This window comes from Gastrolobium bilobum, unplaced genomic scaffold, assembly GCF_033153095.1.
Source record: "Gastrolobium bilobum isolate Gb01-03AN ecotype WA unplaced genomic scaffold, APGP_CSIRO_Gbil_v1 utg4229, whole genome shotgun sequence".
NCBI lineage: Eukaryota > Viridiplantae > Streptophyta > Magnoliopsida > Fabales > Fabaceae > Gastrolobium > Gastrolobium bilobum.
The window spans coordinates 243455-315543 of record NW_026898412.1 but is presented as its reverse complement, the minus strand read 5'-3'; the positions used below and the strand labels follow the sequence as shown (position 1 = coordinate 315543).

Sequence of the window (72089 nt, the reverse complement as noted above, 5' to 3'; positions counted from 1 at the left end):
CTCTTGAACAATCAAGGGAACAGTGGATGAAGCTTCTACAGATTCTGAAAATTCTTGATCTGAGATAAATCTCATCAAGAATAACCTAACTTAAGAGCTTATAATTTCTTATCTAGTCCTCCTTTAAGAAAATCATGTGAGTGCTCACTTAGATTATCTTGTCCTTAAGACTAAATAAGAAATCATCCCTAGTTCTCTAAGGGTAGCCAAAAGATATGCACTCTTTCATACAAGATTCCAACTCATTTGACTGCTGTTGTAGGACGTGTGCCGTAGCACCCTAAATCCGAATATGGTTTGATCTGGGCTTGCACCCTTTCCATAATTCTTTAGGTGTCTTTACAACAAACTTTGACGGAATCAAGTTAAGAAGGTACATTTCCTTCTCTTAGGCATCTCCCTTGAACAACATTGACAAAGATGAATAACTGAACATGATCTTCACCAAGTCTAGAAATGTTTGATTTTCACATACTGCAACTTCATTCAACTAACGCATTCTTAGAGTTGACAGTTACAAAAACTATCCCCTCTTAAATCAAGTAAGACCTGAACTTACCAGATAGGTAGCCAACACTTTAGTCAGACCAAAGTGTTTTTGATTTGAACATCTACATGCTTTTCTGCCTCAGACTAAACCTCTTGGAATTTCCAAAAGCTTTAGACTTATGGCGTACTTGGTTCATCTGTCCAAATCCAGAGTAAACATTCATATAATGAAGTACTCATTACCTCTTCTGGTCTGAACACCAATTGGTCCACATACATTAGTATGTACCAGTTCCAGTTGAATAGTTGCGCAAACCTTTTTGGCCCTTGTAGGATTGCTTGGCCACTTTACCTTCCAAATAGGACTAACATGTAGCTGTTAGTTAAAAGATTATTGAACTTTCAATACCTCTTTTAACTAAAACATATTTTCTACTTGAGATAATGTGACTCAATCACAAAGGCCAAAGTTATGTTTCATTTGAAACTTTTATTTCTTTGGTGAAAATCCTTGTTCATCATCCTTTCCATTCAACATAACAAATTTAAAAAGGTTATAGGACATAGGTAATAAAGACTATTTAAACAATGTACCAGAACAAAACAAGACGAAGATGAACTTCGAAATGTAACTGAGGAATCAATTGCATTGTCAAACCATGTTTTAACCAAAACAACTAACAAAAATTGAATTCCTCTTGAAATCTGGAACAAATAAACAGTCACCCAAAACCATAGTCTTATAAATAACTTGTCCTACTGCAAATGCAGACACAAGTTCCCATTTTCAAGCTTAAAATATCTATGTCCATTGCTGACAGGTATGCCATGTTTGAACTACTACAAAGAGTAACAAACATAATCAGTGATTCCTGAATCAATAATTCATTCACTGATCAGGCCTAGATATGCCCATGTCTGGTTCTTTTCATCACCTCTGGGCAATTTTTCTTTCAGTATCCCTTCAGTCTGCACTTGAAGAACTTGCCTTGTGGCTTCTTCATAGCAACTGGTTTGACAACTGATAACCAAGTCATTTTGTTCTTGTTACCACCCTTGGATTTCCCTTTGGATTTAACAAGACTCTTAGCAAAACCTGCACCGACTGCATTCTGTCTAGCAGAGCTGCTAGACGCAGCAAACATGTCATTAAGAGTCTGAAGCATTTCTACTCCACTCTTAATCATGTACATTTGCTTCTGCAAGTATTTGGAAAGACTGACAATAATATAGCAGCGAACTACCATATCTGCCCTTTCCTAATCTGAGAAATGCATCTTAGTTTCCTAAGACGCATCCTCTGCAGGTTGCTATGGCCCTCGCATTGTCAGAACAAATTTTAGCTTCCATGTTTTAGAACAATATCAAAAAAATTTCTTTTCACTTATTCATAGTTGGTACCATCTAGAGGTTTTCGACTCAAAATCATTTCTAAGATATTTTCTGAAAAACATATAAAGCACACAATTACAAACAAATAATGCAATAAACAAACGAAGTGCAAGTAGATTCTCATAACTACTCTTGTTTATTGTTAACAATCCTTCAGTTTATCTTTACAAGGCTTACGATGGGCAAGTCACTTATAAAAACCAAAATTGTTATTTGGGCCTTCAGTGCCATTGCCAGAGCCTCGATGGGAGGGTTAACAATTTTACCAAAGTTGAATGTAATTAACCATTGTTTAATTTCAAAATTATCCTTAGTGTCTAAGCATTGCCGACGATGGGCCGTACAATACTTTACTAAAATTTTGAAATTATTAAGATTTAATCTAGTGAAATCTGATTATCCTTATCCGATGGGGCTTCAGCGATAACCTTTTCACTAATAAACCCACAAATGGAGCCCGCAGGTTTTAAAATTATTTAATTTTTAAAACCTTCACCCATTCAACATTTTTGTTTGAGAATTTTCATAAGCCCTGTCGAATTCATTGTTTAATTTCAAAATTATCTTTAATAACTTAGTATTATCGACGATGGGCCGTACAATACTTTATTAAAATTTTGAAATTATTAAGGTCCAATAAAATCCAATCATGCTAATCCGTTGGGGCCTCACATGATTATTTTATTGATAGGCCCACAATGCCCCTGGAGGTTAAATTAATTTCTTAATTTAAATCTCCTCCCATAATTATTTAAGTCCAATCTAATAAAATCCAATCATGCTTATTCGATGGGACTTCACATGATTATTTTATTAATGGTCCTATAATGCGCTTGAAGATTAAATTAATCTCTTAATTTAAATCTCCTTCCATTCAACATAAGCAACATTTTCTAATTTCCAAGAATTATTTAATTGAGAGTATCATTTGTTTGATTTCAAAAACTATATAAGTAAGAGCGCCGATAAACGTGCAATAAGCTTAACATAATTTTGAAAGCATTAAGGTCCTAAAATCCGGTCACTTTACGTCAGCGTGTGCACCAAACAATCATGATACATGAAGGTTGTATGCAGCGTGTGTTATTCCATGACCATTTCAGAAAACCCACAAATTACTCGCAAAATAAAAGAATTCTCTTAGGAAATTTTCTCTAATTATTTTTCTAGCTTTAAATCATCCAAATAGCTGACTTAATTATTAACCTAGATTGCAACAATCATAATAATTATCATTTATGAGGATAATTTGAAATCAAAATAATTTCCATAACGATTATTTGTCTTGATGTTAATTATCCAAAATTAATTAATTCAATTATTAATCTAGATTTTTAATAAAAATCATAATAATTATTAATTAATTTCTTAGGATAATTTAAAATCAAAATAATCCCATAATAACTATCATACTAGTCGCTGAAGACATAATAGCTATTATGCTCATGCAATCATACAAGTTATGCAACAATATGACACCACCTATTCTATATGGCATGTTATCGCAATAAAGCATGTTATCAATCATATAATTTATACCAATCAATAAAAGCATTAAATAATAAATCATAATTACTTTAATCCATGGCCTTCCTATTTTAAAGAAAATAAAATTAAATAATACAACTTTGGAATTCGACTTTCGCCTAGCTCATAGTATCTGTCCCAAGCCCCTTTAGGGTTTCATGGGCCTAAAGCCCAAAGACCCAATCCTTTGGCGAGAAACCCTATGACGCGAAAGAGGAACCCTAGCCGTCAGGTCTGCCGCGCCGTCACCTGAAGTCAAATCAGACCGAAACTCCAGGGGAAGGACTGCCACATAGAGACGAGTGCACCGCCGCCGGAACCACCCAAAAAGGTGGCCGGACGCTCCCTCACTCTCCCATTCTTTGCCGGAGAGTGGCGGCCACTCTCAGACGCTTGTGGAGGCGCGTGGAGGAGCGTTAAGACTCCGATGGAGGAGATCCACCCACCTTTGCGTTTGTCTTTCCGTCCTCTTTCCAACCATATATAGATCGCCCCATTCTGAGATCGGGAAGTCCTCGAAAAGTCTCCGACAGTACTGACTGCGCATCTTACTCGCGGTTTCTCGATCTTGAACTTTTACAAAATATTGGAAAAATACACAGAAATTCCGAAAATAAATAAAAACAGCAAGGAGGAAACCTAATCATATGGGATTAGCCTCCTTGTTACAAATCGAGAAATACACGAGAGACCCTAACTATGGATTAAAGCATTTTTATCGATTAAAATTTAAACTTTTATGAAAATGAATTATAAAATGCACATGCTAGATTCATACCATAATCCTAGAACCCTAGGTGCCACATTTCAAGAAGCAAAACTAATTACATGAATAGTGAAACTAGATTCACATACCAATGTACAGCCAAGGCTCTGATACCAATTGTAGGAAATCTTAGATTTATGCGGAAGCGGTTTAGGACCTAGTACATTGGTATGCTTACCGAATCATCCTTGTTTCACAATTACCTCTTGGTGCGCAGGTCTCGTGTAGAATCTTCCCTTGTAGGATTCCTCTTCACGAACAGCTCACCTCAGCGCCGCAACACGAACAATCTCCTTGAAGCTGGACTGTGGCAGATCTTCCAAACTATCTCTCGAGGAGGAAGGGGAAGTGTGTGGGCACTGATTAGATTCTGAGCTTGCCTCTTTCTCACAAAAAAGACCTTTTTTTAGGCTTATGACTTAAGAGGTACTATTTATATGGGTTCCAAGAAACCCTAGCTCATTGGGCTCTAGGTTCCTTGGGCTCTTCTCATACTAATAACCCATTTGGGCTTTAGTAAAAGAGTAAACCCAACAGGGCTCGCATTGGCGACCGCCATCCCTTTTTTTATATTTTTTATATATAAAATAATAATTTTTAATAATAATAGGCTATTAGTATTAATAATTAGACCATTTCTCATAAATATTTATAATAGCTAGTATCTTTTAGTAATCTTAATAAGGGGAAGGATATTGCAACAACCAATTAGTGTTACTACCAATCAATTTCACCATTAGATCGATTATGTTGATCCAACGGTTATATTTATTTCCATCTTTGTGTGGTTATGATTCCCTATGTTTAATACTTTATATTTATTTTCACTATTGTATGGTTATGATTTCCTATATTTAATACTTTCATGTTAAATATGGGGAACCATAACCATACAAATATGGAAATAAATATAATCGTTGGATTAACATAATCGATCTAACGATAAAATTGATTGATAGTAATATTGGTAGTAACACTAATTGGTTGTTAGAATATCTTATCCCTCTTAATAATGCTTATAATTTTAAAATTTTGTTAAGGATAAGTTGCGCAATCTGATAAGTGATGATTGGTTTAACGCATGCACACTAACTTATGTTGAACGTGATATATTTGATAAGATTGATGATAAAGATATAATGCAATATTTTCAAGGAATGAAGAATCGAAAAATAATTTTGTAATCGTTCTATTGTAATAGCTTAGTTAACTCTTGATTACTATATTTTTATGTTAAGTTGAAATTTTCTTGCTTATATAATTAGTTAACTCTTGATCACATTTATTCTTATAATTTTTTTATTTTTTTTAACCCAAGTGTGGTGGCTCAGTTGGTAGCATGGAGACTGAGTGGTGGGAGAGGACCTCGGTTCGAATCCCACCAACACCATCTGGGGAGGGGCATAAGTACCGTAATCTTTGGACTCGCACCCGAACCCTGGATTAGTCCCATAGGCGACTCAAAGTGTCGAATCCGTGGGGATATCGGAGGGTTCTGATTCGCCTCAAAGAGGTAATTAGGATCAGTTTCCAAATATATATATATATATATATATATATATATATATATATATATATATATATATATATAATTTTTTAAGAGCAAATACCCTTTGGGTCCCTAACAAAAAATACGGTCTCCACTTTAGTTCCTTACAAAAAAAACAATTAGCCCTGATGTCCCTAAAAAATTTAAAATGGACTTATTTAATTGAAATTATGATTCCTCACAATTTCAAAAAAGATCCACATTAGTCTCTCAAAAAGACTAAAATAAATTCACTTTGAATTTCATATGAACCATACGACTAGTTTTTTTTATAAGAAACTAAAGAAGGGATCTTGTTTTTTGTTGGGACCTAAAAGAATATTTATTCATTTTTTAAAATAAAAAACTTTTGACACGTTTCAAAAAAGAAGAAGAATACATTTATAAAAAAAATACATTATTTCCTTGGATGGCGCATGGCCTGAGGCCAAAGCATGAGCATGAGCATGGTCCATGGTCATGTCATGTCATAGGTGCCGGAAATTACACAATATCTGATTTTGGCATGTGATTGGGCCACGTGTACCGAGTTGACACAGTGGACTCGGTTGGAAAGGAAGAAAAGTATCTTACGCCTCTGCCACTTAGATATTTCTTAGCCTATCAACCATGTTTGCCAAGTGTCTTCATATGATTGGTTTCTCTTCTACTCACCTCTGTAATGGAATATGCTCGGGTTCGACCACGTTGTTCTGAACTCTGCTGCACACTTTGAATGGAAAATGGAAAATAGGCTATTTTCACTTTTTTTTAGAAAATGGAAAATACACATTTTGAGGGTTCACTGGTATTTATTTACAACTAAAAAAGAAGAGTGTGAATATTTTTTTGTTAATTTTATCAGGAATTTTTTAATTGTTTTTTCTTATAAGTTCTTAAGTTTTTAATTAATGTTATACTTTTTAATGAATTTATAACTTTTAATAAAAAGAATTTAAAATTTTTCGTGCGTAATGCGAATTACACTATTTAATCGTGACACATATAGATGATGTAAAGAGAGAAAAAATGTGATGGAGAGAGGGAAAAATATGTGAGAAAGTATTAAAAGAAAAAGATGTGGATAATATTGTAGATAGAAGAAAAAAAGTGACAGAGAGAGAAAAAGACGATGAAGAAAGAAAAAAAAAAGTGATGAAGAGACAGAATAATTAAAAAATTTGGGGAAAAAAGTTATAAAATGTATGTTGAAAGTTATTTATTTATGGGAAAAAATTGTCTTAACTTTCAACATATATCATTTTACCAGTTTTTTAATTATACATTTCTGAGAATGTATAGTTATAATATTAAAATTATAATTTTTTACTTTTCACGTCAACAGACAGTTTATGAAGGGAGAAAAAAATATAACTTTAATATTATAACTATATATTCAGGAATGCATTGTTAAAACTGCTAAAATAATATAACTTGTGTCCTTTAAAATGACACTGGACCATTTATTTATACTCGTCTATTATTAAACAAATTGAAAAATTACGATTCAGGAAAAAAAAATACAAGGGCTAGTTTTAGAAATATATATTTGTAGTACCTTGTTACAAAAATATTTAAAAAAGTTACATACTCAATAATAAAAATTACAAAATTATAAAAAAAAAGTTAGTACTATATTATTTTTTTGAGGAAGTGCCAGAATAATATTTATAGTTTATTTATAGTTACAGATATTGTCAATATTTTTTTACTCATTTTTTAATTTGTAAATATTCTAATTGTTTAAAATGAATGTTAATAATTTATTAAAAAATTTGGTACATAAAGCTTAGGTAGTAAATCTTAGGTGCTGTTTGAATACTATTTCTAAAAAAAAATTGATTTTCAGAATAAAAAAATAAAAAAATTGTTTGATAAGACCTATTTTATAAAGAGGACCGATATACTAACTACCATTATTTTTGACTACCACTTACTACTTTCTTATTCACCGTTAGATTATCATATTAATCAACGACCATTACTAGTTTTAAATTTTTGACACTCTCTCTCTTCTTTCTCAGTTTTCTCTTCTCCCCACTCTTTTGTTTTCATTCTCTTTTTATGCTTCCCTCCCGATCCGCCACCAACCACTACCCACCGCTCTACTGCCCACCGCTTCGCCACTGCCCTCTGCCACCGCTCCGCCACCGCTACCAGCCCAACCGCACTTCCCTCTTTTTATGCTCCTATTCTTATCTATTACCCTTGATATAATAATTATTGAATCAGTTGAGAGGGGTCAAATTAGTAAATCAACAGAACGCGGTCGATTTATAAAACCTGAAACCCTAATTGGAATTTTTTGGCCACTCAGGAGATAGTGGGAGAAGAGAAAGAGAAGAAAATGACGATGAGGTTCAAGAAGAACAGGAAGAAGAGAGGCCATGTCAGCGCCCTGGAGGTCGTGGCAACGCCGGCGACATGCACCACCACCGAATCCTGTTTGAAAAATATCACCCAATTATTTATTATTTTCTTTTCTTTTCTTTTTCGTTTTCTTTTTAAATTTAGCATCTGTATGTTTTATTATTTATTTTAAATTGATTTATTTTTTGCTCCTTAGTTTCTAATGACAGATATTCAATTCATAAATGGCTCTGCTTTTCAATTTTCGTTTCCCCTAACCTACTTTCATTCTTAGGAAATTATTTAATAATAGTAATAACTGTTGATAGGGGTGTCAATATGGGTTGACACGACACGAATTTGACACGACACGAATTCGACACGACACGAATACATCAACACGAACACGACACGAATTTTCATTCGTGTCAAAATCTTCAACACTGACACAACACGAATTTTTTGCGGGTTGACACGACACGACACGAATAACACGCAAAATAGGGGACAAAACGGTAATTAACAAAAAAAATTTAAAAAATAGATCGAAAATAAATATAAAATTAAAAAATAATAATAAAAAAATAAAAAAATAAAAATTAAAAATAATACGGGTCGACACGAACACGAATTCATAAACACGAACACGACACGAATTTTTTGCGTGTCATTTTTTCCAACACGACACGAATTTTTTTACGGGTCAACCCGAACACGAATTTTCGTGTCGTGTCGCGTCGCGGGTCGACCCGCGTGTCAAAACCCATATTGACACCCCTAACTGTTGAGTGTGGTCTTGCTAGCACAAGATAGTTTGAATTAAGCATTTTAGAGATGGAAAATCATAAATGTATCAAGCTATTATGTATGCCAAGATACATTGCTTTGCTCCCTTTCACTGTTTATATTTTCCCCAATTCTGTTTAATTCTCTTTGCAATTTTCTGCATTTTCTTCATTTTCTCCCTAGTTTTCAACTGAATCTTTAAGGTTTTCCAATTTATTGGTTTGTTTGGTTTTCCAACTTGCAGGGACAAGGTTTTCACGATTAACTGCTGACATTCACTTCATCGGCTTCTTTATGGCAGAGTCACAGATCGATTAGAAGAATTAGGCAAAGATATAGCTTTGTTACAATTCACATTGGTAAATACATGTGACAATTAGTTCCAAGAGTTACTTCAAAAGGAGACACGGTTCTTTCAAGGAATTAAAAGCTTAATTTAAAAGATGTTCAATCTTCTTACTAGCACATCACCTGTTTGGTTGCATATATAAGCATGCATTGCACTATTTTGTTTCATGAGTCACCTGTTTGGTAATGATATGTTAATGCATACAGTAGCCTGCAAGCTAGCATACCATCATACTGGCATGATTTAATAAGTAACCACCTAACCAAATTGGCATAAAATCACCGATGACATTATGGACCCAAGTCACATAAAGGCAACTTGATTATATTTAAACTTTCATTGTCACTTTCGTTTCCTAAAACTTTTCACTAGTTTATAATGTTGACATTGACTAGAGCTGGCTCTTGCATATCTCTTGCTATAAATATTACTACATTGGTAATTGTCTTCATCTTCCATATTATTTTTATAGTCCCAATAATACTAACACTGTAAGATCTGTTTTTCACGTCTTGTATATATCTTCTATATGTTTATTACTGAAATTGAGTTTCGTGCAGGTATAATAATAGGCAAGTGCAAGCCTCGCCTGCAGTATTAATTAACTTCTCCAATCAACAAAGAACAAGTGGAGAGAAAAGTATCTCCCATATTGCTACTGGCTGCAACTCAGACAATTCCACACCTAATGTGCAAAGATGTATTATTGCCTCCAGCTACAACCCAATCAAAAGAATCTGAATTCGCAACCTCACAATCACAACAAGGGTATTCTCTCCCAATTCCAGTAAAAGGTGTAAGGTTCAATGATCTACGCACACCCTATGGTTCTGTATTTCCTCCAGTGTTCCACACACAGTCTGGTCCACCATCTATGCCAAGTCCAAGTTCAGTTGTGCTCCTTCAACCAACCTTTAAAGTAAATGCATTTTATCAGTCAAATACTAAAGAAAACAGTTTAGAGCAGCTTTATGAACCTTGTGGTCCAAACGGAAACAACGCCCCAAACCACATTGTGTACACACAGGAACACAGTTCAGGAGCACTTTCATGGCTACTCTCCTACAGTAGTTATGTGCTACACATGGATGATTTTTTGAGATGCACATGGATATTTCTGGAGATGCACATGGCTGATTTTGGATATGCACAAAGCTGATTGTTATTTGGAGATGCACATGGCTGATTTTTTCAGATGCATATGGCTAATTGTTGAAACATATTTAGTGGATTTAAGGACAACTAATGAGATTCAATGTTATTTATCAAATGTAATTTTTATTTATTCAAATATTGTAATTCAAGATTGTTATTGTTAATAGATTGTTACAATGATATTATGACTCATTTCATCTCTGTATTGGATATTATGATTCATTTCATTTAATTTCATCTCTGTATTGGATAAAATAATAAGAATCAAATGCTATAAAGAATAGTGGAGAAGAGCACAAAATAATCCTTCTAATTCAGCATCTACAAAAAATAAATTTACATAAACAACGACTGCAGTATCCATTGGAAGTCATTCATAATACAAACTTCATCCACCACTTTAGCTATACAAACTTCATACAACACTCAGTCTCTCATGTCAAGATCTAATAACAGTATGCATGGACAGCAAAAAATATATTCCATACATCCTTGAGAGACCAGCTGTACACTCAAACATATGGCCATCTTTTATGGCACCAAATTTTGCTTCTGTCAAAAGAAATAAAAGTCAAATAGTTAAATCTGTCAAAAAATCTTTGAATTTACATACAGCAAAGTACCTACCTGCAAGATGAAGCATTAGGCAAAAGAAAACACAACCTAGACAAATATGATAGACCAAATAGACCAAACATCATTTATCACCAAGAAAGGAATGACAAGCAAATGCTAGCCTGCCAATAAAATCAAAAGAGGGTAAAAAGGAACAGCTTAGCATACAAACATAATTTATGCACACCTCAAAATTAACTTCAACATCAGTTCCATTTTTTTCTTTGCATGTACGCTTATTATGTCCTCGTTTCTTGCAATGTCCACGTATATTAGTATGCTTTGATGCTTCTTCAATCCCACTTTGAATCCTTTTACAGCCTTTAGTTTGTGAAATGTTAGGATCCTTCAAGTTCATAATGGAAGACTCTTCGAGTAGAGAATCCAAAGAATGTAAGTTGAAATCCTCTAGACCCTCACTCTCCTCAGATATTAAACACTTTTCTGCAAACGCAGCAAGAGAGTCAACACCATCATTAATGATTCTAAATGCCTTGTGTGACCTTTTTGCAAGCTCAGCAAGTCTAGACAATTTAGAGCTTAGCTGAAGGTTCTGAAGGAGTCCATCTCCAGGAGAAAAACATGTGTCGTTGTATGAACTTAGTATATAATTTCCTTCCTTGCTCCAACGACGCAAAATGAAATGCTCAGGAATTTGATAAACACCTTCAACAAACAAAATAGCAAGAATATGCTTACGTAGGATTCCCATGAATTCAAAATATTGACAAGAACACCTAGCTTCTTTATCATCCACCTTTATCTCCACTGTTGCAGAATTTTCTATATCTTCCATATTAAAAACTCTATAGGTAACCCATTCTCCGTCATTTCCAAGTTTCTCCGTAGAGTATTGTAAACTATCACACAACTCTTTGCTGAACTTGTCAAAAATATTAGAGGTATATTCTTTAGCTGCATGTCTCTCCAATGCATATTCAATACCAAACGTCTTTCTTTGTGCATAGATTCAAAGTTTTCCATTCTAAAAGACTCGTAGCGAGTATCTACAGCTTGATTATATTTTTCCACAAATTCTTTTAATGTTGTACCAGCTGTAACAAAACCATCAAAGAATGAATTTATACTTTCACTCCGCTGCGTAGTGTTCATACCAGCAAAGAAAGTGGACCTGTTAAATATTGGTACCCAAGAGGATCTAATTGAATATAGTGTATGCAACCACTCATTTCCATCAAGACCATACTTAACAAGAATATGATTCCATCTATCATCAAAGTCTTCAGTGCTTTTGGAGTTCCAAACACTCTGATGTATTTGATTACCAAAAGATGCATGCTCATGATAAACACGAGAAAGCTTCTCTGGAAATTTTTTCATAATATGCCACAAACAAAATCGATGTTTGGCTTTTGGAAAAACTTTGGATACCGCATTGGTAATTGCCATGTCCTACAAATTCAATAACACGTGTAAGTATGCAATCAGTAATGTATGAAACAACTCAATAAAATGAAATTAAATTGAATGTACTTGGTCAGTAATTATAGCAATCAGATGTTTCCCATTCATTGCTCGAAGCCATTCCTCAAATAGCCAAACAAAAGTTTGCTCGGTTTCATCTTTTATAGAGCACATCCGAACAAGATTGACTGCAAATGATTATTTACCCCAACAAAAGGTCCAAATGGCATGGAATACTTATTAGTCCTATATGTTGTGTCGAAGGTGATGACATCCCCAAAAAGCTCATAAGCCTGCCTACACCTTGCATCAATCCAAAAAAAGCTTTCCATGCGATCATCTTCATCACACTTGATGGAATAAAAAAAATTTGGATTCATTGTCTTTTGTTTAACACAATAATGTAACACAGCTTGTGCATCCCCTGCATCATATATTTTTTTTCTCACATTTTTCATATGATTATAACAATCTCGGCTATCAAACAATACATCATTGCCTCTAAGGATAGTGGCAACCTTTCCGATGGGCAAACCCGAATCATTGAATTTTTCTATCAATGATTTTGCAGCAGCAGGCATTTTTTTGTGTGATCTCAGATATGAAACACTCATTGGAGAAACCAAACCATGATTATGGTTATCAGAAAAATATGTAATTCTCCACAATTTTATTTTTTCATTTGTACAAGCCTTAATACAAGCTTCACACCCTATGCGTGCTGATGATGTCCTCCTTATCAAATTTCCGTGAGAAACTTGATCAACACTCTTTTTTTTTTGTTCTGCAAAACCCTCTCTAGCACATGTTACCTTGATGTAGTTCTTCTTAGTTGTTCTAACCCGAACTCCAAAACCTGTTGTCCTAGCAAATGTTGTGTACAAGTCTAATATATCCTTTCGTTCAGAAAATTCCATTCCAACCTCAATCAAACAATCAATATTCTTTGTCGGCGTCAACACAATACTATTTGACATATTGTTAATTGGTTCATTCAATATGTCATCTCCCAGTTTATCAAGCATGTCATCTTCATTCTCATTGAAGTTTGCATAATTTATTACATCTTCATCCATGCTTCCAAGGTCACCAGATACCTAAAATAATTGATTATCGAAATTGAAAATGAAAAAAATAAAGCAAAATCAGTATTTATAGAAACAAAAAGAATGCAATGTGCGACACTGTAGCATCATAGACCAATGATTTTAAGCTGATTGAACGAATTGAGAATATTTAGAAAGATGGATTCATAAAGAAAATTATAAAAGGAAAGAAAGAACCAAATTGAAAAAATAAAATTAAAAAAATAACTTTTGCAAATTGGAGATTCGAGCTCCCAAAATGCAATTGTAAAAATTTATCTTCAGCTACATTTCTCTTCTCTCTGTCTTCAACTGACCATTGCTTAAGTATATTAAAACCAGAAAATTAAAATCAAATGCTTGAGAGATACTGAAGAAAAAACATATAGACACCTTCAAGTTTCGAAAGACGGAGAAAAATTCATGCGCGAGAGTGCGAGAGTCCAGTAGCTTCCACTTCAGTTCCGGATTACTCTCTTCCACTTGTGTTCTTGCGTTCTTTAGCTGGTGACGGTGGCAGAGGGCGGTGGCAGAAGGCGGTGGCGGAGCGGGAGGGAAGCATAAAAAGAGAATGAAAACTAAAGACTGGGGAGAAAAGAAAACTGAGAAAGAAGAGAGAGAGTGTCAAAAATTTAAAACTAGTAATGGCCGTTGATTAATATGATAATCTAACGGTGAATAAGAAAGTAGTAACCGGTAGTCAAAAATAATGGTAGTTAGTATATCGGTCCTCTTCTTTTTATACCTATAAATTAAATTGGATGCAGAAATGATACAGTGAAAGAAATTTTTTAGTCTAATAGTTAGATTTTTCCGCTCATGTATTTTTCAAAAGAAAAAAGATCTCTGAGAGCTGTTTCTTGAACCAAAATAGAGTATTTAGGTTCTCCCAATGACTAAAAAGTATATCATGCCTGAATACACTTGAGATTCACGACGGTGGAGAAATTGGATTGGAAAAAAAAGTGTTTCTAATCTATCTTGAATCCCTTTTGCTTTTCTATTTTTCTACGATAAATATAGAAAAATATTACTCTTATTTTGTATGAAGTAATTATCTCATGTTATTTTATTTCGATAATTTCATCCATTTTTTTTATGCTTTAATGATGGGCCTCACGTGACTTCTCTCTATAACATGAGAGAACTACTCTCCTATAAAATGAGAAGAACATTCCCCGTAAACATATCATTCTAGGCAAAACTAAATTTATGCTATATGGAATCTTTCCAATAACTTTGCTTGAAAAAGATGCAAGTAGAAAGCAAAAAGGGCCTCTCTGATAATTGGTCTGGCTAGAAATTTATTTATTTATTTATTTTAAAAAAAAGGACCACTAAGCGATAGAGATTTCTCAAAGTTAAATTGACGTTCCCATTATATATCAACATAACACTAAGAAAGAGCATAACATTAAAGTGTACTGGAAAAATTATGATTAGCGAGTCATGATTAAAGACACCCCAAATTGTCTCATACAAGCACAGTTCAAGGTATAGTTTTACAAGTTTCTAAGTAATTATATATTTGAAATTCGAGGCATGTTATATTTATAATTTTTTTTTTTATAAATTATATTATTTTCTTCTAAGAGAATATTAAGTTTTATTATGTTCTTCTGAAAGAAAGATAGTGTAATTTGTTAAAATTAGTCAAAAAAATTTGTAAACGGATCATGTTAAAATTCAACATCATAGAAATTTGTAGCTGCTGAGAAGCTGGATTAGACAATATCAATAGGTTTACCACGCTAACCTATAATAAATGAAATGCAAGGGAATCTTAATCGTATGATAAAAACGCTAAAGATCATACTAGCTGATGATGGTCTAAAAAGATTATTAAAAAAATCCCTAACGGCTTTTACTTGGTGAATAGTGGAAAATGGACCGATAAAGATTTCCTCAAGTAGTAACAAGCTACTGACATTCATTGTTGTTAATATTTGACTGTTTATATGCATCTCATTAGCTCATTGAAACATGGGATATGTCTCTACCGGTAGCAACCAAGCAATGCAAGTTTCAAGTTTCACAAGTATCCCCTTATTATATCATAAGTGGGTTTAGGACATGGAATTGTTTGTGTTAAAATTTAATTGGCTGCACCCCCCTACTCTTAAAAAGCTATTTTTTTTTTTAAAAAAAAATCTCACTACATATAAGTATTTAGATGTCAATTTCTTTTTCTTTAAAAAAAATATAAGTCACGAAAAAAGTTAAAATATTTTTCTTAAGCTAAAATTTCTGATTTAAAAAAAATTAAAAATTAAAAATCAAATATTTTTTTTTAAAAAAATTCATATTTATCCTAACTTCAACCCAATTAATCTCACCTTGGTTGTTGTCATCATCTTCACCACCGCTATCACTACACTCAGTCACCACACATAGAGGTGGCAAAGTGGGCGTATATGACAATACTTAAAAAAAAAAAAAAAAAAAATCATGAAAGGTGAAAAGAACAATTATATGACATAACATTTATGTAATAGCTCTCTTATATGCCAACACGATGCATTCCCCATTTTCACAAAAAAAAATGGGTCCTAAAGTAGGAGGAACCAAAGCATTTGGTATAGTGGAAGCCTAGAAGGTAATCAAGTTATAATTTGGGGACAAAAGGTTCATGAATTGTCCAAAATGGGGCCCTTTTGCTTTGAATTTGATATATGCCTTTTGTGTTTTCAAACTTTTGCTTTCCTCGAGTCTCAAGTCAAAACAACCGAAAGAGAAAGCTGTTATTTCTCCAACGGTCGAAGCATGTCCTCTTCATTTTGACTATCAAATGGCCACTTTCTAGTTTCTGAGCATACAAGATCTTGAAGAGTTGTGGCATATGCATCTGCTTGTTCCCATTGCCCTTGACTACAAAGTTACTCCTAATCACGTTGTCCTCAATAGTTTCATCTTTGAGAAAAGGAAAATGGGAAATTATTGCTTTACCTAACTCACCTGCCTATGAATTCCTTTTGGTCCCTTTAAAGTTCACAAGGCAATGTAATCATAATATTCCTTCAATGCCCCTCTTCAATATTGACGGTAGGTTGCTTCAAATAGTAGCCTAACCTCCCCCTTTAACCAAAAGCATTATATTATTCCCTTATTATAAAATATTGTTCTTTGTATTTTATTCATTTCACAAAATGAGAAATTAATCATTTCTTTTTTCTATGTATTAGAAATTTAAGTATGCGTGATGAAGTTAATTAAGAATGAATTAAATGAATATCATAAAATAAAAAAGATTCTTATAAGATTTTGGATCATGCAATGTAAATTTTACTATTATAATTTGTTGCTTAATTAGCCTATTGATAAACGTCTTCCCTATTTTTGAGTTCCCCTAAGTTCCTTTCACTTATCTGGTATCCCCGCTAGCTTTAGTATTAACATAATTAGCTTATCCATTTAGTATTAACATGATTAGCTTCTAACTATAGAACTTGTTAACAAGCATTGGTGAATATGAATTTCCAACTTTTTAGGATCATATGCATACCACTAAGGCAAAAAATGTACTTGTTACTTGTTAGTTAGGTTGCAACTCTATTTTTTTTTACCTATTTAGCTCTTATACATTACATATACAGAGTTCCACACTAAGCGATGTGTGGACATGAGGGACTGAACCTTCATGCCAACTACTAAACCTTTGGTCTTGCGAGCGAACAAAAGGAGTTGTTTGGAACCATAATCCCAAGACAATTCTATAAGAACATTCAGTTGCATGATGGAATGATATCTAAACATATGGTGTCCTTCATCGAATTACAAGACGTACCCCTTCTTTTCTTCCTCAAAAAACATGTAATGTGTGCAAGCGTATGCTTACAAATTCAAAATCTAACATCAATTTTTTTAAATTCCTATTCGTAGATGGTTTAACAAACTAGAAATTTTCTCTTCTTGCTCTCGTTGTCTTATATTGATAAGTTATTTATAAGTATTACGATAAAATTTTACTAATATTTGTAACATGTTCCGAGACAAATTTCCTCTCCCTAAACATTTCCCACCCCTTTTTGTTTATCAATTTCAAATGTCGTGATATCGTTAAATGCCTGTTTAGGATAGCTTTTGGACAGCCATACTTGATTCTAACAATAAAATTAACATGTTTTGAAAAAAGTATTTGGGTATTTTTCGCCAAAAACACTAATCTCTTGGTGAAAGAATATACTATTTTAACATTGTTGTCTCCTTTCAATTATTTATATACTGATTCCTTACAAGATCCGAAAGGATAACCAACAGTAGGACATGTGAGGGTATGTCCCTAAGGAGAGTGGAAGCCTAATCTGTTTTAAAGCATAGTAATAGACTAACTACTAGTGGACCCGGGAGTTGACTTAAAATAATTATCAAGTCCATAAACTCAAAGACATTGACAATGAGCATCTCATTATAAGAAAGTTTGTCAACCTCATTATCATGTGTTTTTGTTTATATGGGTAGGTGTAACAAAGTTTAAGAATTCTGCTTTCAATTTACATATTGCTTTGGCTTATCTTCCCACTTCAACCCTATTTTCCTCTTTTCCTTTCCCCGACACTCACCTAACAATATAGAATATCCTTTGGGGACGAGAATCTGAGCTAAGCAAATGAAATATAAGGGAAAAGTCGATACTTAAAAACTCTCAATTTTCTTAACAATAGTAATAGTGGGACCCAGAATATTTTATGACGAAAATAAAAATATATTATATTATAAATAAAATTACTTGCAATATAATATAAACCTAATATACAAAGATTTGGAGAAATATATTATAGAAATTAAGATCATTTCACTTAACTCTTACTCTATGTGTTTTCATATTGTTAAACTCTTCTATAATTGAATCTGTGCTAAAACTCAACAATTTTTTTTTCAATGTGTGTAACCAAGAATCATCAAGAAATTGGTCTGTCATTCTATTTCGGAGCTTGTTCTTGATTATTTTCATAGTTGAGAAAGCTCTTTCATTAGTTGCTGTAGAAACTAAAAGAGTAAGTAAAATCTAATCACTCTATCAATGAGAGGGTAAATGATGAACTTTCCAGTTCTTGCTAGCCCTTGGCATAATTCAAATGTAATTGAAAAATTAATCAAATCTGGATGTTTAGAAATGTCAATATAGCTCAAAATTAGGGGTGAAAGTGGACTGGGTTGGGCCAAGCTTTGTCCCGAAAAGTCCAAGTCTACGTCAAAAAATTTCAATTTGGCCTGGCCCAAGCCTAGTTTGAGTCTAACTGTTAGCCTGGCTTGACCCGTTTATAAAAAACAAATGGCCTGGTTTGGCCCGTTAGCCTGTTAATTTTTTACTTCCAAGCAGAATCATGAATCAACTTTACAAAGTACTCAAATTCTGTTGCTACACCAAAAATCATAATTTCAACGTCCAAACAGAATCATGAATCATAACAAAAACTCATACAATATGCATTTAAGTCATTTTCAAAAGCAAAATGCTCAAACTAAATAACATATATTTCATCAGATCAAACAAACAAGTTCATACTATGTAAATTAAAATAACTAGATGAATCGAACAAACACATCACGATGCTTGTAGTAACTATAACTTCTTCCAATTTTTTTTAATATATTCATATACAAAATCTAACATGTTGAGATGTTGGTTCCTCCTATATAAGAAATAAAGTAAGATTTCTATTAAAATATAATCGAATATAATTAAGTTATAAATAATTGTAATTGATTAAATTTATATCTTTTGTTTTTTCTTCAAGGCATACTTACTCTATTTTATTTTATTTAAAATAAATAGTACAATATAGGCCGGCCTGTAGGCTTATAGGCCCGACCTTTTAAAAGTGGGCATACATCCTTTTTATTAAACAGGCTTTTTTAAGGCCCAAGCCCGGCCTATTATACAAAATATACTTGGTCAGGTTTGGCCTGATGTAGGCTGAGCCGTAGGCCCCTGTAGGCCGTCTCGGCCCAGTTTCACCCCTACTCAAAATGTTGTAATTCCACCTTCAAATGCAGTCTTTCCTTATTCTATGAGATCTCTAGAATAAAATTTATCAGCAAATTTGTAAATATCATCACTATTAAATGACTTGTACCTATTTCTTGGATCTAAAGTCATACTCAAAGCAAATAATTCAACAGTATTATCATTGAATCTATTATTTAATTCTTACAAATGATAATCAATTGTAGCATAAAATATATTTACCCTGTAAAAATTTTCAATAAATAAATCACCTTGTTCATTTCGAGCATGACCTCTTATTCCAATATATTTTGCACTTATATCTGGAATGTCAACGTCATGTTTTATGTAAAATTCTCGAACATGAACCAAGAAAGCATCCCAACTTGTCTCTCTTAATTTCTGAAGTAACTCTTTTATAGTTGAAACCAGGTTAAAGCATTTGAAATATCTTGAGATTGTCATTGCAAAACTTGACAAAGAACTTCAGTAATACCTATAATTTCCTTCATAAGGTGCAATATGATGACAAATTCTAAAGATGTCAATGATGAATATGCATTATCTACATCTTCACTATGTGATGTTGTCTTTCCTTTACTAGAAATATTATATATAACTTCAAATGTGACTTTAAACATTTTAAACAAACTGCATATAGAATTGTAATGAGAACTCCAACGAGTAGCTCCAGCTCGAAGCAAAGTACCAATCTAATTAACACCAATTCCTGATTCGAGTTCTTCAATAACAATCATTCTTGCAATTTCATTTGTTTAGGCAACCATTAACTCATCATTACATTTATAAGAAGTAACAATATTAATTTTGAAATTTAATTTTTCAAAAAACTGATGAATATGTTTTACCTCATGAGATGCAACAACCAAGGCAAGTTGAAGGCGATGAGCTAAGCAATGAACATATTAAGCATATTGGCACTCAGCACAAATTAAATCCTACAATCCACTCTATTTACCTCGCATATTACTAGCTCCATCATAGCCTTGGCCTTAATCCGCTCCACTTAATTCAACAACAATATGGCTTTTGTTTACTAAAAAAAATAATTAAATAAATGAAGAGAAACAAATAAAAAAATAAACACTTGCCCAACAAACAAAAATAAGATATGTAGATCAGTAGATATATACAACACCCATAAGTCAAATAATACATATTTTTAATGAAAATTTTGGAAATAAACAATTTTGTCAATGAGACAAAAAGAGAGCAAAGTATAAAGAATAAAGACTTACTATGAGCTGCTAAAGCCTTGAGAGTCGATTGTGAGCAATTAATGATTTAGAATAGATGAGAAGTTGAGAAGGGGACAAAAGAGGAACGAAATTTGGCGGAGGAGAGAAGAGTATTAGCAACGAAAGAATTATGGTTAAGAAAAAATGTGTTTGACAAGTGGGAAGAAGGAAGATTACGAAAAATTAGAAAAATTAAAAAATCATGCGATATTATTTTATTAAAAATAAAATAAAATATTATTTATTAAAAAATATGAACTAGGCCTAGAGCCTTAGAGAACATGCCTGCGCTAAAATAGAGTGTTTGTGACCCATTTACATCCCTACTGACACAGGTAAAAGGATATTGTTTTCTTTTAAGAGTATTTATTTTTTAATTTGAGGGGGTGAATTTTTAGGATAAACAACCTACTAATATTAACAAAATAATTTTTTTATATATATAATTTTTTTCAAATTTTAGGGAGGGGTGAGGGCCATCCCCAACCCCCTAGGTCTGCCTCTGTATAGTAAACTGCAATATATAGAAGGTTCGTTGAACTCAGACTGTCCATAAGGTACCCTCACATCTTGCATATAACAGACATATTTGCAATAGATAACGAATCGTAGAAATAGCCCAGTAACTAGGATCACATTTTGTTAAGGGGAAGGATATTGTAACAACCAAGTAATGTTACTACCAATGTTACTACCAATCAATTTCACTGTTAGATCGATTATGTTGATCCAATAGTTGTATTTATTTCCATCTTTGTGTGGTTATGATTCATCGTATTTAATACTTTATATTTATTTCTACCCTTGCATGGTTATGATTTCCCATATTTAATGTGAAAGGAATCATAACTATACAAAGATAGAAATAAATATAACCGTTAGATCAACATAATCGATCTAACAGTAAAATTAATTGGTAATAATATTGGTAGTAACACTAATTGGTTGTTACAATATCTTATCCCTTTTGTTAAATGGAATAAGTTTTTATGAAATAAGATAATTGAGAATGGAATGCTTTAGAATGGCATGACATTTTCATATTTATATTTTACATAATTTAGAATGGAATGATTTTATTTCATTACTTGTTTGGTATATTTCTTTTTTACCAAAAACAAAATAATATTATAATAAACATTGTTCTTCCCATTGCCTTATGCAAGAGTCATTGAGCTTGAAGCATTTGGACTTATACCCTCTTACTTACACCACTCTAAGTACCTTGTAGGTGATTCCCTACCCCTCTTTCTACTCCGTTATATAGTACATTGTTCGAACACGATAAGTATACCGGTCGTTCCAATTAATAAAGTGATTAGTGAGTATCGTTTCCACAAGGATTAAATTCAAGCAATAATTCACTGCTTTTTAAACAATTTAATAGTTTTTGAACATGTAACCAATATTTAATTAAAAATTCAATTAAAGATGCCGACTAAAGAAATTGATTTAGAAGATGAACTTAAAATTATGAATAAAAATGCAGTTAGGTTTACTTCACCTCCGATCCCCCTATAATTGGTTTAACTCAATTCAACAACTTTTTATCCCAATTGTTTCAAACAATTCACCATCTAAAAATTAATTGATTAAATCCTAATTTCTTAGTTCTTTAACTCAATCGGAATTCTAATGTCTTAGAAATCCCTTTTAGATAATTAGATAGACAATGATAAGTGGTAATGGGCTAAGTGAAGTGGATATAAGTGGATGGATCCATGAACCCAATGCCTTACGGTTTTGGGTTGTGATATGGTGCCAGACCCACTTGGTGTTGTTGGCCTAGCTTAGTCCCTTGGTGGTTGTCCCTCGCCACGGGCTCCCTTTGGACCCGCATGATATTGGTATTAGAGTCAGGCGGAGCTCGAGCTAGCTAGGTGTTTGGCTAGGAGGCAGGTTAAGTACTTTGGACCTGTGTACTGGATTGAGGGAGAGTATATCATGTTGAATTTCACACTTGAGGGAAAGATTGTTAGGTAGCTTAGGTTATTCAAGTGTGATGAGCTCACATTGGTTGATAATGAGCTAAGTGAAGTGGATATAATTGGATGGACCCATGAACCCAATTCTGTAAGGTTTTGAGTTGTGACATGATGTCAGATGCATTTGGTGTGGTTAGTCTAGCTTAACCCATTGGTGGTGGTTTTCCGCCACGGGCTCCTCCTTGGGCTCGCTTGACAATGGTATCAGAGCCGGGTTGGGCTGGACTAGCCAGGTGTTTGGTTAGGAGGCAGGTTGAGTACTTTGGGCCTGAGTTTACTCGGTTGAGGGGGAGTATACCAATGTTGGGTTTCACACTTGAGGAAGAGATTGTTAGAATATTCAAGTGTGGTGAGTCCCACATTGGTTGATAATGGGCTACGTGAAGTTCATATAGGTGGAAGGACCTATGAACCCAATATCTTAAATTTTTAGGTGAAAATATTGTGTCGAATCCATTTAATAACGTTGGGCTAGCTTAGTCCATTGGTGGTTATCTCTCCCACGGGCTTCTCCTAGATCTTACTTGACAATTATTAAAAAAATGTAAAAATAATATTAAATTTTCATGAGTAAAAATCATTACTCTTTGTAATACAATGATGCCTTTCTCTTTTGTTCTTTGCCCTTTTGGTCTTACCTTATAATAATTATATAATGCTGGCCACTCTTTCCCTCCTCCTCCTGCCTCACTCTTTTCTCTTTCTCTCACTTTTGTTCACATTCTCAGTATTTTGCTTCTTCCATCCAGCACTGCTCCCTTCCTCACCTATTGGGTATCTTTGTTATGTCTTATTAGCCATTCTTTTACGGTGATACAATTTTCCCCTCCCTTTTGTTTTTAAGGGGAAAAAAGAAGGAAGAGAGAATAGTATACACCCTTTTTGGAAGCAGGTTTGATGAAGGAAGGGGGTGGTAGGAAGCAGGGTGCAGCCTCACCCTGTGCTGCATGCAAGCTTCTGAGGAGAAGGTGTGCTCAGGATTGTGTTTTTGCTCCCTATTTTCCAGCTGATGAACCCCAAAAGTTTGCAAATGTGCACAAGGTGTTTGGTGCCAGCAATGTCAACAAGATGCTTCAGGTTCACTTTCTTTTCAGACCCCTCTTTTGTTTTTTTTTTTTTGTCTTCCCAAATATCACTAGACTCACTACCCCACCTCATATTTAGGCAACTTTTGATTGTCAATATTTCTAAATGATTTTTCATTGGACTTCTGCTCTTAATTCCCACTGAATTAAATTCATATATATATCCTTAGATGCCCTGCTGGAGAAAAAAAAAAAAATATACATGAATCCTAGCTAACTTCATGAATCAGATACTTTATATTTGATATGACATCACATGTGTAAAAAAAAGTAAATATACTATATTTGTTTCTGCATTAAATTATATATTTCATATCCATATCAATGCTTATACTTTTTAGATTTAAATAATAAAAAATATTACCATATAGTGGTTATAATTGATTGATGATGCACCACCTATTTGTGAATCTAATTTTGCTTAAAATTCCGTTACAATTATTACATCAATGCAACAAGAACTTGGCATTTTTTTTTATGTTTAAAAGATTTGAGAAAGAAGAGATTATTCATTCTAAAGTGAAGGTATGCCACAAGCTTATTTAGCAGTTTTTACTTATTATATCTCTAAAATTATATTAAAAGAAGCTTCTTCTTTTTGTATTTAAGATTTGATTTAACGGTCAGAATCTACCTGATATAATCAAATGAATAGCATGTTTGAAACCTTAGTTTTATAACTAAAAGTAAACAGATTCAACACTAAAATTGATTTAATAATGTTTATTTTATATATATCAAGAATAAAATAAAAAGACAACTAAAAGCGTTCAACATTTAGAATTCACTGAATGTAGACAACAATAATTCTTAAAATTTAATAATTATATCAATACTACTAATTTTTAATATAACTTCAACACTTAGAATACAATTTTTCAGATATTCTAAATTCAATAATAAAATATTCAATTTGATTAAACGCATTAAGCTTAACTTTTATTTCCCTTTGCAATGCTCCCCCCAACACAAATTACATGAGGTTAGGGGCTCTTGATTTGCATATGTTGAAGTCGCTTTCTTAAAAAGTGAAAAGTTCTATTTGGTGCAAACGGTATATATGGGTTTGGTGTTTGGCATTTAAAATGACATAAGTTATATCATTTTAGGAGAGAGATAGACACAGAAAAATAGAAATCACGGGAGAGAAAAAATGGGTGATTTTTTTAATTTAAAATTTAAATAAAAAAATTTATATATATATATATATATATATATATATATATATATATATATATCTGTTTGGTATAAATGAAAATTTAAAAAACGTGGATTTCAATTTTTTCTTTCCTACATATAAAAAAGTCTTTCCTTATTTAAGTTTTTTTTTTATCTTTTTGTTTTTTTCAATCTTTCAATGCACAATTTCGACCTAGTTTAAACATGAAATTTTGTCAAATTGTTTTTCAAGCTTCCACCCCTTCTATTTGGCCCTAGGAGGTAGAAATAATTTTTTTTAGTACATGAGAAATATTTTTACTCTCTTGAGCATCATGGAAAGTCACCACCCCTAGCATCCACTCAAATCTTGGGGCACAATCTGAAGGAAGTCTTCAAAATATTTGAATTTAAACAATCAAAAATAAAAAAAATTAACTGCATAGTTGTTTAAATTTTAAAGCAGCATAAGTTGTTTAGTCATTTCAAAAATTAACCTTTTCTTTCATCATGGTACATTTGTCCTTTTGGGGGGAGCCAATGGGAGCTCACAAACGTGATTTGGCACCCAAAGTCAAGGTTAAGCACATTCTGTAACACAACATAACAAGCAACGTACATTTGTGAAAACACATTTGAGGAAAGGTCAATTTCGCACCCCAAACAACATATAGGAGTCCTTCACTTTCCACTGTCATTATAAAAATGTTTTAAGTTAACGTTCTGCTTCTGTACCACGTGAACCTGTCCCTCCAATGAAATTTTTTAATAAAAAATAATCAGTAAAACACGTGAATAAAAAAACTACTTATTTCATTGTCAAGTCATTTTAGCCTTTTTATTCGCTAGAGAGTATAGTTTTGTTTTCATGAAAGCATATGTAATGAAATGTGAAATTTGTAGGACCTACCAATGCATCAACGAGGGGATGCTGTGAGTAGCATGGTTTATGAGGCCAATGCAAGGGTTCGAGACCCTGTGTATGGGTGTGTTGGGGCCATCTCTTCTCTTCAGCAACAGATTGATGTGCTGCAGACCCAATTAGCCCTGGCCCAAGCTGAAGTGGTACACCTTAGGGTGCGCCAAACTAGTTGCTTTTCCAATCCTGGTCTTGGGTCCACCAGCCCAACTAATAGTGGGTCCCCATCATCCAAGATTATGGACTTAAAAGCCAAGCCTATTTTTGACATGGACATGGTGGTTGACCAAGCCAGCTATGGTGGTTCCATGTGGTCATAACTTTTATAGTCTAGTATCTATTTAGTGGACCTTTGAAGAAACAAAAACAAAATGGCCTTCTGCGTATTCACTTTGTGAGAGTTGGAGCAGTGGTGGAGGCTGTTCACCCGCTTAATTAATTTTGATTTGGGAGAAAAGGTTTCTCATTGACAACATAGGGTGTAAAATGTAAATATTATTAATTGCTTTGTATGAAGGACAAGTTTATGGTGTGATTTTGGACTCATTATGGCAAATGGTTGCATGGAATATTCTGTTCTTGTTTTAGTTGTGGTATGACTTGGTCTTTTGCAACATGAAGGATGCACCACCAACTAGAACAAAACTTTAGTGAAACTGATGCAATAAAAGTTCAGTACATATGTAGTTCATTTATCATAGAATACGTAGGCAGATTCTGAGATTCTAAATATTTGTGCAGAATCCGCCTACGTATCCTATGATGAATGAACTACATATATACTGAACTTTAGTGCATCAATTGCATTGAAGTTTTTCTAGAAATTTGTGCAGAATTCACCTAGATATCTTAATAAATGAAATAATGTTGCATTGAACTTCAATGCATCAAGAGCATTGAATTATTTTTCCACCGACTAGTATTTACATAGATTTTTATAGGCAAATGTGCTTCTTTGTAATGTTAGAGTAATCAGTATTGCTATGCATAACTTTTAAGGAATATTAAATTTTTTCTAAAGTTATTTTAGAGAATTTTGCTTAATATTCACTTAAATAACATCGTTTTGAGATAAAATCATGATGTATTTATAATTTTAATTTATTTCAAGGTTATATAGTCTTTATCATTTTAATTTTTTAATTTCAAAACGATGTCATTTCGATGAACATTAAACAAAATTGTCTAAAATAACATTAGATACTTTTTTCCCATTAATATATTATGGGTTTTGTTCTCCCTTTTATCTCTCTCCTTTGATTTATTTTACTATTAATTTGTCTGGGATTTGATTTATATTTGAGCGGACGATGATATGTCTTTCAATAGCATACTATGTATTACAAACCTAAAAGCCTCCATAAGTTCCTTAGCTAAAGATGCAAAACAAGTAGAAGAAAATAGTTTAAAATCATATAAAATACCAAAAGAATGTATATGTTGAAAGCAAGTATAGCATGCTATATATTGTCAAAACTTAATTTTCTAGCCTAAAAGGTTTATTATGGGAAGAAAGAAAGAAAACTAAGGAATGTGTCATCAACGATTGACATCAGTATAGAAACAATGCAATTCATATAAAACAAGTATATAGTTTCAATAATTTAAAGGAAGTAAAGATTTGAGTTCAACTTTCCATCCTTAAGTTTTCCGTTTATAATTAAGCTTCTTGTCAAGTCTTCGTAGAATACAAAGCACAAACTCTTTGGAAGGTGGTGGTTTGATCTATGAAAGAGGCCCATTTAACTAGGATGTACACTATTTTCAGTGAAAAAGACTTAGCAAATGGCCACGCGTGATTCCGTGGCTGATTTCTTATTAACTCGATCAAATTAAATCCAAAATGTTCTAAAAAAATAATAATCCAAAAAAATATTTTAAAAATGACACAAAATAGTCAGAAAGGCAACGTGCGCACCATTTTAATTTTAAAAGTGCGATAAACAGTAAGCATAGGGTTTTAAGAAACTAATTAACAATTATATGAAACATGAAATAATATAGGAAAAAACTATTTTATTTATTGTTAATATCATAAATATGCTCATCAATAAAGAAATATTATTTTTTATTTTGGATACAAAAATTAATAAGTTTCAACTGAAGTTTAAAAGTTATAGATAGTGACCCATCAAATTGAATTGTGTGCAATAATTTTTTTTATGGGTAGTGTAGTCTATCACATCTCGTGTTTATAATAGGAGATAAATATCTCCAGTTGCATGATAAAAAAAGAATCCTATTTTTATTGACTTGCATAGTATAAAATGTATTTTAATTAATTTAAATCTTAAAAGAATAAGAGTAATTAACTACAACATGATTTTTTTAAAATTTATTTACTTAATCACATTAAGTTTGCCTGAATTTTGGAAGAAAAAACATATATATATATATATATATATATATATATATATATATATAAATATGTAATGTGATATTGGCAGCTTGCATATATTATGTTTTATTATCTCTGTAAGAAATACTTTTATCTCTTACACATACATAAAAAATATAAAATTCATATATTTGTTTCTCTTCTCTTCACAGAGATCTCACACTTTTATACATGTAAAAAATAATTTTATCAATCTTACAAGACAGGAAACATCAAACCCATACTTCATATAATAGAATATAAATATCAATAGATATGAATAGTATACCCATATTTTCCTTCTTACACCTCCACCGCATATATTAGACGCGGGTCATCCACACGCCCTTGTTCTCTCCTAGAACAAATGCAAATGCTTTATACCTGGTTACTACTTAGTTTTTTTTTTTTTTTTTTAATACAATTGTGGTAGTGAAGTTTGAACGATACGATCTCTATCCACAACCCTCACAGTGGCTTAGTTTTTGGGTCAACTATGGAATGGTTAGCATTTATGCGTTGTTAGTTCACCAATCATATATATAATGAACGTTGTTAAACTTAAAAAGCACGTTAATTACTCAAATAAAGACCATAAATTTTAAATTTAAGAGTGATTTGTTTTTTCAACATGGAAATCATTCCGACGAAATTACGTGGATACATGCAGCAATTGAACATAAAGTACTCAACTATAGTTTAAAAATTAAGAGTAACAAAAGAACAAAAACTAGATCAGTTTGATTGTGTTTCACAAGCATTGCATCATTACACACACAAATAACTAATTCAAATTTACAAAATGAGCGCATAAAAATCCCACCCCCTCCTCTTGTCTCCACTTCCTCCATGCATCATCAATATCATCATCAGCTTTGTCTGATAAAACATCAACATTAAATAAACAAAAGTCAATCAAAATTTCCAAATAACACAAAAATTAAAAAAAATAATAGAACGAAGGAAATAGAGGCAAACCTAGACATCCTTGGCAACAAGTTCACCATTCACCAATTCTCTGTAAGCAGCAATGGGCCAACTGAAACCTCTAAACACCAACCTCGAAGCAAGTGGGACATCAATTATGATTTCCTTCTGGGTGGGTTTCTTCTCATCTCGGATCGCAATCAAGTAGCTCCGACCCACCCACCCGATCCACCCGGCGATGTAGAGGAACAGGATCCCGGGCGTGATAAACTCACCCCAGTGCCTCTGGTCACCGCTCACGATCAAATGTGGTAACCCGTCCGACCCGCACAGCAAACCCTGCTTCCCGTAATTATCGAACCTTCTTTTCGTCTTCTCTATGGTTGCATTTATCGCCAGCGCCGGTGCACTGTCCGGTGCGTACAGTTTCAGCGACGATTCAAGTTTCTTTATCGATTGCTTCTCGCGCTTCGCGAATTGCTTCGATTCCTTGCACGGGGTTAGCCCCGCGATGTCTGCGGCGGCGGGGAGCGGCGCCGAGAGGAGGATCGACGACAGGGCTAGCGCGGCGGAGAACGCCTTCAGCTCCGACGATGCATTGCTGTTGATGTTGTTGTTGTTGTTCTGGTTTGAACTGCAGAGGATGGTGGTTGTTGTTGTTGTTGTTGTTGTGAGCTTTGGTTTTGGGGTGAGTTTTGGTTTGAGGGTGGTGGGTTTGGAGAGGTTAGTGGGAATGGTGAGAGACATGGTTGTTTGTGTGGAAGGGTATGCGAGATTGGAGTGTGTGGAGTTGGGAACACAGAAGAGAAGGTTTTTAGATTCTGAGAGGGTGAGATTGGTGGTGTGTAACTAAGCAAAGGTTTGTGGATAGTTGATAAGGAAGCTGAGTTGGAGTGTTTTCATTGGTTGAAGCTGAGTTACACTTTGTGCTCTGTTATCTATCTTGGGGTTGGATAAGAGTGGGGTCACAGTCTCATAACTTGGTGATAATATATTTGATATTTGAGAAACTGTGTTCCCATTTTGGTTACGCGTGAATGTTATTATAACATTAATAAATTAATGTCCAATTTTATGTTATAATTTAAATTTGATATAAAAGTTAACATTGAATCACCATTTTAATATATTTATTCATTGAAAATCCAATCCCAACTCCCAAAGATTGATTTAATAATGAACAAGAACCTAATGTGTAAGTTAGCAAGTAAACGCTAATGTAAATTAACACGCTTGGTTCACCTTTTTCTTGAAAATCTCTATTGGTAATATATGTAATTCCATTACAAGATCCTCGTATCACCCTAAACGTTTTAGTGCCCAGAAAAAAGAAAAAAGAAAAAAGAAGAAGCAAGAAGCTAGGTAGCACCGACTCGACACGCGACACGATATTCCGACACGTCAATCCTAAAAAAATATGAATTTCGACACGTTGGGACACGTTTTAATATTAACTAATTTTTTAATTTATATAGTGTATATTTCATTTAATATTCAATAATTTAACAAAAAAAAAAAACTAAACTAATAATATCCATCAATTTAACCAAAAAAAATCATTTCCATAATACCATTATTTTGATCTAAAGCAAAAATAATAGCATATCCATAGAAAAACATAAAACATGGAGATTATAGATTACCTTCATGGAACATTTTCATCTAGAATAACATTTGACTCAATCTCTGGCTCATCAAGTGAAAGAGTAGCAACTTCAAGAATTCCAACATCTTCAAATGTATCTCCAGCAATGTCCCACATTCTATTATCCCATTGTGTATATTGTGAAGTCTTTCTTGATAAGAGCCTAAGGTTGCTATGTATATAAACCAAGTCTTCAGCACGTTTTGGAGTCATCTTATTCCTTCTTATAGAATGCACAAAAGAATAAGTACTCCAATTGCGTTCAGCACAAGATGAAGAAGAAGGTTGTGCAACAAGTCACAATGCTATCTTTTGAAGCATAGGTGAACAAGCACCATGAAGCACCCACCAAGCTTTGGGCTCCATAGAATACCAATTATGCATGGCATCATAATCTCTAAAACCTCCACTTATACTAGCAAAGTCCACATACTCCAAATTTATTTTATTTCGGTCCTCCAAGTTAGGAAAATATCTCTTTAAGCATTTTTGTCTTTCTTGATTAATCTCTAAATCCTTGTGGGGAGGAACTCGACTAGGATCTTCATTAAGCCATTTTTCACTATAGTATCTGAAAGAAAAAAAAAGAAAAACAATTAAACAAATTATATCAAATAAGAGAAGTATTCAATTCATTCATAATTAAAAGCTTACTTGGGATTCAAAGCATGTGCCAAAGAATGAAGTGGAGTTGAATGTTTGGTCCAACGATCCACAAGAATGCCATGCACCACCTCATAAAAAGTTGAGGTCTCATCCATCCTCTTCAATTCATGAAAGTATATAGCTTTCTTCACTTTTACAATCATCTCATCCCACATATCATAAATCAAATGAAGACAAGGTTTATCAGTGTCACAAATCCTAATCATATTATAAATAGGAGCAGTGAAAGCAAGTATATAATCAATTGAATCCCACCAAAGATCATCCAAAATCTTATCTTTAACCATTCTTGCCCGTCCTAGATTATCATCTTTATACAAACTCCATTTTTCACTGATTACCATATTTTGGAGACCACATTTTATCAATTTGAACCTCTTTAGCATTACAATCACGGAAGCAAAGCGGGTTTCAGCTATAGAAAGCAACTTCAATCCCACAAACTCATTAAACATTGACAGTCTCATAGAATGATTCATTATGAAGTGCTTTATTGTAGAAACATCTCCAACAATATCAGAAATCCTACTACATTCCTCATATGCTATTTGATTATTCTCCACATTTTTTGCAGCACAAATATTTTTCACAGCTAAATTCAGTGTGTGAACAACACATGGTGTCCAAGTAATAGATGGAAATTCTTGCTCAATAAGATACCCTGCTCCCATACAATTTGTAACATTATCCGTGATTACTTGAACCACTTTTTCATGCCCAACTTTTTGAATTACTTCTTTTAACAACATCCTAATAAAATGCCTATCCTTAGTCTCTCCTGAACAATCTACTGATTTCAAAAACATAGCTTCACCATCAGATACTGCCATGAAATTAATAAGTGGCCTCCTTTGTGAATCACTCCATCCATCACTCACAATACTAACACCCTTGTCTTTCCACCCAGCTCGAATAGGTGCACACAACCTATCAATATTTTCCTTCTCTTTCTGCAAAAGAGTGGTTCGCAAGGAGTTATATCCTGGTGGCAAATAACCTCCAATATTATTATCCGCAACACAAGTGAAGGCTGCTTGAAAGTATGGGTTCCTTGCTAAAGTGAATGGCAATCCTGCTGAATAAAACATCCTAGCAATCAAGTGGTTCAATTCTTCTCGCACCCCAACATTGAATGCCCTCTCAATAAGATTTCTAGATGAACTTCCACCCTCACTTCCACTTCTTCTTTTTTTCGAGTTTGATTCTACGGAAACACTAGAAGGGGGTAAAGGCACATTTTTGGGTGCATTACTCTTCAATCTCTCACTTCCACTTGTTCTAATTTCTCCATCTCTAGCAAGTCTTTTGTCTCCACATGTAAACATTTTGCAATTCCTTTACCTGCTATTTTAAGCAAATGAGTCCTTATTCTAGTATACGAACTTTTAAAATCCTTTTCACAAAAATTGCATTTCCAAGATAAATTCCCTCCTGCTTCGGTTGTGGTGCCTACTTTGGTAACATATTTCTATAATGGTTTCCTTAGAAATTCATCATCTCTACTACTTGCAATACTTGAATCCATTCTAAAAAAAATAAAATTAAACACTATGAACAAAATAATTAATTAGGCAAATATAGAACAATTAAATTAAAATAGTAGCATAAGCATTCCATTAACAAACTGTTAAAATAAGACAAATAAAATAAAAAAATAAAATAAAGACAAACTGAAACTATTACAATTACAATTTATTACAAATAAAGACAAATTATTACAATTACAATTTCTACTGTTAGCATAAGCATTGTGTCCGTTGTGGTGATTTTTATTTTTATTTTATTTCTAATTATTACAATTTCAATTTCATCCTAGCACAGCACAAACCAATTATTACAATTTCAATTTCATCCATGATTTTTAATTACAATTTCAATTACTTGGACACAGATAACCCAGCACAAAAACGGTTTCAAATTATACAAAAAGAAAAGAGAAAACACAAAATCCACAGCATCAACAACAAAAGTTTTTCCTTGCAAGCTAAAGTGAAGCTTCGTGAAACTCCAAATCACAACAAAAGGAAGAGCAATACGATAATAAAAAGAAAAAGGTAAAAAAAAAACCAAAAAAAAAAAGAAACGAGAAAGAGTAAAGCAAAGTGAGGAAGCAGCAGAAGACCATAAAACATGAGAGAGAGACCACCACAACTATTTTAATAATAGATCGAACAAATTTATAAGTTATAACAAAACAAAAAAATTCAAACCAGGAATCAAAGAGACCACCACAGCGACTCAGACCAGTGAGAGAAAATGATGAAAGAGAGCACAGCCGCCACAGCGAGAGGCGAATGACAGACCAGTGAGACGCCACCTAGAACTTAGCAACAGAGACGATAATGAAGACAGACGACAGAGAGAGATGGAGACGCGACGACAGAGAGAGATCAGAGAAAGATATAATGAAGGTTATTAGGTTTACGTTTTTTACTTTTCCAGGTTAGTGTACGCTTTCATTAAACTTTATTTTTTTAATAATATTTTTTTTAATAATATTTAATTTTATAAATATATTTAATTTTTCTAAAATATTATTTTTTTTAAAAAAATATTATGTTTTTTACGAAAATGCCATTTGACCGTGTCGGACACGGTCAAATTCGCGTGTCAAAATGGTCAACGTGTCAAAAATGTTGACCATGTGTCGGACACCGTGTCATAGCGTGTCGGCGTGTCGGATCGTGTCTGACTCGACTCTTCCTATTTTTCCAAGTGTCGGTGCTTCCTTGGTAAGAAGCATATATCACACATTCTAATATTTCATCAGGAGTTCTTGAGGATCACACGTGCACGTTTATAGTATTTCTGATTTTTGGTGTCATGAGAGAGATAATTTGTGGGTGTGTACGCGTGTGCTTAGCATGACATTTCTGGGTAAACGGATGTTAAGAATTTCTACCCCTGTCAAAGGAAAAAGGATGACTGATTTCAGTAGACTTTACTTAGAGGGCTCTTTGATCCATTGGGGTTTGTTGGGATTTTAATTTATCAATGTGATATTTGGTTTACGGTATTTATCAATAGGGGTCGTTTAGTGACGCGAGGGGGACCCGCGTCATTGAGTGCCGCAAATGTAAGAACCCACACCGTTAAATTAGGAAATTAAATTAATTAATTATGAGGTTAATGAGATAATTCCATAATTGACCCTAATAATTATGAGAAGGCCTAAATAATTATTGTAAGTGATTAATAATGTTGAATGTCTTTTCTGACGAAAAGTGCATATATCGATTCTGCTCCACGGTATAAATGTGTACCGATGAAGTATCCCAGAAAATTATGAAAAGTATGTATATGTCACTAGAATAATATATAGGACTAGCATAACAAGTTTCAAGTCAAAATAATGAGAACTGGTGTCAGAACTGATATTGGCTAAGTAAAAGTGCGTACCGAAAAAGTACTGCCAAAAATAAAATAAAAATATGAAAAATCTTAGAAAAATGACTAGGTTCAGAATCCTAAGTTCGGGATTAAAATGCTAAGTGTAGCTATTAGTGCTAACACAGTGTGTTTAAAATTTAATGAGGCTATATATAGGATGACATATGATCCTAGGTCAGAATTTTTGTACTCTACATGAGTGTTGCTGAACCTTAGCTACTGCCACTTTCTCCCTTGGTCACCATTGCATGAGAAACCCTCAAAGTCACCTCTTTTCTTTGATTTCTTCATCTCTAAACAAGTAAACACTTGGGTGTGAGCATTGGTGAGTGAGAAAAGTGTCATCTTTTGAGTTGTGGGTGCTGTGTGAGTGTTGAGAAGGGGCTGTTTCTGAGTTGAGTGGTGTGGGAGTCTTTCTTTTGGTTGTTGTAGCTCCAAGAAGCAATCTTTGTGAAGGAAGGACCTTTCTTGAGTGTCTTTTCGTGTACCCTTTGAGTCAGCACCTTGGAGTTGACTTGAGAGCTCCAAGAGCATCATTTATCTCTGTTTTGGAGCTTGGGGTAAGTTATTGAACCTTGATCATGAGTTTTCTCTTATAAAAGTGGAGTCTTGGTATGTTAAATGAAGAAAATAAATAAACAAGATGATCATTAGCTTAAATGTGTTTAAAAATGCATGCTTGAAGGTCTGAAAGTGTTAAAAGTTGAACCTTGTAGGAAAAACTCTTGAAAAAATGCATTTTTTGAAGACTGTCGCAAAATATCCGGATATTGGAAAACCAATATCCGGATATTGATATCCGGATGTGATATCCCGATATTGATATCGGATATTCCTCCGAAAATATCCGGATATTGATATCCCGATATGATATCCAGATATCGATATCCCGATATTCCTTTGGCAATATCTCGATATTTTGGTTTGGACAACAATGAACTTGTTTTAGTCAAAATTCGATATCTTGAGCTACATAGCTCCAAATCGAGTTTCATTTTGACCTATGTGAAGCTAACACATAGGGCTACAACTTTGTAAAATTTCGTAGCCATTGAATAAGTGGTTTGATCGTAGAGTCATTTTGAATTCGCGTTTTGGTTGCTGGAAATTCTGGTTGCAGCAGTCACTTTGCGTAGAACATAACCGGAGTTATACAACTCCGATTGAGACGTATAATATGTCGTTATAAATATGGAGATGTCTAGTTTAACATATTAAAATCTTATAATTTTTCGGTGAAGAGTTACAATTAAAGATTTAAAAAGAGTAAACACGGTTTAATGCTTAAGGCTTTGAGGAAAGCGTGCAGTAAGCAAAAATAAGAAAGAAAACGTACTCCTTTTGACATGAAATTATAGAGCATGAGTATTGATGATATTTATGTTATAAACAGACCTTGATCCTGCTGTTTTGTGACTTGTGGGCTGCTGTTGGGATTTTAAGTTTGAGTATACTACTTGACAGGTAAGCTTTCATGTCCTCGGATTGATCTGTTGCTTGTTCCACCGACCTCCATGGGAGGGTGGTTTATATGCATGTATGTTTTTATGAAAGATGAAATATGCATTGATATATGCCTGAGATGTGTTAAATTAACTGTCGAGGTAATGTATGAAAGTGATGTTAATTACTTACACAATCAGACAACGACTCTGGTGTGTAAGGCATGTAATGTATGAAAGTGATGTGATTACTTATACAATCAGACTGTGACTCTGGTGTGTAGGGCATAAGACTGCGACTCTTATGTTTAGATAGGTCGCAGACGTGTATAAACCCTATCTTGTTTCCTGGCCAGTCGAACTGCATTTGCATACATCACATGATTAATGAGTTGTAGTATTTGACTAGTTGTGCAAGAGATTATACTGTCATGATTTAATGCTTTAAAATGAACATGCATTGAAAATATCATTTTTGAACTTATATTATACTTATAAGTGAGCTTGGGGCGGAAGAGTCCTTGAGGACCCCTTGTCTTACTGAGATTTCTTTTTAGAGATCTCACCCCACTTTTGGGGCACATTTTCAGGTTCAGGTACCTCGGGAGTTGAGACCTCGGGCGGTAGGAGACCGAAGCTTAGTTGACTGTTGTTTACATGCTTATGCTGATATGATTGGATGCTGCTTTTGTTTTAGTTTCAGTTTATGGTTTATTGAGCTGAGACTTTGTTGGGCTTTGTAGCCTTATTTGGTGAGCATGGGGGTTGTCCATTCCGCATTGACTATGTTTTGATATTTTAGATTAGAGTTGTATAATTGTATCAGGATATTGTCCGGGCTACGTGTTGTAGTTCCGTGATTAGATGAACATCTATATTAATGAGGTTATTCAGTGTAGTTTGTTTGGTTGCAATTACATACATGCAATGTTTTATGAAAAATGATTAAGTAATCAACTTGGTTAATGTTAATGACGTCATAATTGAAAAGAAAAAGTTTATTCCGCATTTTAATTAAGCGCTGCTTAATACGATGACATGATAACAAATCGGGTATACACGGGGTGTTACAGCAAACATCCCCCTCGTCACTCACACTTCTTTATTTTTATTTTTTTCAAATGAGTGACGCTCCCCTCTCCTGGAGAACTCATAGGATAGTGCCAAGTGGCATAATCCCGTTAGTCTTGTTACCCTAAAATTTTGGAAGGCCATAACTTTTGACTCGGGTATCCAAATTAGATGCTTTTTTTTTATTTCGCATAACTTTTTGAGATCTACGCAATGCCATCTCATTTGACATATTTTATCTTTCATTAACATAGTTCAAATTTACAATAATAGTTTCATTTTTTTACAAATTTGAATTATGTTTGTGAGAGACAAAATATGTTAAATGAGGTGTCATTATGTAGATCTCAAAAAGTTATGTGAAATAAAAAAAATCATCTGATTTGAATACCCGAGTCAAAAGTTATGGTCTTCCAAAGTTTTACGGTAACACGACTAACGAGATTGTGCCACTTGGCACAATCATGTGAGTTCCCCAGGGTAGGGGGAACGTCATTCATTTGAAAAAAATAAAAATAAAAAATAAAAGAAATGTGAGTGACGCGGGGGGAGATTTGCGGCACTCAGTGACACCGGGTCCCCCTCGCGTTACTCATTAACCCCAATTGGTAAATACCATGAACCAAATACCACATTGATAAATTAAAGGGGTAAAAATCCCAAATGGGTCAAAGAGCCCTACTTAGAGTATTAGGGTGTGTTTGAATGTGTTTTGTTTTTTATTTTTAAAAACTGTTTTGAGGATAAATTTTGAAAACTGGTTTTGAGAGTAAAAAAACAATAAAACTTGTTTGAATAGAGTTAGTTTTAAAGTTGTAAAGAAGTTGTAGTTATTTACAAAAATGCCATTAATGAATCCTCATTTAAAAAATTGCCACCGCAAAGTAATTTAAAATTAAAATAAAATTCGATTTAATTACAAAAATGTAATTAATGAATCCTTATATTTACAAAAATGCCACCATGAAAACAGCTTTTGAAAACATCCCTTAGCTATTTTGGTTTTTTGGTTTTTAAAACAAAAACACGGAGGCTGTTTTGAAAACAGATAACATGAAAACACCTTTTCCAAACAACTTTTTTTGTTTTATTATTTTTAAAATTCAAAAACTGTTCTCCAGAACAGAAATCAATCAGGCCCTTAAGTTTTGATTTTATTGTAAGCACTTATAAATGAGGAGTTGAAGTGTGAATAATTAAGTTAAATATTAGTTAGAAATAGATTAAATGAATATTATATAAATAGAAAGATTCATAAACTTAATTTTTTAAAATTTTGGGTTTAGATATAATATTAAGCTCATTTATTATGGTGGATTGCCATTTATCTCATTGATGATAGTTCTTCTTATCATGAGCTTTCCTGACCTCCCAACTTGGATATCAAATCTAATGGTTGATTGATCTATTTGAATTGAGCATCTGGAGATGATGATTGGTATTAGTCTTTGTAAGCCTTCCAAACACATGTAATCAATAGCTTAATAAGCATTGCCAAACTTTGATGTAATCCTATTAATACTTGAAAAGAAGTAAATATAGGCTTCAGACTCTCACTTGAGGATAAGATATTGGTAATTCAATTACGAGTAATGAAGACCCATAATGGTTAGAACCAGTGGCCGAGCCAGGCTCCAATTGGACCCGGGCCAAAAAATTATATGTATATTTATTTTTCTTAATTTTTGTTTGTTCATATCATAATATATTTAAATTATATTAAATACTAAACACCTGGGTAGACAACATCAAAAAGAGTTATAATTTTATTAAATTTTTTTTAATTTTATTAAATATATTTTACTTTTTTCATATAAGTGAAAATGGAACACATAACTTAATATAACTTATCCAAATCTCTCACCAATTATATTTTAATTTTTTGATAGTGTCAAATTACAATTTTAGACTGGACAAAATTATAATTAATTATATAATTATACATGATAAGTACAATTTGTTAAAACTTAGTCCGGACCGAAACCACCCCATATATCACGTGGCCCCGCCACTGGTTAGAACCATATAAATAAATGAAAAGAAACCATAAATCGAATGTTTTGCGCTAGATTGCTGCTTAGCCTATTGCTAATAATTCTCACATTGAGTATTCCCTAACTTGCCAACAACATATCACCAAGATGTTGATCAAATGGTTCGCTTATTTTTTAATCCATAATCCACGTTGTGGAACATTTGCGTTTGTTATCGAACTGCGGCGATTTGTATGCGTAGCTACGAGAAACTACATCCTAGGAAAAATTGATACAGAGATTGAAAAAACAAAATTGAAAGAAGACATGATTGAGGCATTTTTCTTATTTTAGCTATTTAGCCATAAAGCTAACCATTATAATATCTTTTCTTTAGCCTTTTGAGCCTAAGCATGTTTATTCTTGAATAACATATATCTTAATCAGCCACTCCACACACACATCTATCTTATATAAGATTGGTTATAGAATTTTTATAGTAGGATATAAGCATAAGTATTGTATAATGTAATTCTTAGTGGTGAAAAAGGAGGTTACGTGAGTTGAGCAAAAGCAAAAGTTGAAAAATGATGAAAAACAAAAATAATTGTTTTTGATTCTATGCAAATAAAAGAGTTGAGAAATATAGAAAATGAAAATGAAAAAGAAAAAGTTTTGGGGATTGAAGAATAAAAATTCTGAAAAAGAAAAGGAAGAAAAAGAGAAAAGGATTGCAAGTAATATGTTTACACTTTACCATGATCTTTCTTTGTTCCGTTGTTTTAGCTATTTATCTCTTCATTTATCTTTCCCTTAGTCAAGTCCCATTACAACCTGAGTAAAGACCTCTTGATCTTCTATGCATGCTATTTAACTGTGGAGAGTGAGAATATGACTAATCTTAGATAGTATTAATTCGGTGGAGGTTTGAGTGAAACACTTCCCCTTTAGACACTCGAGTGATGAGTGACTTAATATTTTCAGTAATGGGGTGTGTTTTGGTTCAGTTTTCTATGCTTGATTGATTGATCTCTTGATGTAATTTTATGACTTGCTATTTTTGGAAACTGCTTGATTACCTGCGTGTTCTCAGAGTCATATTATTTTTCCTAGTCTGATCACTGAGGGATTGATGAACTATTTTGTTCTTTTATTGATAAGTCATTGAGCATGATTTTTATACTTTTGCATTTTCCCATGATCTTAAATTAGTCCATTGCTGAGGACAGTAATGAGTAAATCTGGGAATGAGTTATTCTGCCAGATTTTTCCTTCATCCGTGCAAGCATTCATACACTCCTATGTAATTTCTCAGACATTCTGTTGCGTTCATTCGGGCTCTTGGTTGGTAGTTGCCATCATCCTTGGGATGCAATCTGTTCTATCCTGGGAGACAAGTGTTCATCAACCTTCATCAATAGTGAGGGAACAAATTATCTTAAGGAGACAACTGTGGATTCCATTGCATATTCTCGTCATTTTTTTTCCAGACATACTATGAGTTCGTTCTTAAATTTCTATTGCACTTCATTTATAATGTTAATTACTATCTCTGGTATTATACACATATTCAAATCTATAGGTGAATTTTCATCCACGGTCTTTTAACAACAAGAACTCAGGAATCTTAGTGAGGGTTATTGTAAAAAAATTTAAGCACAGGATTAAGAGGCATTTAGTTAGCATCCAAGCCATTAAGGACTTTGTTCGGTATACTTTCTCTCGGTTCTGTTATATATGTCGTATGCTTGGTACTCATATTTGTATCTTTAGCTTAGGGTGGCAATACAGGTATTGACCCGCGGGTTGACCCGTGACCCGACCCGTCAAATCACGTGTCGTCTCAACTCGCGGGTCAGGGCGGGTCGTGTCAGGGTTGTGTAAATGTGACCCGTTTTTTTCGTGTCGGGTCACGTGTCAACCCGCGGGTTCGCGTGTCAACCCGCACAATGTCATTTTTTTATTTTTTAATTAAATATTTTATTATATTATTATTTTTATTCATTTATATATTGATATATATAGTCATTGTTTAGTATAGAAAAAAATAGAAGGAACTAAAAATTTCAAAAAACAGAAGCTAATCTTTTTTTATTTTTATTTTTATTTTTTATTGTTTTTAATTTATTTATTTTTCAAAAAATCCCACTTTTTTTTTTAAATTTTAAATTTTGCGGGTCGTATCGTGTCGACCTGTGACCCGCAACGGGTCGTGTCAGGGTTTGTGTTTTACGACCCGTTTACAAAACGGGTCGTGTCAGGGTCGTGTCAAATAGTGTACGGGTCAAAAACGTGTCGTGTCGTGTCGTGTTGGGTTGACCCGTATTGCCACCCCTATCTTTAGCATGTATCGTAATTTATTTGAGTAAAGTACGTTTTGGGTCCTCAATGAAAATTATAGAACTTATTTTAATTCTTTAGAAAAAAAAATCTATTTGTGTCCCTCTGAAATTTGAAATAATCTCAGTTAGTCAAAATAGTGGTCTATCTAAAACTTAGAGAAGACCCGCATTAGTCACTTAAAAGGATTAACATGTGTCTATTTTAAATTTTAGAGGGACCACAAGTCGACTTTTTTTAAAAGAATTAAATTGGACCCCATAATATTTGTTAAGGATCCAAAAAATACTTTATTCAATTTATTTTTGCCGATTTCCTGTACGATAAAATGTTTGAAGTTGAACTTTGTTTTTTATAGTTCTAGTCATAATACTCTCTTTTAGATGTTAGGATTTTAGTTGTCTTTTGATTTTTTTTTATTTCCCTTAATTCATGGTTCTATTGGTTTGCCTTTTTATATATATTCTTTTCCTTTCATTTCTTTCTTTAAGATAGAGTTTATCTTTAATCCTCAAAAGTAAAATCTGTCATGAGAACTAATTTCCAGACTTTCTTTATCTCCTTCAAGAGTTATTTAGTATGTTAATAAATGGAGGGTGGCGTGAATAAATTTTGTGCATCGAACATAAACATGTTTTCTTTAAATATAATGAAAGACTGGTATAATCCATGCCCATAGGCAAAACATCATAGGTATGAATGTTGCTGTCAACAATACTGAAGTTACTACACTGGTCGAATATGCATTTTTGTGGTTCTGCACTTGTTGAGTATTCATTTTATGGCATCATAAGTTTTGATTCTTAGAAGTATAAATTAAAGCGAGTTATTCTTTAGCAGTAGTAGTAGTATTCATTACTTTTTTGGGCGATTAATTCTTTTCTATCAAAAGTGGTGATATTGCTTTGGTTAAATTATATTGAGCTTCAAAGAGTTATTGTCAAAAGCAACCTCGCCAATGCAAAGCCGGAAACTCTGGTTCTTGGGAGACGTGATGTGTTAGTATTTTCTTTTTCTATAGATATTATAATCGGTTTATCGTTTCGCGACTAATTCAATTTAGGGCGAATTCTTGATTAAGACTTTAAACCTTTCTCAAAGACAGTAATAAAAAAAATCGAACACATACTCTCAACCCACCAATTCAATTCTCAGAGGCCAATTGAACTATCATATTTTGGTTGTGTTAGTATCTTTTGTTGCACTGTTTATGGCAATTGTTACTAGCCTATTCTATTCTTGATAGATTTAAGCTAAAAAAAAAATCAGCTTTTGTTTAATGCTTCAAATAAACAAAAAATGAAGTCATATTTGCCATGGTGCCTGCAAATAAATTTTGTTTTATTTTATTTATTTAATTCATGCAATGATTTACAAAATTGTTCTGAGATATCATCCTCGAGTGTTGTAAAATTGTATAGATTTTCGTATAACTATGTTATCTTAAGCTTTGTGTAAATGTGGATTTTGTTATAAAATTATTTTCTATCAAAATTTTAAAAAATCAAAATTAATTTTTTATTATTTAGAAAAATTATTTTATTCAGTATCTTAGCAGCGATGTATAACATTGTTGGGTGACTTTCCACCCTCAAGTGTTATAAACTTTATTGGGGGCTTACGTATAGCTATGCTGTCTTAAGCTCTGAGCAATGATGGATTCATTTTTCAAAAAAATAAAAATAAATAAATTATCTCTTTTCAAAAATTAAAATTAACTAATACACATATATAATCTACAAAGCGATGTAGCTTTGAGTTCCTCATCGCACCAGTGAATACGTCGGAGCGAAATTTCTCCGTCAAACTCAAAATAAAACTTTTACAATTTTGTGTGTTTTTCTTGTAATATTTTTAATTTAGAAGCGTTATTCTTACAACCTAAAAAACAACCTATTTCAACCTATTTTTTTCGTTGATTTTCGTCAATTCATCTGTTATAATTTATTCAAAATTATAATTAATTAATAAATGTGAATCAATAAATCATAACCGTTTGATTGACGGAAATCAATAGTGAAAAAATAGATTGTAAGAGGTTGTAAAACTTTTAGGTCGTAAGAATAATCCTTCTCTATTTTTAATATTTACCTTGTTTTGTTTGGATCAAGAAAGATGCTATAAAATTATTAAAAATTTGCACAACTAATCTAAGGTAACTATTTTTTAAATGGATGTATCAGAGATGTAGTGGAATTAAGTTTCCACATTCCCTGTGCATAATCAGACTCTACCTTTGGTTCATTTTTTAAAAAGACTAGTTTTGCTAAATAAAAAAGATTTTTTAATTTTTTCAAATAAAATAAAATTGGTGGCTGGTCCCATTGTTTTTATTTTTCAAATTAATTTCGAGTCGTTACACATTTATGGAGTCAATGACTTGATAAGTGTTGCCAAACTAATACTCAAAGAGAAGCAAATATGGGCTTTGGAACTAGGGGGAGGAATGTTGGAAATCCAATTGTGAGTAACGAAGCCCAACAATGGTTAAAAATGAATTAAGTAAAAATCACATAAGTAAATTTAAAAGGGTTCGCTTTTTCTGCAGTTACTGCAGATAAGTTATCTGCAGTAAGCCAATACGACGTCGTTTTGGAACGGAAATCATGGTGTTTTTGTAATTTTAATTTATTTTAAGGTTATAATAGTCTTTATATTTATAATTTTTTAAGATTTCAATACTAAAACGACGTCGTTTTGAGAATAAATGCAGATAACTTCTCTGCATTAACTGTGGAAACATTTTTCCCAATTTAAAAACTCATAAATATAATATTTTAATGGTTTAAATTGAGATTCGGTGTTGAGGTCACTTATTATGCTAGATTGCTGCTTAACTCATCGATAATAATTCTCCTGATAGTAATTTTCCCCTAACTTGCCAACAACATATCACTTAGATGTTGATCAAACGGTTTGCTTATTTTTAATCCATAATTCCCGTTGTGGAGCATTTGCGTTTATTATCGAACTGTGGCGATTTGTATGCGTAGCTACGAGAAACTAGATCCTAGGAAAAATTGATAAAGAGATCCAAAAAAACAAAACAACCTCTAACTCGTCTTGTTATGGGTGTGCATACCAATCATTCTGTTTCATGATACTGTTTCTAAAAAGAAATAATTTTTTTATATTTATTTTCTATTTATGTGCTTTAGAACAGTTTCTAATAAAAAATATATATTTGATAACATGTTCTATTTTTATTTCGAAATTGAGAATTGTGTTTGATAACACAATAAATAATATAATAATTTTTTTTTTATTAAGCATAATTTTTTTTTTGGAACATCACTTTCCTTTTCATATAGTATGGTGGTGGTGACAGCGGCAACAACAGTGGTGGCAATAGTGATGGCTGTGGCGGTGGTGTGGTGATGGTAGTGGAGGTGGTGGTGGTGATGACTATAATGGTGGCAATGGTAGTGGTGTTGACGGTGTGGTGACAGTAGCGACAGCGGTAGCGGTAGTGGTGGCGATGATAGTGGCATGGTAGTAGTGGCGATGGCGATGATGATATGGTGGTGATGACATGGTGATGGTGGTGAAGACAGTGGTGATGGTGGTGATTGGCGGCGGTGGCGGTGGTGGTGATAACGGTAGTGGCTGCATCGATAGTAGTGGTGGTGACGATGATGGTGGTGGCTGTGGCGTGGGGGTGGTGATGGCGATGGTGGCTGCGATGGTGGTAGTTGTTGGTGGCGGTGATAGTGATAATAATGTTTCTCATTATGTGTCTGAGAACAAAAAACAGAAATTTTTTTATTCTTTTTTCTATTCTCAACACAAAAATTAAACCGACAAATCTCGGGAAGAAAAAAATAAATCGATTTTACCAAATGAGTTTTCTATCCATTTATATTCCCGAAAATAGAAATTAAAAAAAAAATGATTACAATAAAATTGTCATACGATAAAATAGTTTGTTTTCATTATGGGTGGAAATTATGAAAATTCTTTAATAAGCAATATATGTCCCGGCGTAGAGTTAATCTTTGAAAGATATATACACCCTTTCTTGTTAAAGGATCCTATTTTATTCTCACTATCAAAGTTATAAAATTGTTGAGAGAAAATCTTCCCATGTACTAGAAAACCATCGGTATTTCCTTGTGTATTGGGCTATCTCTTTCCTTAAATAATTTAAGGGAAAAACAAATATTATATTGTAAGAAAATATTTAGGTCATGTCATAGAGACAATCAATTGTGGGGGCCACTATTTTTAAAATAAAAGAAATGTAAAAGAATTGATGGGCCCACTTTTATGTGTCTGTAGAAAAATTGCTTGTATCATGTGAAACGAGAAAAATATTACCCATAATTTAAATACCTTCAAAATCTTCAAAGGGTTTCCTGAGCATAAATTTGACTAATTCGTATATAAAGTAATATCGCGTATTACACAGGGTAAAAGTTTTTTTTAGATAACTCAACTTTAATTGCTTCTTTGCACCGAGTTGATTCCCCTTATATTTTCACAAGTTTTCACTCTTTGAGTCGACTATGAGACTAATCCATAATGTGGGATGGATTAGAGATGAAGTTATTTAAATCCCTCCAAAAGATGGCATGTGGGTCTATTAACGGGCTGAGCCGAGACAGACTTTGATCTTAAAAGATTAAGGCTGTATTTAAATATGTCAGTCTGTCATAACCCGTTACCTGTTATGAATATAATCATCATCTTGTGACCTGATTTATTCAATGTTGCACCGACACGGGACACGAGATACGACACGACATTCCGACACGTTAATTCTAAAAAATATTAAATTTCGACACGTTAGGACACGTTTTGATATTATATAATATTTTTAATTTATTTAGTGTATATTTTATTTAATATTCAATAATTTAATAAAAAATAAAGCTAAACTTATAATACCCATCAATTTTGCAAAGAAACATAAGATATCCTAAATTTTTATATTAAACTCAAATCCAACGAATCTAATAGTTGGATCTCAAAATGCAATGCAACGTAACATTTGAACCTTTTTTGAGTCTTTGCAACGAGTATTGGAGTGTCGGGAAGTGTCGGAGTGCCAGTGAGTGTCGGACACTACACGTCAAAGATTTTGAAGTGTCGGTGCTTCGTAGGATTTATTTAGAAAAAATAAAAACCTGATTTAGCCTGTTAAAAAATATAAGACAATAAATATTTTATTTTTTTTTGATAACAAGACAATAAATATTTATCCAAACAAAATATACGATCAATGACTCTAATAATTTTACAAATTATTTTTTTCAATTATTCAGCTGTCTTGCTACCAACTAAATTAATACGTTTTATACGGTAAAAGTTGATACGATTAATTTTAGCCTTTGGTACAACTGTATATCGTACAATAGGGGTGTTCATCAACCAATCCAAACCGATTCAAACCGCAATAACCAAATCGAAAAATCGATAACCGAATAAACCGAAAACCGAAAAAATGAAAACCAAAAAAATGAAAACCGAAAAAAACTCGCAAATTTTAATTGGATTGGATCGGTTTTTGGATGGATTGATGAAAACCGATCCAATCCAAACCGATCCAATATATTAATTCCCCTCTATCTACTTGGATCTTTCCTTAATCATAGTCCAAAAATTTCTAAACCCAAGACCCATTAACCTATCAACTAAACCCAAGAAAAATTCTAGTCACATCTCGTCAACAAAATTTTATCTTTGTAGAGCTTCATATCTCATTGCCCAAAATAAATAAATTTCATTATAGTTTACTAATGCTTCTGTTTTTTTTTTTTAAAAAAATTTACAAGTCAATATATACAAAAGATGTTATTTACACAATAATAATGAAACAAATTTTAGTATTTTCAAAAAAATCGAAAACCGATCCAATCCAAACCAAAAAAGATTGGATTGGATCGGATCGGATTTGAAAAAAAAATCCAAACCAAATGAATGATTATATGATTAAACCGAAGGAATTAGATCAAATGATTTTTATTTCCATAACCGAGACCGCAAACATCCTATCGTACAATAGTGAAAACGGATTATTCAGTAAAGGACGAGCACGTCACCTGTGAATAAGTACTTAGTCACTGGTTTGAATCATATATAACTAGACAAATTACATATGATGTGATGTTATTTTGTGTGCATTCATAAATTCAAGCTTCAATGAAGAGATACACTCAAATATTTCTTTCAACCACCTCGAGTATAATTAGTATAGCTCTGACTCAAACTAGTGAATGTGAGCAAATCTAGCTATAATACAAGTCTTTGCTGTCCAAATTTACTTGCTATCTATGAACTCTGCACACCAGGTATGCCCTTTTTCCTCTTCAAAGTTGTTTTTCTGGAGCTTTACACATGGCTATAAAAGGTACACATGGTACCCTGACCAATCTTAATTCTTCCACCTAATTAATCGAAATGGTTGGTAAAATCGTGACATCTATTTATTATAATGTGTTTCATTTTTCTCATTCTCTACTTAATGTTAGCCAGCTTAAGCTGGTCCTCTGACTGTGACACTGAAGGCAAAACAACATAAAAATTCTCATGTGCGCAGAATTTTAACTACTACATGATCAAACTTAAAAAAGGAAAGAACTTACTAATGTCTAGCTACCGACATAACTTTTTTGTGAATTGAAAATATTAACAACGTGTATATCTTTGTACATGTGCTTAGTAGTTAACTTCCATATGAATTTTCAGTTAAAAAATTTGCATGTTGATATCAATGTGTGCAGAAAAGTTGCTATAAAGTTTAAAATGAAAGTAAAAATATATAAAAGATGGGTTTAATGTCTATCAGTTACACATTGATAAAAGATAGAAGTATATGACTCTTTTTTTCTTTTTTTTCACATGATTCCACTTGGATCCTACACACTTTTATGTGTGTATAAGAGATAATTTTATCTCCCACAATATAAGAAACATAGATATCTAATTTTTTTTAGGGAAAACAACAGCTATGTATGGATTAAAAAGTAACCATAAAAGAAGAAGAAGAAAGAGGAGGAGGAGGGGGAGGAGGCAAGGGTCTATATATTCTACAAGCCCCAAAGCTAATCCTCAATTCATCATGGACCCTCTAAATCCTAAAGAATTTAGGAAGCAAGGGCACATGATAATTGATTTCCTTGCTGATTATTACCAGAATGTTGCTAACTATCCAGTTCTAAGTCAAGTAGAACCTGGTTATCTAGGAAAACTCTTGCCTAGTTTAGCACCTTTGAATCCTGAACCCATTGAAACCATTCTTCAAGATTTGCAGCAACATATAATTCCAGGAATAACACACTGGCAAAGTCCTAATTACTTTGCTTACTTCCCCTCCAGTGGTAGCACAGCAGGGTTTCTAGGAGAAATGCTAAGCACCGGACTCAACGTGGTTGGTTTCAATTGGGTCTCATCCCCAGCAGCAACAGAGCTAGAAAGTGTTGTCATGGATTGGCTTGGACAGGTGCTGAAGCTCCCCAAGCCTTTCCTTTTCTCTGGTAATGGTGGAGGTGTTTTGTTAGGGACAACTTGTGAGGCCATCTTGGCTACACTAGTTGCTGCAAGAGATCAATTGCTTAGTCAAATTGGTAAGGAAAACATAGGAAAGCTTGTTGTGTATTGTTCTGATCAAACACACTGTGCAGTTCTGAAAGCAGCTCATATAGTAGGAATTCACCCCAAGAATTTCAGGGCCATCAAGACCATGCAGTCAACTTCATTCACTTTGTTACCTGAATCACTATTATCAACCATTCAATCAGATGTTGGAAATGGGTTGGTTCCTTGTTATCTTTGTGTCACTGTGGGAACTACTTCAACAACCGCAATTGATCCAATAGGACCACTGTGTAAGGTGGCAAAAGATTATGGCATTTGGGTCCACGTTGATGCTGCTTATGCTGGTAGTGCATGCATTTGCCCTGAGTTTAGATACTTGATTGATGGAGTTGAGGATGCAAATTCTTTTAGCCTCAATGCACATAAATGGTTTCTTACTAACTTAGATTGTTGCTGTCTTTGGGTAAAGGATCCAGCTTCTCTTATAAAGTCTCTATCAACAAATTCAGAGTATTTGGAAAACAGTGCTTCTGATTCAAAGAAAGTGGTGGACTACAAAGATTGGCAGATAACCTTAAGCAGAAGATTTCGTGCCCTGAAAGTATGGCTTGTTCTTCGAAGCTATGGTGTGGCTAATCTTAGAAACTTCTTAAAAAACCACGTTGAAATGGCCAAAACTTTTGAAGGATTGGTAAAGCTGGATAAGAGGTTTGAGATTGTAGTACCTAGAAATCTTGCTGTTGTCTGCTTTAGAGTTTTGCCATCAGCAGTTGCAAAGATTGCTAATGGTAAGGTTCAGAATGGAGATCTCAAAACTGAGGATGTTGCAAATGAAATCAATCGTAAGTTGCTTGATTCCATCAATGGTTCAGGCACTGTATACATGACTCATGCTATCGTTGGAGGAATTTTTGTGATTAGGTGTGCTATAGGGGCAACTTTAACAGAGGAAAAACATGTGATCATGGCCTGGAAGGTGGTGCAGGAACATGCAGATGCCATTTTAAACAACTAAATCAAGTCTAAATTTTGCAGGAATAAAAAACATTGTCCTAGCAGAATCACATCCGAATGTCCAAGAACTCTCTATTGGATACATTGGGTGCAGAATAAAAACAGCCTCCAAAGTGTGTTACTTGTTGATTGAGCATCAGTGTGTTTTTGGTTTTATGTTTAAATCTTGCAAATTGTACTTAATTTATTGATTGTCATCCTTCATCTCAACGTTCTAAACATAAGACAAATTATGTTATTAAATTTGTTGCATAGTCAAATTAGATGTACAATTTTTTGTTAACCTAGTTTCTGGTATAATCACGAGTTCGATTAGGGAATCAATCTCTATGCAAATAATCAAGGGTAAAATTACGTACAAGAATTACCTTCACCTCTATACTCGTTAGTTGAGGTTTAATGGAAAGTGGTTTAGTTACTCTTATAGTCAATATAAGGTATTTAGTGTCAGCTCTACTTCATATAGTCCTGAAAGGAAATGTTGTTTTCCCACACAAAACTTGTATAGAAACCTCTTCTTGCAGGTGAGGTGGAAAAGCGATGCCCAAGTATTATACCAGCCAATTTTTTTTTTTTTTTTCTATCCCTTAATGTTTGCTATCTAACCCTATGTGAAGGTTGTGCGCAAAATTCTCTTGTGAAAGTTATATTTTCTTGTTCTGATGTTGCTTGACGTGTGACATGATCTCCATCCCCTGTCTAATTGTCCCATTTAATTTGAGACTAACCATATTGTCATTGCCGTGAGATAGAAGAGACGTGAGTTGCAAGCAATACCTTTAAATGTTATCCATAGCTAAGCTCAGGTATGGTTGGAAAGGGCAGATATTTAAGTTCAATATCTGCTCATTTTGTTTGCTTAAACCATCAATGCTTACGTTAAGTAAATGTCAGTGTTGAGTTCAAAGCCTCATTATTAACATTTGAAATTAGTCTAGTATTTTCTTTATGGGGTATATTTTTTTCATGTTACATAAGATAACATATCCCTCCTAGTCATACATCAAAAGTTTTGCTAATATTTATTTATTTATTTACATTTTTTTTTAAAGAATAGGTCTCACAGACATGAGATAACAAGTCTCCTACAATATGAGACTTATATTTTCCTTTCTTTAAACATATCTGACTTATTTATGTCGCATAGACTTTTTATTATTATTATTATCTAACATGGCTTTTTCTTAAAAGCCTGACTTGGCTGAAAGGCAATTTAAAGGCCAATTTCATAATAATAAACCAATTTCTAAATAGATTAAGTAAACATGTCTAAATTTTTAGATGTGCCAAATAAGTTTTTAAATTGGTTAATAAATATATTTTTAAAAATTAATATAATACTAATATATTATTTATACATTTAAATAGGTTGAGTTCTTAAGCCTAAGACTTTTTGGATGATTTGAAGTCTGGCCTTTTTAATTAAATAGATTTTTAAAAACACCTTGTCCTGGGTTGAAAGGTATCAGACCCAGGAAGCAAGATAACTCTCAAATGAGAGTTCTAAATGAAAAGATAGTAAAGAAAGCATGTAACTGAATAATACTTTGTATATTGATCGATTGTTATTTCTCTGTTTACATTCTGCTCTATATACAGAAGAGGATAAACTAACAGGTGTAACTACTTTAACTAACTCTTAATGGATTGGGCCTTGATGGCCCATTATCCTAATATATGCTTATCATCCCCCCGCAAACTCAGCGGTGAAGCATGAACCCTGAGTTTGGAGCGAAATCTGGTGAAGTTAGGAGCAGAGATAGGTTTGGTGAGTATGTCTGCAATTTGTTCAGTGCCTGGAAGATGTTGAACAAAGACTTGCTGTTGGAGAACTCTGTCACGAACAAAATAGAGATCCAACTCAAAGTGTTTGGTTCTATTGTGAAGAATGGGATTGGCTGCCAATTGGATTGCACTTGCATTGTCACAAAACACGGTTGGAAGCGTGGGACAAGGAATCCGAAGTTCTGAGAGAAGAGATTGAAGCCAGATCAATTCTGCGAAAGTGGCTGCTAGGCTGCGGAACTTAGCCTCTGTGCTGGAGCGGGAAACAACATGTTGTTTCTTACTGGTCCAGGAAATTAAATTGCTGCCATAGTAGACACAGAAACCACTGGTAGACTTGCGATCATCAACATCTGATCCCCAATCAGAGTCACAGAAAGCTATGAGTCTGGAATCAGTGGAAGGACGAAAAACTAAACCATGGGAGAGAGTGCCAGATAAGTAGCGAAGGATCCTCTTTACTGCCTTCCAATGAATGTCAAGTGGACTGTGCATGAAATGGCTGACCTTATTGACAGCATAGGAGAGATCAAGTTTTGTAATAGTTGCATATTGGAGGCCATCGACTATAGATCGATAGAGAGTGGGATCAGAGAAGGCAGCATCACCTTCGAGGGACAGTTTTTGGTGAGCAATCATAGGGGTAGGCATGGGTTTAGCTGATAGCATATTAGTTTTGTTTAAGAGATCAGTGATATATTTGGTTTGAGTAAGGTGTAAAGTGGTGGGTGAGAGATAGGTTGCCTCGAGGCCAAGGAAGTAGTTCAAGCTGCCTAAATCTTTTAGGGAGAACTGGCTATTGAGTTGGGAGATGAGAGATGAGATTTCAGTAGGATTATTTCCTGTGATCAAGATATCATCAACATACACGAGTATGTAAATAGTAGACGTTGGAGTGAACCTGGTGTAGAGAGAGGTATCAGATTTGGTATTGTAGAAACCATAATGTTGAAGGGTGAGGTTGAGAGTTTGAAACCATGCCTGAGGTGCTTGTCGAAGGCCATAGATAGCCTTGTTTAATTTGCAAATGAAGTGTGGATGATCACTAGGAAAGCCTGTAGGTTGATGCATGTAGACATCTTCATGAAGTGACCCATGAAGAAAAGCATTATTAAAATCAAACTGACGGATGATCCACTTGTTGGTAAGAGCAATAGAGAGAACAAGTCTGACAGTAGATGGTTTGACAACAGGACTAAACACCTCACTAAAGCCAAAACCTTTTCTTTGTTGAAACCCCTTGGCCACTAATCGTGCTTTATATCTGTGAATGCTGCCATCTGAATGTCTCTTGATCCTGAATATCCATTTGCAGTCGATAGGTGAAGTGGAAGAGGTGGGAGGGACAAGAGTCCAGGTACCATTGTTAATGAGGGCTGTATATTCTTCCTGCATAGCTTGTTTCCAATGAGGAGATTTGAGTGCTTGAGCAACATTCTGAGGTTCAGAATGTAGTAGATGTGGATCGGAAGTAGTGGTTGTAGTTGCAAAGGACTTTGGTTTGAAGATCCCTGATTTGGCTCGAGTTTGCATAGGATGTGAAGGGGCAACTACAGAGGTATGATCAGGAGAGGTGGATGGTGATGCTGAGTGCCCTGGAAGTGGGGGGAGGGAATAGTTGAAACACTAGGAGAAATGTTAGTAGTAACAGATAAATAAGGGGGTGGAGAAATATGTGCAGGAAGATGCTGATGTAACAAAGGAATATGAGGAATGTGAGAAATATCATTTGATTGAGAGACAGGAGATGATGGAGGAAATAATTCAGAATATGGAAAATTAAATTCATCAAATAAAACATCTCTAGAGATGTAGACTTTACCATTTGGAGCAAGGCACTTGTATCCCTTGTGATCAACTGCATATCCCAAGAAAATACATTTGGTGGATCGAAAATCAAGTTTATGTCTGTTATATGGTCTAAGTAGGGGAAAACAAGCACATCCAAATATCTTCATAAAGCTGTAATCGGGTTTGTTGTGATATAAAAGTTCAAAGGGAGATTTAAAGTGAAGGGTAGGTGTTGGTAACCGATTGATAAGATAGATGGCTGCTATAAAGGCTTCTTCCCAGTATGATAAAGGTAATTTAGCATTGGCTAAGAGAGCCAAGCCAACTTCTGTAATGTGGCGATGTTTTCTTTCCACTTTGCCATTTTGCTGATGAGAATAGGGGCAGGTGAGTCTGTGAGTGATGCCATGAAGGTTGAGAAAATGGTTAAACTGAGATGAAGTGAGTTCTTTGGCATTGTCTGTTTGCACAGATTTAATCTTGAAACCAGTGAGATTTTCAATAGTTGTTTTGTATTGTATAAAAGTTTGATAAACCTGAGATTTGTTGCGCAGAAAAAAGAGATAACTAAAGCGAGTAAAGGTATCAACAAATAACACATAATAAAAGGATCCTGAATTACCAGGAATGGGTGCAGGACCCCAAACATCAATCAGAACCAATTCAAGAGGAGAAGTATATTGAGTATTTGAATCAAAGTGAGGTAATTGGTGAATTTTTCCTAGACAACAGGCTTCACAAACTGATGAAGCAGAAAAACGTTTATTCATATGAAAAGGAAGATTACAATGTTGTAATACAGTTCTAACAATAGGTGGAGCAGCATGTCCTAGACGTTTATGCCAAACATCAAAAGAAGCAAGTTTAGAATAAAATGTAGTGGGAGATGTGAGTGATATAGGGTGTGAATGCACATGAGAGTTGGTGAACTGATAGAGTCCATCTCTAAGATTGCCCTTGAGAACAATTTCCTTGGTAACCTGAGATTTGACAAGACAATGATTAGGATAGAATTCAAAATAAACATCATTGTCCTTGGCAAATTGGGATACACTAATCAGATTTTTAGTAATGTGAGGAACATGCAGTAAATTGTTGAGTTTAAAAACTGTAGATGAATTAGAGGTGCATAAGGTGGAGTTACCAAAGTGTTGAATAGACATACCTGCACCATTACCAACATGTACCTTATCGGATCCATTATATTCAGAACAGGTGGTGAGATTGTTAATATCATTGGTGAGGTGATGGGTTGTACCAGAATCAGGATACCAGGAATTGTCAACAAGAGAGGCAGGACCAGCTAAGTAAGCTGTTGGATTGTGAAAAGTGGATGGTGGTGGTGGTGGTGTTCTCTGATTTGTAGTAACTGTAGGTGTGCTTTGTGGAGAAGAATCATAGCGATAAAAGCATCTAGACGCAGGGTGGCCATTTCTGCCACATATTTGACATTGAAGTCGATTTTGATTCCAAGAGGAGTTGGAATATCTGTCTCCTCTGCCTCTTCGAACACCAAAATTACGATTACCAGCAGGTTCTGATGGCTGATTTTGTGTATTGAAAGTGGCTGCAGGGTCTTGAGATGGATTTCTTTGATTGAAATTGGCTTGAATGGAGGGGAGTTCTATTTTCTTGAAACGATCAAGCATGTCTTCTTGTGCCAGTAGAAAGGCTTCTAATTCAATGATAGAGAATGGAGGAGATCTTGACATTGCAGATGTAATGAGGGGAGCATATTCTTCTCCCAATCCATCAAGAATTGCTTCATTGTATTCATTATCAGTAAGAGGTGCACCAACAGCTCCTAAAGAGTCAATTATCTTCTTGATTTGCAGTAGATATTCAGAGGCTGGACCTTTTTTCTTGGTGTTCTTTAATAAGTTCTTGAGTTGCTTGATTTTGGCTTGAGTATGAGAAGCGAAATATACCTGAAGTTTGATCCAGATCTCATATGCATGAGTGCAGCCAACCATTCTGTTTTTGACGGACATGTTCATCGAAGAAAGAAGCCATGAGACAAGAAGATTGTCTTGTTGATGCCATTGAGTGTATGCAGCATTGATGATCTGAAGATCTTGATCTTCTGGTGTCTGATACTGAGGTGGAATTTTTTCTTTATCAAGATGATCCTGAAGATCATGACCATGGATGGTTGCAAGGGCAAGTTGTTGCCATGGGAGAAAACTGTCTTCATCTAGTTTATCTGCAATTGGTTGGGAAAAAGACTTCATGATGATTTTCGTTGTTGACGTGTTGGCATTGCTCATGGAGGTTGCATCTGATCGCGGAGAGGCCATGGATCTTGTGGTGCTCTGATACCATGAAAAGTATCAGACCCATGAAGCAAGATAACTCTCAAATGAGAGTTCTAAATGAAAAGATAGAAAAGAAAGCATGTAACTGAATAATACTTTGTATATTGATTGATTGTTATTTCTCTGTTTACATTCTGCTATATATACAGAAGAGGATAAACTAACAGGTGTAACTACTTTAACTAACTCTTAATGGATTGGGTCTTGATGACCCATTATCCTAATATATGCTTATCATGGATCTTGTTAAATCTTTTGCGAGTTATGTCATAAACTCCGTTAGGTCGCTTCACGTATTCTTTATTCATTATCACCAAAAAAAAAAAATAATAATATTATTTTGGGTCCCTAACAAAAAATACGGTTCCTACCTTAGTCCCTTACAAAAAAAAATTAGTGGGTTACCCTATGAAATTTAGAGTGGATCCATTTTAGTCCTTTTGAGTGACTAATTTGGGTGACCACGATTTAAACTAAGTGGGTCCACTTTGAATTTCTTAGTCTTTTTGAGTGACTAATTTGAATTTTTTTTTGAATTTATAAGGGACCACGATTTTAACTAAGTGGGTCCACTTTGAATTTCTTAGAGACCTCGAGACTAATTTTTTTTTTTGTAAGAGACTAAAGTAAGGACTTAGGGTATATAGATAAAAGTTAAATAAAAAGCCCAGGAATCTTTACATAAGTGCATCATGTACAACACTCGATATTTGATTTAAATTTTATTATAAACTGTTATAAATTTAATCTAATGTGAATTATGATTACATTGCCAACGTGTTATAACTTAAATGGTGTTATAATGTCCACGACATGTTATATTTATGTGCATTAATGACATGTTAATACTTGTTAGTACCAAGTTGGGTATTTCAGATTAATACAAAAATCTCTCCAGAAACTAAAAGTGAAAGGAGAGATATTTTGTTTGTTTTTTTATTTCCGTCAAATTTAACGTGTAGTGTACATGCAGAGTGAAAAAGAGCAAGTTATTAAACTCGGCCATGATATTCGGTTGTGAGTCACTCATTGAGTTGATTGGGCTGAATTTGTATATTAATATACAATAAATATACTAATAGATGTATTAAAGTAGTTAAATTTAAATCTACCCATCCTTGAGGTGGAAGGTTCAATTCCCCATACTTGTAAATTTATCATATTTTGGACTAAAAGACCCAAAAAAAAAAAAAAATCAGTTCAGTCCAGCTTTAACAACAACGAATAAGAGCTTAATTTAACTGATATTCACTGATAGTCCATGTGTAAATATATCGCTACAAGTTTTCATTGAGACTTATAACATGTCCTAATGCTAGAATGTGTGGTACCACAAAAAGAAAGTGACTATAGAAAGTTCCTAAGAGGTACAACATTCATATTTTGACCAAGTGCAGCTCTCAATGATTCAAATCACCAACCACAAGGCCATAGCAGCATTATTTAGCAATGCAACTCAGAGAAAGATATATTCATATGGCTTAAAAAAGCATCGGCTTTTAATGCAACTACCAAAATTGAAACATCCTGTTCCGTAAATAAGAAATGTATGAGGCAAACAAGGTAATCCAAAATAATCGAAATTCATTAGCAAGCGACTACACAAAATCAAAATACCAAAAATAAGGACAGTAGAATATACACCTCAACTATGATTTTCCTCTTCATTCCTTCTATATGTTCAATGTCTGCATAACTAATTCCAGCTTTCCCATTTCCTTCTGCGGTCATTGTAGTGACCGGAATCACGCTGCCTTTTCATCTCTGGTTGCCTGGCCGGTGATCTCCCACTCTTTCTCTTGCGATTGTTGAACAAGGATGAAGCATCATCCATCATGTCCCTTTTTACAACAATCTCGGTATCCATGTCTTTCTGTAACTGATCCTTCATGCCATTGTGTTTCAGTCTCGAATTTCTGTTTTCCTCATGGTCCTTATCATTAGCATCATCAGGTTTAGACCAGCTCTGTCTTATCTCCTTATTTTTCTCACCATGAACTGCGAATTCAACTCCATTTTCAAGCTCCCTCTCAATGAGATCATCCTCATCCATTACATCTTTCTTCAATGTCATTTCCCCTCGCTCCTTCCTCCTTTTTTCCATGGCGGCCTTCACTTTGTCTTTATCAATCATCTTGATTGCTTCTTTTGATGAGTGATCAAGTAGGCATTCCCGAAGCACCGGATTTCGACCCGCATTGCAGCTAGACTTGTGTGATGCTGAATCATACCTCCTTCCTACTTCTGCAGCCTCTTTTATTACATTCATGCTATCTTGATCTCCTGCACTTATCCGTTCAGTCCCAGAGTCCCGAAGCACCAAATTTTGTGCATTGCAGCTAGATGACTTGTGTGATGCTGAATCATTCCTCCATCCTACTTCTGCATCCTCTTTTATTACATTCCTTCTATCTTGATCTCCTGCACTTATCCGTTCAGTCCCAGAGTTAGATATATTGATCACTTCACCCTTGTCATCTTTCTTAGGCAAATGTTCAGACTTCTGACTCTCTCTGAGTTCTAAGTCCACCTTATGATCAGTAATGTCACTACCCATTTCAGCACTCTCATCATTGCTCCGGTTTTCGGTTCCTCTAAGTGGCACCTCAGAATATCCTGCAGATGTATGCTCAGGGGTTGAATGAGATGATGTTTGCTTCAAGGATCGCTCCTCCTCCATAGCAAGACCCTTGGCTGCGGCTCTGGTTATCCCTCCAGCACTTGCACTTCCATCTACATCACTTCCTTGACATGGTGGAACTCTATTCTGCTCATAGAGTTCCAACATTTGATTGCTAACCTCTGCAAGAGAATACAACCACAAGGATTCAGAAGGATATCGAGAAACATTCAGCTATCAAACACAAAATAAAGCCCATTGGTTACTAGCAAACTACACATGGCATAAACTGGCTTTCTTCTCTCTAATGAAGACACCAAACTTAGTCAGGAGGGTAACCATCCAGATATTCAACTCGTTGCATACTGCTTAGCTTAATCAAGAGTAACATGTACAAATGGCAACAGTAAAGCTTTCAATGGTTTTCAAAAATCCAAGAAACACGTGACAGTGATTTTTATTTTGCATTAAGTCAACGGAACATAAAAGGATCACCAGTTGGGTAAATTTATTTGTATGCAAATGAATTGAGGGAATGACACCAACCTTCCAATTGGTGTGGGGTGACATCAAACTCTTGCCACCAAGCCTTCTCCCCATCTGAAGGAAGCTTCACTTTTAAGAACTTTGCAGCAAGGAAAATGGCACCGGCTGCAATATGATGTGGCTTAAATTGCAAGCAGAGCGGTGTCCTCAGCCTGAAAGACACTAACAAATATATTATTAAAATGGAATCAACAAAGTTAAATTACAACATTGGTAAACATAATCATACCCATCATTAACAAAGTTCCATGCAACTTGTGCGAGTGCATTTTTTGAGACTTTGAACTTCTTTATGGCTTCAACAAGGGGCTTATAGGGATGTTGAACATTAAAGGTAAAACCTAAAGTGGCAAGTACAACCCTCTCTCCAAGTAAAATTAACTCTTTCTGCTGCTCATATACTTCCTGCATCATTTAGAAATTTTAAATAATATTTAGTATATATAAAATATAGAGGACCAAAGAGATACAGATAGTTATTGGAGTAAAATCGGTGAAATCAGATCAACAATCCAATAGAGGCAGGTACAGGGAGAGAATGTTACATAAATGATATAATTCCAACCAAACATTTATTTTTAAGAGGCCAAGCAAGTAAATAAAAATCACAGGAGGCTTTTCATAATTTACATGGCAGCCAAATATTTCATGTTTGAGCATGCATTATAACCTAGCAGCAATGTGGTTTCAGATAAATCCAGAATTTAGAATGAAGATCCATAGGAATGAAATGGTCAAAGCACCACCAATACCTTCTGTTTTATCCGGCGCAAGGCAGCAGGATCCTTCTTGTGAATGATCTCGTAAGAAATAAGAATAACATCCCTTAGTGGACGAGGAGTGTCTTCAACCTTCCCAGCAAGGAACATACAGACAGTTGCAATGGTCTGCAAAAGATGTTCACCAAGTATGAGATTCCAATTTACCTTTAAGTTTATTCCTACCTTTACATCTACCATTCTCTTAATATACAGTTGGATAAGAACTAGTGTTTGGCTATTAATTTTATCATCTCCGATCTGTACAAAGTTGTCTAATAAGCCACCATGGATCCAACAATTGAAGGGAGCAGTTTCAAAAAAATAAGACTGCAACCAACCAAAAAATCTCATGGCTGAAACTGATAACCTAAAATGATTAATTACCATTCCATCACTCGGTATGTAAAGATTACTGACAACTTCATCCAGTTCAACATTTAGTAACAATACATATTTATTATTTTCATGAATAATTAAGTAGATGTGGAAAAAAACTTTTAGGATTTAAAAGGACTATAAGCAAACTTGAATGAGATAACTACACTCCTGATAGCAAATAAATAACTATGGGATTCACAATAATGATAAGGCAAAAAAGTGTTAAAGACCTTGACTGACACTCCGCTAATCAGAAAACTATGTAATAGTAGTTGAAATTTGAATAAGGAACCATGTACAGAACATTAAAAATTAAATTAAGAAAAAGAACTATGTGCAGAACAAACCACCTTCAAGATAGTATTAAGATATTCCTGTCTATCTGTTAAATAACTGTGCTTGCTACACAGGCCACTCGCCATTTTATGCTTAGGATGAACTAGTAATTAACCACAACGACAAGGGCACAAATATATCACACTAACTTCAAGCACAACTTGCTAAAGATCAGGACAGATAAAATGCCTACATAATATGAATTATAAAGTGAAAAAACCCACCCATCGGTCGTTCCTTGCATGAGATTGTTGAAGAAAGAATTTATGGCAAAAGATTATGGCCGTTGCTATAGTTACCTGAGGCCTGGAAGGAGCAAAGTTATAACCAATATGTAAATCTCCAACTGAATTGCTAGAACAAGGTTCACAAATTAACAACAGAATCCTAGTGTATTTGAAAAGGTAAATGCCAGATGAATTTCTTTGGATAAAAGGCAAATGTTAGATATATGACCTCAGAATGAGTATGGAAATATTCGTAAATAACAACAGTAGCAGAAAGCTCACACTCTAAGCCTCATGCCTAAATCCTGTAAGAATGTGCAATATGACTTGCGCAAATATGTCTCTTTCTTCCAGTCAATTCCATCTTTTTTTGATGGGGAGTTTTCCATTATTTCTTTCCTAGACATATACCAGGGACGTAATGCTTCCTCTTGCTTGTCTTTAGAACTTTCACAGAAATTGTCATCAGCTGCTCCACGATGTGACAACTCCCAATTCATGAGTTCTGTCACATGTAACCCTTTGGCTGTGCTATGAATAAATTCTGTACCCTTCTTTGCCATCATGTACTAGGATGATTCTGGAGACAACATAAGAATGGAACAGCTTCAATACTTAGTAGTCACACTATAAATAGTATGCGACCACTCAAAACTTGAAGTAAAAAAAAAAAAACAAAGAACAAAGAACAAAAGCAAAATATGCTTTTCTGACTCATTGCCCTATCCATCAATAATCTTGATTGTTTGTTGCTGTAATAAGGTTTTAAATCCATTCAAAACCCAACACAAACCAAAATACCCGAAAGCACTAAGGAAAAGACTGAATCTTTGATGACAAATTCCCATATGGGAAACATTTAAACCCATTGCAAAAAGGGTTTCATCAAATCACTAAAAAGACTCAAACTTCGCATTGAAAAAAAAAATGGGGGGGGGGGGGGGGGGGGGGGTGGGGACGATGAAAGGCATCAAAGAAAAAAGAAGGCACAGAAGATAAAAAGGAGAAAGAAGCCACATACTGTGATAGTTGCAGCGAAACCCTCCTTTGATTGTCTACTATCCTTGTAATCGCGTCTCACCCTCGTTTCAATCTGAAGACTCTATTTATGAATACGTTCGCCGGTAAAAGCAGGATGTGCGGGAATTGGGTTTTATTTTCTTCTACCAATCAGTAATCTTTCAAATATCTTTCTACCAAACACACCTTTATAAGAAATCTTGATATTAAATAGAGATTTTAAATATTTTTCAAAAATTAACCAAATTTTTTTTACCCTTAAATAAAATTTTTAAAAGTAAGATATTTGATCTTTTCAAATAAAAAATATGTAAAATTTAAATATCTTATTTTATTATGCAATGTAATTCTAATTTAAATATTTGGTAAAGAATATTTTATTTTTCTTACATGAAATCTAAAAAGATAAAATCTATCCTAAATCTTACTTGATTTCATGTTTTTTTTCTCTCTTCATGATATCTTTCATATTTTCTCCAATTTTCATGCAATCTTCAATCATCTTAAATACTATTTCAAATAAAATAAATATTATTCTAAAATCTCAAACAATCATCTCATTAGTAATTTCAAGATACTAAATTATTATCAATTAAATTAATATTAAATTAATTATAATCATCAAAATATATTTTAAATCTGTTAAATAACGAGAGAAAAGAGATGAACATTTGAAATATTTCTGTGTGTATTAACTGATGAATGATGTACAATATATAAACAAACTAATGGGTTAAGCCCAAACCTAATGTAATCAGACCTAATACAAAATAAGAATACAAAATAAGGAAACCCTAATTACAATATATTTCTAACAAAATCAATTAAACAATTGAGTATAACAAATATCCAACACATCTATTATCCAATTATTTGATTAATATGATTCGAGCACTATCAGATTTAATATAAGGACACATCAAGACCATTTTTTGATTCCTAGACCCTTGAGCTCAATATCTAGGGGAACTTGGAAAAACTATTAAATATAAAAAACAATGAGTTTAATAATTGTATAAATATTTTTCTAATTTATTTTCCGATAATATAATGTTTCTGTTCATAATAAAAGAATTTGTACCCAATGGGTGCAGCTCAGTTGGTAACTTGGCGCTGAGTTAGTGGGGTTGGATATGTGTTCGATTCCCGCTGAATGCATTCTTGGGGAGGGGGCTGAACCTTTAGCCATCACTGTTCCCCCGCACTCTGGATTAGTCTCATAGCCGGCTCAAAGAGTCGAAGCTCGTGGGGATACCGGAGGGAGCCAACTCGTCTCAAAGAGATAATTAGGGTTGGGTAACTCAAAAAAAAAAAAAGAATTTGATTGTACACGCTTGTGCCACCTAAATTTAGGGGTCAAATGAACTTTTTTTAACACTTATATCGGTTAGTTTTTTTTTTTCAAAAATAAAATTGTTTTTAGAAAAAAAATTAAAAAATTAAAACTCTCTACGTATGTAACTTTAAATTACATTTTAAAATTTACTAAAAAAATTCTTGAACATTCTCAAACTTTTTTTTATTGTGAAATGCTAAAGAAAATAACTTTTGCTATTACTATATTTGCTATTAAAAAAATAAATTGAAAAATGGGTTAAATAAAAACTCAAGTCAACGATGAACAAATTAAAAATGATGTAAGCTTTTTTAATTTGATATCCAAAGACAACAAATTCGTATATAATCAAAAACCTATCCAATCCAAACCGAAAAAAATTAGATTGGGTCGGATCGGATTTGAAAAAAAATTCAAACCGAATGGATAATTAAATTATATGATCAAATCAAAGGGATTGGATCAGATGATTTTTGCTTCCAAAACCGATCCAATCCAAACCGCGAACACCCCTAATTTTATCCAATCAATCCAATAGATTGATTTTCCCAATTTCAGCCAATTAATTTAATTAATTGGTTTGCTTAATTTTATTCAATCAATTCAATTAATTTGTTTCCCCAATTTCAGCCAATTAATTTAATTAATTTGTTTCCTTAATTTTATTCAATTAATTATTTCCCCCAATTTCAACCAATTAATTTAATTAATTGGTTTTCTTAATTTTATTCAATCAATCCAATTGATTTGTTTCTCCAATTTCAGTCAATTAATTTAATTAATTTGTTTTTTTAATTTTGGTCAATCAATCCAATCGATTTATTTTCCCAATTTCAGCCAATTAATTTAATTAATTGGTTTCATTAATTTTGGTCAATCAGTCCAATTGATTTGTTTCCAATCAATCTATATAATTTTATTAATTTAACATTTAATTTAAGTAGATTACATCATGGATCACGTCCAACATTAGGTATCTTTTTAAGAGATTATTTTTTGAATTTTCAATGGAAAAAATTTTCGTATGAATTTTCAACGTAAAACTATGCCGTTGCATTTTTCAAAGGAATATTTCCGTTGAAATTTTAAACGAAATATTATTCTGTTGTAATTATCAACAGAATTTGTTGTCCGTTGATATTTTTCGATTAAAAATAAGTATTTGACAGAAAATTTTAACAGAATTTAATTTCCGTTAAAATTTTTGACGGAATTTATTTTCCGTTGAAAATTTTCGTCTCAAAATTCAACGGAAATTTTTTCCCTCTGTATTTCCAACGGAATTGAATTTTCGTCAAAAATTCCGTTACTATTTTTGACGGAATATTTTCCGTGGATAAATTCCGTCGATAATAGAGCTTTTTTTAGTAGTGATGTCCCCTAAGAAATAATAGTAAAAATATTCAAAAAATACTCTACTATAAATAGTAGTATTACAAATAATTCAAACTTCCCTAGTCACATTAAATATAGACTCAAACTCCACCCCGATAAAGGTGGTTTATAGATTCTTCAGTGCCACACTCAAAATTCTCTTCAGATAATTCACTCAAGTTGTCTTAGCTCTCTCACTATTTCTCCAGAAACAACTTCTTTGTGGCAACAAGTAATTCAAAGCAAAAGCAGTTTCGATCATAACACCAATAGATGGGACGCCACCCGAGCAATCAGCACAAATAATATGAAACCTATTTACTAATAATTTCAAAACCTAACACAAACCAAGATACCTGAAAGCTCCATCAGAATACCAATTCTATTAGATCATTCCTGAATCACCCAGATAAAAAAAATAAAAAATACTAACAGTCCGAAACGTCCAAGGATAGTCAGAAAATACAAAGAAACATAACAGCGATTAAGAAAATACAAAATTTTCTTAGGAAAAGACGGAATCTTGATGATAAATTCCCATATGGAAAACATTTAAGAGCGAAAAGGGTTTCATCAAATGCACTAAAAAGACTCAAACTTCGCATTGGGGCATCGGCGGACCCACACTATTGCAAGTGTGGGCACTTGCACACACAAAATTTGGGGAAAAGAAAAAAATTTGCAAAGAATTGAGGGTGATTTGAATAGCTCATAATGTAAAAGATGTCAAAGTTAAAATTAGTGTTAAGAACATATGTTTGGTTGTCGGCTAGTGTGTTATAGGAAATGTCTAGCCATGCACTTTTTAGATATAAAATTGGTTGTACAACCAAAAAGATTGAAATTTATTGGAGTTTATATGAAATGTTGTACAACTCATAAGGTAAATTTTTTTATATAATTATATTTTATATCAAAATAATAACAAAAAAATAGGGCAAGATTATTTTTGCATCACTATAAAAATAAAAATCTTAACAAATAATCATTGCATGAAATTATAATAGTTTAATTGACTCTTGATTATTATGTTAAGTGAAAAAAAATTTGTTCTTTTTTCAGGGACACCATTGAATGTGTAGACATAAATAAAATTTTCTAGGTCTGCTACTGCATTGAGGTATGCATTGAAAAATAAGAAAAGGGCAGGATGAAAGGCATCAAAGAAAAAGAAGGCATATAAGAGAAAAAGGAGAAAGAATCCGCTACATACAGTGATAAGAGGCAGCAAAACCACAGGTAGAGCAGAGCAAACCCTCCCTCGTCTTTGATTGTCTACGATCCTTGAAGGCTTGAAAGCAATAATCACGTCTCACCCTCAATTCAAGTTGGGAAGACTTAATGAATATGTTTATAAGAATTCTTAATATTAAATAAGAAAAGGGCAGGATGAAAGGCATCAAAGAAAAAAATGCGTCTACAATCCTTGAAGGCAGTAATAGCATCTCAATTCAATCTTGTTGGTTTATACCATAAAAATTTGGGAAGAATTAATGAATACGATAACAATTCTTAATATTCCTTAATATTAATAGAAAAAATAGATGTATAAAATATATTTGAATTACATTTTCTTAACAAGAAGAAATATACTTGTATTTAATAAATTAAATTCAAACATTCTAATAAATAAAAATCTTCTCTCTCTCTATATATATATATATATATATACTCTAAGTTTTCTATTTTAATTACACTAGTTTATATTCATACTAATTTCAATTTTTAACCCATCTTTTTATAAAACTAGTGCATTACCCGTGCGATGCACAGAGGAAAAAGATAAAAAATATATTCATATTAATTCCAATTTTTAACCCATCTTTTTATAAAACTAGTGCATTACACGTTCGATGCACGGAGAAAAAAGATCAAAAATTTTGTCGTCGTTGATTAATTTATAAAAAAAGAATGTGTCATTATTTCTATATATATATATATATATATATATATATATATATATATATATATATATATAAGGCTTATCGTTTATCAAACTGCTTGAGATAATTTTATCTCCGGCTACTAAATCATAACAGTACAAAGATGAATCAATGGTGATAAATGAAGAGAGAGAAAAAGGAAATCATAACCATTCAAAGGTGAATCAATTAATATAAGAAAATAAATAAACAAAATGACGTAGTTTTAGGTGGTCGGAGATAAACTTATATCAAGCTGCTTGAGAAATGTTTTTTCCATATATATATTAGTGTATTACTCGTGTGACGCACAGGGGAAAAAAATTAATCTGTTTGTCTCATAAAAATTAACACAAATCGTAAAAGAATATCACTGCATTTTATGCAATTAAGTTAATGAATGGTCTTTTAAATCACCACATTTAACTTCAACTATGCAGTGTTTATTGGAATATTAGACGTACTAACTCAAATATTTGTCAACTCTACATGTACAAAAAGTTGGAGTTAGGTACTCATAGTGTTAGTTAGACACTAACGACCCTCCGGATCAAGCTTATTTTGTCATCTCTAACTGTCAACATTTTACATCAACATGGTTTGTTAGACAGTAAATATAAGAGAGAGAAAATATGTTGGCGGGCTAACTCGCCCGTTTGGAAGGTGGGGTGAGCCGGTCCTCTGGACCGAGCTCATTTTGTCACCTCTAACTATCAGCATTTTATATACTTTGCATTGCAATTCAAACCCATGACTTGTAAGTTACATGACAACAACTTCAACCGTTGTCCAAAACTTGGTTGTTCTGGTTAACATGATAAACAACTTCAACTTTGAGCAAAGGCTTGGTTATTCTAGATAGGTATTTCAATTTCAGCTTCAAACCTTGTTCTTGACTTTTAGCGGCTAGTTGACTGGACATTCAACAAAAATCATTCATATATAGAGACATAAATTAAATATGTACAAGAACCATTTTTCAATTTGATTTGATCATCATTAATCACAGTGTTCAGTTCTATTAAACCGTATAATGATACTTCAGGGGTATGCGCTCAGAGATATCCTATGGATAGGTATCTTGGTTGGCTTATAGCCAATATCCCCATCACTGCGCACAAGCAATAGGCTTACAGCCGAGACGTGGGTGTGTGCACAGTGTGGGCAAAAGTAGTAAATGAGTTCAGACTGTATACCTGGGGTCTTTAACCTCTTATTTATAAGGGTTACCTCTTGGGCTTGTGTAGATCTTCCAGTTGTAGTAGGATTTAACTTCCTTTCTGTTAAGATAGGGACTCTATCCTTAGCTGCCTTACTGTTTTATATTGTTAGAAGAATTGGAGAATTATCCTTTAAGGGATCCTTGGGTAGGTGGTTAGGATATGGAAATATTCCATAACAGTTTCCCCCAGCCCGGCAGTTCGGAAGCTCGGACTGCTAGGGTGCCTAAGTTTGATTGATAGATCGACCCTACCGAGGTACTATGATCCTGGGCTTTTTGACCCTTATAACCTTTTATTAATAATTAATTACCAAATTGACCTTCATTATAAACTATTTCAAAAATTTAACCCCCTCAAAAAATATAACACCAATCTATCCCTGTTTGACCGTTGACCACCAAGCCTACCCGGGTACACCCCTCCCTACCCGGGTATTTTTTGAATTTTTTTGCCTACCCGGGTAGTGAGAGGTGTACCCGGGTATTGTTCTTGGCACTTGAAAAATTGCTTGAACTATTTACCCGGGTAGGTATGGGTGTACCCAGGTAAATCTCCACATCTTGCTGGGAAATTGCTTGAATTTTTTGCCAACGTTTCCTTTCTTCCATTTCCGGTGGGAAGAACTACTTCTGTGGCATCAGGTCTGGTAACTCTAGTTTGTATTGTTGGGACACTGTCTCTTCCTTCAAAAGGAAAAGACTTTACAACAATGGTTCTGTTCCTTTGGAGAATCTTGCTGTTGGGGATGCTCAAGTTTGCACGACGGTGGGGTGTTGGAGAACCAATGACACGTTTCAATTGCCATCTGGGTCTGATGAATTTGCTTCAATTTCATCTAGGTATGGCTTCTCTTGTGGAATTCTGAGGATTGGTTCTTTGGTTAAGTGTTGGGGAGATATGGATATTGCGAGTCAGATAGAGAATGAGTTTGGAAACATGTCCATGTTGAGTATTGTAGCGGGTGGTTCACATGTTTGTGGGTTGAATTCAACTGGGTTTTTGGTATGCAGAGGGAGTAACAGTTTTGGGCAAGTGAATGTTCCCCAAGGTGGGCTTTTGAGTTTGGTGGGTTGGCATTGGGAGCTGAGCATGGTTGTGCAGTTAGAAGATGAAGATGCAGAGATTTACCCGGGTACACCCCTTCTTACCCGGGTAAATAATTCAAGCAATTTTTCAAGTGTCAAGAACAATACCCGGGTACACTCCTCTTTACCCGGGTAAGCAAAAATTTCAAAAAATATCCGGGTAGAGAGGGGTGTACCCGGGTAGGCTTGGTGGTCAATGGTCAAACAGGGGCAGATTGGTGTTATGTTTTTTGAGGGGGTTAAATTTTTGAAATAGTTTAAAATGAAGGTCAATTTGATAATTAATTATTAATAAAGGGTTATAAGGGTAAAAAAGCCATGATCCTGCCTTGGGTCTGGTGTGACTACCTCTTCTGGGTATAGCTTTTTATATTGGCTTCTTTCCTCTTGAAGTCTCTGAGTGGTGAGGCGGTGTTTGCCTTTTTTTGTTGACTTTGAGCTCGGCTTCTCTTGCCGAGATTTTTTAATTTGACTTGGCTTTTGCCTTGCCTACACTTTTGAAGGCAGTATATTTGCCTTTCTGATTTTAGCCCGGCTTAACGTATCGTGGCTTTTCTAGACTTTTTTCCATATTTTGTTTGAGCCTGGCTTCGCATATCGTCTCGATTTGTCTTTTATCTTAAATTGGGATGTGATTTTTTTCTTAAGATCGCATCTCTCCTTTTCTGTCTTCATTTTGATCTCAGAGCCTGAAGCTATGGCTTACGCTGAGTTGAAGCTCAAGGCTGAGGCCGAGCTTTAATCTTGAAGCCCTTTGTTGAGCTCAAGGCCGTGGCTAAGCTCTTAAACTTGAAGCCCTTCGTTGGGCTTAGCTCAAGGCTTTGGCCGAGCTCTTAAACTTGAAGCCCTTCACTGGGCTGAGTTGGAGCTCAAGGCTGAGGCTGAGCTCTTAAACTTGAAGCCCTTCGTTGGGCTGAGCTCAAGGTCGTGGCCGAGCTCTTAAACTTGAAGCCCTTCGTTGGGCTGAGCTCAAGGCTTTGGCCGAGCTATTAAAGTTGAAGCCCTTCACTGGGCTGAGTTGGAGCTCAAGGCTGAGGCTGAGCTCTTAAACTTGAAGCCCTTCGTTGGGCTGAGCTCAAGGCTTTGGCTGAACTCTTAAACTTGAAGCCCTTAACTGGGCTGAGTTGGAGCTTAAGGCTGAGGCTGAGCTCTTAAACTTGAAGCCCTTCGTTGGGATGAGCTCAAGGCTTTGGCAGAGCTCTTAAACTTGAAGCCCTTCACTGGGCTGAGTTGGAGCTCAAGGCTGAGGCTGAGCTCTTAAACATGAAGCCCTTCGTTGGGCTGAGCTCAAGGCTTTGGCCGAGCTCTTAAACTTGAAGCCCTTCACTGGGCTGAGTTGGAGCTCAAGGCTGAGGCTGAGCTCTTAAACTTGAAGCCCTTTGTTGGGCTGAGCTCAAGGTCGTGGCCGAGCTCTTAAACTTGAAGCCCTTCATTGGGCTGAGCTCAAGGCTGTGGCCGAGCTCTTAAACTTAAAGCCCATCACTGGGCTGAGTTGGAGCTCAAGGCTAGGCTGAGGCTGAGCTCTTAAACTTGAAGCCCTTCGTTGGGCTGAGCTCAAGGCTTTGGCCGAGCTCTTAAACTTGAAGCCATTCACTGGGCTGAGTTGGAGCTCAAGGCTGAGGCTGAGCTCTTAAACTTGAAGCCCTTCGTTGGGCTAAGCTCAAAGCCGTGGCCGAGCTCTTAAACTTGAAGCCCTTCGTTGGGCTGAGCTCAAGGCTGTGGCCGAGCTCTTAAACTTGAAGCCCTTCACTGGGCTGAGTTGGAGCTCAAGGCTGAGGCTGAGCTCTTAAACTTGAAGCCCTTCGTTAGGCTGAGCTCAAGGCTGAGGCTGAGCTCTTAAACTTGAAGCCCTTTGTTGGGCTAAGCTCAAGGCTGTGGCCGAGCTCTTAAACTCTTCGTTGGCCTGAGCTCAAGGCTTTGGCCGAGCTCTTAAACTTGAAGCCCTTCACTAGGCTGAGTTGGAGCTCAAGGCTGAGGCTGAGCTCTTAAAATTGAAGCCCTTCGTTGGCTGAGCTCGAGGCCGTGGCCGAGCTAATAAATTTGACTTGTGACGACAATAATCTCTGTCAAATCGTCATCTGCTTGGATCTAGAGCTCCATTCTAGAGTCTCTCGTAGGATCAAAAGCCTTTGTTATGGTAGGGTTTGTCTCCTCATATATATGTGGTTTCAGTAATTTCAGGGCGCGTGAGGTTGCCTTTTAATCTGTGGCTTCATGCTATGCTGCGCGTGTCCACCATGGATGGGAGTCGAAATTTGCTATTTCCCACAGACGGTGCCAATGTTCAGTTCTATTAAACCGTATAATGATACTTCAAGGGTATGCGCTCAGAGATATCCTATGGATAGGTATCTTGGTTGGCTTATAGCCAATATGCCCATCACTGCGCACAAGCAATAGGCTTACAGCCGAGACGTGGGTGTGTGCACAGTGTGGGCAGAGTGTGGGCAGAAGTAGTAAATGAGTTCAGACTGTATATCTGGGGTCTTTAACCTCTTATTTATAAGGGTTACCTCTTGGGCTTGTGTAGATCTCTCAGTTGTAGTAGGATTTAACTTCTTTTCTGTTAAGATAGAGACTCTATCCTTATCCTTAGCTGCCTTACTGTTTTATATTGTTAGAAGAATTGGAAAATTATCCTTAAGATAGGTGGTTAGGATATGGAAATATTTCATAACACACAGTTTGAATCATGTATCGTTTGAACCATTTTTTGAATAAAACTTACATATATCGGTCGTTTGAAGAATGAAAATATTTGTTCTGGATCCATATTATTGGTCCTATAAATTCGAGGTGATTATGGACTTTATACGTTATAAAGTTAACTCATGTATAAATAAATCGTTTAATCTCATAAGTTATTCTTCTGAAACTCTGGCCTCCTTTATGCTACTGCAAACACACACTATCATTGACTCTCTTAATCTTCTCGTTGTACACATAATATATGATCTATCACAACTCTCCTCCATTGTTATAGCTAGTTCACATGTCCAACATTAATCACGATACTTTTGGATCTAACAATATTAATTTAATTCAATGCCCTTACTACATTTGGGTTGTCATATTATTTTATTTTTTTGAATACAGGTTGTCATATTATTTAGTTATGGATATTGCAATGCACTATGACTATATGAGTGTTGTGACTTTTTATGTTTATT

The 72089-nt window shown here is 34.2% G+C and overlaps 7 protein-coding genes across 7 annotated transcripts in view; 3 read left to right on the top strand and 4 right to left on the bottom strand.

The window, feature by feature from the left end:
- Positions 1–11045: 11045 nt before the first annotated feature.
- Positions 11046–19878, bottom strand: LOC133315985 (protein FAR1-RELATED SEQUENCE 5-like). Its single transcript, XM_061517668.1, has 6 exons — positions 19686–19878; positions 17058–17176; positions 12588–13478; positions 11902–12369; positions 11144–11839; positions 11046–11078 (listed from the first exon to the last, which is right to left on the bottom strand). Exons 1-6 carry the CDS (start codon positions 19876–19878, stop codon positions 11046–11048), a joined length of 2400 nt encoding a protein of 799 aa, XP_061373652.1.
- A 3676-nt stretch (positions 19879–23554) lies between these two features.
- On the top strand, positions 23555–26139 carry LOC133315989 (LOB domain-containing protein 4). The gene is made up of 2 exons (XM_061517672.1): positions 23555–23734; positions 25804–26139. Exons 1-2 carry the CDS (start codon positions 23555–23557, stop codon positions 26137–26139), a joined length of 516 nt encoding a protein of 171 aa, XP_061373656.1.
- A 2770-nt stretch (positions 26140–28909) lies between these two features.
- LOC133315992 (photosystem I reaction center subunit III, chloroplastic) lies at positions 28910–29940 on the bottom strand. The gene is made up of 2 exons (XM_061517675.1): positions 29175–29940; positions 28910–29075 (listed from the first exon to the last, which is right to left on the bottom strand). Exon 1 carries the CDS (start codon positions 29868–29870, stop codon positions 29175–29177), a length of 696 nt encoding a protein of 231 aa, XP_061373659.1. The 5' UTR covers positions 29871–29940; the 3' UTR covers positions 28910–29075.
- An 828-nt stretch (positions 29941–30768) lies between these two features.
- On the bottom strand, positions 30769–32759 carry LOC133315984 (uncharacterized). Its single transcript, XM_061517667.1, has 3 exons — positions 31423–32759; positions 31070–31339; positions 30769–30988 (listed from the first exon to the last, which is right to left on the bottom strand). Exons 1-3 carry the CDS (start codon positions 32757–32759, stop codon positions 30769–30771), a joined length of 1827 nt encoding a protein of 608 aa, XP_061373651.1.
- Positions 32760–48424: 15665 nt separating this feature from the next.
- Positions 48425–50419, top strand: LOC133315995 (tyrosine decarboxylase-like). Its single transcript, XM_061517680.1, has one exon. It carries the CDS (start codon positions 48600–48602, stop codon positions 50199–50201), a length of 1602 nt encoding a protein of 533 aa, XP_061373664.1. The 5' UTR covers positions 48425–48599; the 3' UTR covers positions 50202–50419.
- Positions 50420–57624: 7205 nt separating this feature from the next.
- LOC133315994 (cyclin-T1-3-like) lies at positions 57625–62080 on the bottom strand. The gene is made up of 7 exons (XM_061517679.1): positions 61981–62080; positions 61242–61539; positions 60957–61038; positions 60010–60144; positions 59487–59662; positions 59258–59409; positions 57625–58893 (listed from the first exon to the last, which is right to left on the bottom strand). The coding sequence occupies exons 2-7, from the start codon at positions 61523–61525 to the stop codon at positions 57788–57790; spliced, it is 1935 nt and encodes a 644-aa protein (XP_061373663.1). The 5' UTR covers positions 61526–61539; positions 61981–62080; the 3' UTR covers positions 57625–57787.
- Positions 62081–68365: 6285 nt separating this feature from the next.
- Positions 68366–72089, top strand: part of LOC133315983 (receptor kinase-like protein Xa21) — an 11933-nt gene continuing 8209 nt past the window's right edge. Inside the window, exons 1-2 of the mRNA XM_061517666.1 lie at positions 68366–68379; positions 68476–68966. Coding sequence (XP_061373650.1) covers positions 68366–68379; positions 68476–68966 — 505 coding nt within the window. The remainder of the gene's footprint in view (positions 68380–68475; positions 68967–72089) is intronic.

Excerpts from the sequence above, each read along its gene's own strand:
- LOC133315989 (XM_061517672.1), top strand. The coding sequence starts at position 23,555 with ATGAAGGAAGGGGGTGGTAGGAAGCAGGGTGCAGCCTCACCCTGTGCT. Across the intron at positions 23,735-25,803 it reads ATGTCAACAAGATGCTTCAG|GACCTACCAATGCATCAACG; the intron begins GTTCACTTTCTT and ends TGAAATTTGTAG.
- LOC133315985 (XM_061517668.1), bottom strand. The coding sequence starts at position 19,878 with ATGACAATCTCAAGATATTTCAAATGCTTTAACCTGGTTTCAACTATA. Across the intron at positions 17,177-19,685 it reads TCATGCTCGAAATGAACAAG|AATTGTCTTGGGATTATGGT; the intron begins GTGATTTATTTA and ends ATGTTCTTATAG. Across the intron at positions 11,079-11,143 it reads ATGTTGAAGTTAATTTTGAG|GCTAGCATTTGCTTGTCATT; the intron begins GTGTGCATAAAT and ends TTTTATTGGCAG.
- LOC133315995 (XM_061517680.1), top strand. The coding sequence starts at position 48,600 with ATGTATGGATTAAAAAGTAACCATAAAAGAAGAAGAAGAAAGAGGAGG.
- LOC133315984 (XM_061517667.1), bottom strand. The coding sequence starts at position 32,759 with ATGTTTACATGTGGAGACAAAAGACTTGCTAGAGATGGAGAAATTAGA. Across the intron at positions 31,340-31,422 it reads GCACATGCTTTGAATCCCAA|ATACTATAGTGAAAAATGGC; the intron begins GTAAGCTTTTAA and ends TTTTTCTTTCAG. Across the intron at positions 30,989-31,069 it reads ATGCTTCAAAAGATAGCATT|GAATAAGATGACTCCAAAAC; the intron begins GTGACTTGTTGC and ends TTCTATAAGAAG.
- LOC133315994 (XM_061517679.1), bottom strand. The coding sequence starts at position 61,525 with ATGATGGCAAAGAAGGGTACAGAATTTATTCATAGCACAGCCAAAGGG. Across the intron at positions 60,145-60,956 it reads ATGCAAGGAACGACCGATGG|ACCATTGCAACTGTCTGTAT; the intron begins GTGGGTTTTTTC and ends CATCTTTTGCAG. Across the intron at positions 59,410-59,486 it reads TGGAACTTTGTTAATGATGG|GCTGAGGACACCGCTCTGCT; the intron begins GTATGATTATGT and ends AGTGTCTTTCAG.
- LOC133315992 (XM_061517675.1), bottom strand. The coding sequence starts at position 29,870 with ATGTCTCTCACCATTCCCACTAACCTCTCCAAACCCACCACCCTCAAA.